Source organism: Papilio xuthus, unplaced genomic scaffold (assembly GCF_000836235.2).
Source record: "Papilio xuthus unplaced genomic scaffold, Pxut_1.1 DF825858.1, whole genome shotgun sequence".
NCBI classification, from domain to species: domain Eukaryota; kingdom Metazoa; phylum Arthropoda; class Insecta; order Lepidoptera; family Papilionidae; genus Papilio; species Papilio xuthus.
The window spans coordinates 157,555-229,643 of record NW_013532791.1 but is presented as its reverse complement, the minus strand read 5'-3'; the positions used below and the strand labels follow the sequence as shown (position 1 = coordinate 229,643).

At 32.7% G+C, this 72,089-nt stretch overlaps 7 protein-coding genes across 10 annotated transcripts; 4 read left to right on the top strand and 3 right to left on the bottom strand.

Annotated features, from left to right (window-relative positions):
• Positions 1–28,955: 28,955 nt before the first annotated feature.
• On the bottom strand, positions 28,956–39,020 carry LOC106125605 (uncharacterized). Of its 4 annotated transcripts, none has more exons than XM_013322878.1 (8): positions 38,798–39,020; positions 38,468–38,632; positions 37,949–38,182; positions 37,430–37,550; positions 36,886–36,999; positions 36,498–36,604; positions 36,063–36,161; positions 28,956–29,189 (listed from the first exon to the last, which is right to left on the bottom strand). In XM_013322878.1, exons 1-8 carry the CDS (start codon positions 38,926–38,928, stop codon positions 29,117–29,119), a joined length of 1,044 nt encoding a protein of 347 aa, XP_013178332.1. In that variant the 5' UTR covers positions 38,929–39,020; the 3' UTR covers positions 28,956–29,116. The 4 variants fall into 4 exon arrangements, with proteins under 4 accessions (XP_013178332.1, XP_013178330.1, XP_013178331.1 ...); XM_013322876.1 differs by having other exon boundaries at positions 36,498–36,607; positions 38,798–39,017; XM_013322877.1 differs by having other exon boundaries at positions 36,063–36,158; positions 36,498–36,607; positions 38,798–39,017.
• A 353-nt stretch (positions 39,021–39,373) lies between these two features.
• Positions 39,374–41,385, top strand: LOC106125621 (uncharacterized). The gene is made up of 4 exons (XM_013322902.1): positions 39,374–39,603; positions 39,770–40,399; positions 40,564–40,725; positions 40,944–41,385. Exons 1-4 carry the CDS (start codon positions 39,570–39,572, stop codon positions 41,102–41,104), a joined length of 987 nt encoding a protein of 328 aa, XP_013178356.1. The 5' UTR covers positions 39,374–39,569; the 3' UTR covers positions 41,105–41,385.
• A 139-nt stretch (positions 41,386–41,524) lies between these two features.
• LOC106125622 (nucleoside diphosphate kinase 6) lies at positions 41,525–42,917 on the bottom strand. The gene is made up of 3 exons (XM_013322903.1): positions 42,608–42,917; positions 42,303–42,463; positions 41,525–42,096 (listed from the first exon to the last, which is right to left on the bottom strand). Exons 1-3 carry the CDS (start codon positions 42,814–42,816, stop codon positions 41,951–41,953), a joined length of 516 nt encoding a protein of 171 aa, XP_013178357.1. The 5' UTR covers positions 42,817–42,917; the 3' UTR covers positions 41,525–41,950.
• Positions 42,918–43,042: 125 nt separating this feature from the next.
• LOC106125601 (U5 small nuclear ribonucleoprotein 40 kDa protein) lies at positions 43,043–45,546 on the top strand. Its single transcript, XM_013322871.1, has 6 exons — positions 43,043–43,233; positions 43,341–43,467; positions 43,697–43,900; positions 44,095–44,337; positions 44,671–44,849; positions 45,307–45,546. The coding sequence occupies exons 1-6, from the start codon at positions 43,117–43,119 to the stop codon at positions 45,484–45,486; spliced, it is 1,050 nt and encodes a 349-aa protein (XP_013178325.1). The 5' UTR covers positions 43,043–43,116; the 3' UTR covers positions 45,487–45,546.
• Positions 45,547–45,838: 292 nt separating this feature from the next.
• Positions 45,839–47,497, bottom strand: LOC106125598 (nucleoporin-like protein 2). The gene is made up of 3 exons (XM_013322869.1): positions 47,278–47,497; positions 46,936–47,174; positions 45,839–46,679 (listed from the first exon to the last, which is right to left on the bottom strand). The coding sequence occupies exons 1-3, from the start codon at positions 47,369–47,371 to the stop codon at positions 45,978–45,980; spliced, it is 1,035 nt and encodes a 344-aa protein (XP_013178323.1). The 5' UTR covers positions 47,372–47,497; the 3' UTR covers positions 45,839–45,977.
• A 465-nt stretch (positions 47,498–47,962) lies between these two features.
• LOC106125602 (stimulator of interferon genes protein) lies at positions 47,963–53,684 on the top strand. The gene is made up of 8 exons (XM_013322872.1): positions 47,963–47,998; positions 48,395–48,459; positions 49,844–49,894; positions 50,565–50,803; positions 51,703–51,966; positions 52,795–52,963; positions 53,213–53,326; positions 53,441–53,684. Exons 2-8 carry the CDS (start codon positions 48,396–48,398, stop codon positions 53,527–53,529), a joined length of 990 nt encoding a protein of 329 aa, XP_013178326.1. The 5' UTR covers positions 47,963–47,998; position 48,395; the 3' UTR covers positions 53,530–53,684.
• Positions 53,685–55,200: 1,516 nt separating this feature from the next.
• Positions 55,201–61,698, top strand: LOC106125615 (nucleolar pre-ribosomal-associated protein 1). Its single transcript, XM_013322892.1, has 3 exons — positions 55,201–55,481; positions 55,746–60,453; positions 60,677–61,698. Exons 1-3 carry the CDS (start codon positions 55,280–55,282, stop codon positions 61,686–61,688), a joined length of 5,922 nt encoding a protein of 1,973 aa, XP_013178346.1. The 5' UTR covers positions 55,201–55,279; the 3' UTR covers positions 61,689–61,698.
• The last annotated feature ends 10,391 nt before the right edge of the window (positions 61,699–72,089 follow it).

Sequence of the window (72,089 nt, the reverse complement as noted above, 5' to 3'; positions counted from 1 at the left end):
TGTCAGATTCAGCGCTAACTTCGTAAGAATGAATTAGGAAACAGAATATTTGATATTAAATTATTCAAACTTTCGTGAGACATTATACTAAACTGATATATAAACACGGCTAAACACTCACGTATATTCGTCAGGTGGCGGCACCGACTAGTTTCTAGCCCATCGGGGGCCCTTCATCAGGATGAGTGGTACTGGTATTATATCCGCGAAATAACCAGCACCACTAGTCGGTGCCGCCACCGGACGAATATACGTGAGTGTTTATCCGTGTTTATATATCAGTTTAGAATATTTGATAGTCAGATCATGTCATGAAATATCATGAAATTTGATATTATTTTACCAAAAAAATTACATTCAAAGTATTAAATATCCTTCCCATTTAAAAATCGGATAGTAAACTATCATCATCAGATATACAATTTAGCAAAAGCTTATGAAAAGTATCGCATTCTTACGTCCTCGCCTAGTTTTATTTGCCTAGTAACAGGATGGCGACGGAGACAGTCTTGCTCCGGGATCCGTTCCAAAATAGCCGGCGTTATATTTCTTAATGCTTTGTAGTGGACATTTCGTAGCTGTAAACTTTTATTAGTCATAAAAACGTTATCCGACAATCACCTACCCATAATTTAGGATGCGTGTGGCCCACGCCTGGGCGCATCGAATGGCACGACGCATAGATAAAGCGTTTCCGTCAACCATAAGAAGATGTGACTTAAAAATATACGTAATATAAACTGTCCGGAACTGTTCAATATTGACTATCGATTTATTTATAATTCAGGCCTCGATTTCAAAACTAAATAGAATGGAGTCTAAAGTTATGAAACTATTTAAATCAAACATTTTTATATCGCTAAATACATATTTTGACATAAATATGAGGAATTTAATGCATGTCTTCGTTCGATCACCCAAAAAATAATTTAAAAAACAATATAGAAAATGTTTCTAGATGAGTTAATATATAAATAAATAATCTATCAGTTAAGACATTCCTTTGATGTCGACTGAGCTATCTAAGCCGGTATTATAAAAGCGGTAACAAATTTTAATATTTCAGGAAGTAAAAGGCTTTCCCCGTAAACGTTCACAACTCTAAGCCAACAGTCGCGAGTTATGACTGCAGCCTGTAATGTCACTACCACACTAAATGCTAAGCTATTGTATAATATATTTTTCAAATAGCATTCATTTAGCGATTTATTTGATATTATTTTTATTAGAGTATAAATTCGAAAGTTTAGATGATTGTATGTTTGTTTAAAAATACCTCCGAAACGGGTCAACGAATCTCGCTGAAATTTGGTATAGATGTAGAACATAGTCTGGAAGAACAGTTAGGCTATTTATTCAGTTTTTTTTTATTTTTAATTCCGAATACAAGTAATACATATGAAGAAACATAAGAATAATTTTTAGTTCCTTATTATTATAATTAACATATTACTAACAAAAATTTATAAAATTTTTCCCTTTAAAATCTAAGCTAACATAACCTAAATTTAATTTTATCGCTTAGCTTTCATTGTAGCACATACCTGTTCAATATTAAGCGCTTGTCTACTCGCGCGCTTGTTTATTAAACTTGCCACTTTGCATAATTGCCTTTTGAATTAATTAATACAGAAATGTCGCCAGCAAAGTCGCTGGACTGTAACTTTGTGAATCGTCGTACTTACGAAAGTATAACTTGATTTAAAACTTGGATATTTTAATACATTACGAATAAAGTGATGAAACATCGCTTTCACGTCCTTTAATAGATTCCATTTGTTGATCTAGTGTTTTCATTGCCGATACAATGACGTAAAAACATCTTATCTTAGTTTACTCGGAGAGAATGTGAGGTATAGTAGTTTTCAAATATCTTTGTAGCTCTTAACTTCGTGTGAAGAGGAAGTGAAGTGGGGGAGGGCCCAGTGCAGTGCGCCGATGACCTTTGTCCGCCAAGATAATTGAAAAGGACTATAACAGTTATTCATCATCACCTCACTGTACGTCCCCACCGAGGGCTCGGAGCCTACCCTAAGTTAGGGATGACTAGGCCATAGTCAAACACGCTGGCTCAGTGCTGGTTGGTTGACTTCACACATATCTTTGAATTTCTTCTCAGATATGTGCAGAATGCATCACGATGTTTTCTTCCACCGGAAGAACGTCGAATAAATGTACATATGTAAATCAAAAATCGAAAACGCATTGGTATATGGCGGGATTCGAACTCAGGACCTGCAGATTAAAGTCAAGTGCTTAAACCCCTGAGCCATCGAAGCTCGATAACAGTATTAGGAATAATTAAGTTTGTGTTTTAATATTTTAAGTAGAAAATCTCGGTATCTAGAATTCTAGATATAGAAGAAAAATAATTATTAAATTGTTATACAACACAAACTCTATATATAACAAAACATTAGAGAACACCCAGACACTAAAAATCTACGTCAAAAGTTATTTGACCGTCAGTTTGATCGCTTTGAACCGGACGACTTCACACGGACGATTGTAAATCAGTCAATATGCGCGGCGCACAATACACAAACGCATCTCCCAACAACAAACTCGTTCTATCGTGTGTGAACGCCTTTATTTGCTTTTGTTTATACGTCCTCATTACATTGTATTCAAGACTGGTTATTTACCCGACTTCGGTCTCTTAGACTGCTGAATAAAAAAAATTATACTAACCAAAATCCGGAGCATAAAATGTGCAACAATCCATTTAAACGCGAAATGTTTTTGATTCAAAATTTAAAAAAAAATTGTTTATTTTTAAATCACAAATTGCCTTCTACAGTGTGCCAAGAAAGAATGCAAATTAAAAAAACAAATGAGCATTTAAACGGAATTATCTTTGCCTGAAAAACATAAGCGAGTCAATAAACAAAAAAAGAATAAATTAAACAAAACAAGAAAACATCTGTGTTCTATGTTCAATAATTAATTCTCACAAACAAGCGCATAAATCCATATCCTTTGTATTTAATTGGCCCGTTTAATGTAAATGGGGCAATTGCAATGCGCCCGGCATTCACAATGTGACGGACCGGTCCAGGAGATCAGCCTATGTTTAGATTATGCACTACCTTTATCATACAGTTTCACACGATTCGAGATTTAAAAATTACACAAGCTTCAAATTTTTTTTTATATCATAAGGTGGCAAACGAGCGAGCGGCCACCCGAAATCGCTGAAATAGCGAAGTGACCGTTGCCCATAGACATACGCAATTGCATAAGCGTTGCCTACCTTTAATCGACGGAGGAGAGGATGCACAGATAGAAAATATCTTCCCTTTCCTTGCATCCTCTCATCCGGAAAGTCCACTTCCACTTCCCATCCTTTTCTTATTAGAGAAAAAGGGTAGGAAAGGAAAGAGGACTAAATTAGGCCTCCGGGACGCACACTCATCAGACGAAACGCGGAATTGCTTCCACTTGACGCCTGTCTTCTGTGTGGTTGTGGTATTTCACCGGGCGAGCCGGGACAATTCGTGCGAAGATGTTAAAGCGGGCTCTACCACTGTCAATCTTTGAAATCCGAAATATATGTACTAATCAGATATTCTGTTCAGATCACTATTCTGATTCAGAATTGAATCAGATTCTCCGATCCAGATCTATTCCGATGTTATGTTCGGTTATAAATCATATTGATTTCCAAGACCAAAATTCAATGTTGCCTTGGCTCCTTAACTAGGAAGACCTGTACTTAAGGAGCAAAGGAGGATCTGTACGAAACATATCGTCGTCCTATAGAAATCAATCAATCGTCATCCCAACAAATATGGAAATGAAAAATGACACGGTTCGGAAAAAATATGTTTGAGATCGAGTATTGATTTCGACCGTTATTGAATAATAACATCAGAGTATCGCTAAAAGATTATACTTATAGAATTTCCTTTAGAAGTAGAACTGTAACCGTGGGTTTCTGAGACCAAAAGCTTTTAAAACAAATAGTTATCTCTGTTGTATCAAAGATATAACGATATGTTTTATACAGAAATGTTGGCATGAGAAACCCACGATAAATGTGTTTATATTTAGATTAAATAGAGATACGTTTTATGCATATAATTATAATTTAATATTCATCTCATACAATTTAAATAACGTTTTATAGAAAGTATAATTTCCCTTCGTGGTCAAACCAGTCGAGTTTTCCAAACGTCTCGTGTATCCTCTAAGAGACTCACAAATGATAAAACTGTTGTCCAGTTAACTCTGAGTAATAGTTACAGGCTTCTAGAAAATTGCGTATACTCTTGCCTTGAAGAATTGCATCTGCAGTTCCTCCAGTATGAGAGAGATAGAGAGAGTCACAATTTTCGTTCCCATACTCCTCCGAAACGGCTTGACCGATTCTCATAAAATTTTGTGAGCATATTGAGTAGGTCTGAGAATCGGCCAACGTCGATTTTTAATCCCGCGCGGACGGAGTCGCGGGCGACAGCTAGTAATATTATAAATGTAAATATTTGGATGGACGGATGTTTGTCTGAAGTTAAGGATGTAAGAACAGATATAATAGATGTAGAACATAGTCTTGAACACATAGGCTACTAAACTTATATAAAAACGGCTAAACACTCACGTATGTTCGTCCGGTGGCGGCACCGACTAGTTTCGAGACCATCGGGTTCCCTTCATCAGGTACGTAATCTACGTGAGTGTTTAGCCGTTTTTATATAAGTTTTTTATAATATCTCCCGAAAGTTTGAATAATTACATAGGCAACTAATTAAGTTTTATAATCACGCGTGTACGGAGTCACGGGCGACAGCTAGTATAATAACTAAAAAGTCCTTGAATTAAAGTATTACATGTACGTGTCTGGCGGGAATATGACTGTGGTTATATAACGCGGCATGCACACGTGTGGCCTTGACTGAGCAGCTCCATGTGTAACGTGTCTGTGTGTTCGTCTGTGTGAACTACATGTAAGTGTATATATCACCACGTGGATTTAAAGCCCACCTAACACAGAATACAGTCATATCTGCAAGATATGGACACTTCAAGGTCAAGCTCTACCGATAAAGAGTAAACTGATGATAAAAAAAGTTTGTAAAAATTTGAGATGAACTTATTCTAATGTGTGTTATGTCAGTAAAAATGATTTACTATGTTACTAATCTTACTCATATTATAAATGCGAATGTTTGGATGGAAAGATGGATGTTTGTTTTAAGGTAAATTTGCCATATTGATAGAACATAGTTTGAAAGAACACATAGGCTACTAATTAAGTTTGTTTATTTCGTGTTTAGCGTTAAATCCTATTTGTCTATGGTCATGCAAGATTTGAGTAGAATTTAATTATCGATATAATTCTATGTGTCCTTGTAAATCAAAGACGTAGTACACAATCAGATAGGTCAAGTTTAGTCTGGTGGTGTTATTGATAACAAACCACCTAACAGACGGCACGTGCGCGCGCGCAAGTCTCTGATAGTAACAATGTTGCATCTCTATTCTCTATTGAATCATTTTAAGTGATAGAAAGATTAGGGTTGCCCCATTATCTCCCTTTCATTCTCCTATCATTAATTTCACTTATTCTTAATCCTGCATAACACGCAATCATGGACATCTGCAACACCAGAGGAACTGTAGATGCGTTGCCGGCCTTTAAGGAAATGGTATGCTCGCTTCTTGAAGGTCCCTAAGTCGTATTGGTTTGGAAATACCGCCGAGGACAGACCGTTCCACAACGCGACTGTGCGAGGCAAAAGTATATATAATTAATTAAGTATATATAAAAGTACATATAATTGCAGCTGACTGTACGTAAAAGTACAGTCAGCTGCAATTATATGTATACATTTATAAAGCTTCAGAAACTAGTATACGACTTCGGTTTCAAAAATATGTATCCGTCCTTAAACTTCCAACTATGAGTACTTGCTATTAGTAAAATCTGTGATTGCATATTTGTAAAATCGAATGTGTATACAAGTTTCTAAAGTCCCACTTTTTATACTTTTTAAGCGCAGTATCAAAGAATATATTTGTGACAACCCTATTTGATATAGTGCGCAATATAACAATATCACTCCACGTGTAACTCCGGCGCAGATAGTATGAGTACATACATATATAATATCACTAAATACGACTGATACACGATATGGACAATATGCTAATTTCTATATATTATATTAACAATTCCTGCTTCATCACAATGTTATTGTTATTATGCCGTATCTTACGAAAATTATAAATGCGAATGTTTAGATGTATGTTTGAAGTTATCTACAGAACTGCTCAACGAATCTTGATAAAATATGGCATAGATGTAGAACATAGTCTGGAAAAACACATAGGCTACTTAATAAGTTTGTTTTTAACTCCGCGCAGACGGAGTTACGGGCGATAGTTAATATGTATATATTTATAGTACTTATTGTTATGATGAACGCATAGGTTATATAATAGTTTGCTTCAATACAATCTTGAATCATTAGGTAATAATTACCTGCAATGAATCATTTGCTGTTGGTAATGCCGACTTGTCCTTCTCAAGATGGTAATGGACGACCAAGTTCTTGCGTTTGTCCCAACGTCCACCGGCAACAAGCGAAAATGCCGACCCTAAAATAAGCAGGGCGTGCTCTTTCTCTCCAACTCCAAATGGGAGTTGATTGCATCCTACTGCCATGATGTATTTGGTGGGGGTAGACTCCGGCAAATACACTCATCAAACGAAACGCATAATGACTCTGAAACCTGTATCCTGTGTGGTCGTGGTTACCTGTCAAGTAAGTTTATTCGTGCTCCAGTATATGCCATTGTCTGCCTCTGTTGAACATGGAAAACGTTAATAATAATTTTTAGAAACACGTGTCTCAACGTGTACCACGGGGTGACGAATTTGGATCGCTATTATTACAACCATACGCTAACGTAATGTGCAGTACAAGTTAGTACACACGTCCTAAACGTGGGCGAATTGACCCACGTGTGATCTATAAATGTGTATATAAAAGTCACCAATCTGAAGTTTGGCACGAATCTACAAACATGATAGCATTCTAGTATACTCTTTTACTAAACATTACCGTTTTCACTGCCAATATTCTTTCATAAAAACTAGCTGACTCCCGCGACTCCGTGCACGGATATATTATCAATCTTACTATGTCTTTCTAATATTATAAATGCGAATGTTTGGATAGATGTTTGTTAGAAGGTATCTCCAGAACGGCTGCTTGGATCTCACTGAAATTTGTAATAGAAGTATAACATAGTCTGGAAGGCTACTTAAGTTTTTTTAAATCCGCGCGTAAGGAGTCGCGGGCGAAAGCAAGTAATATTATAAATGCGAATGTTTGGATAAATGGATGGATGTTTGTTAGAAAGTATCTCTAGAATGCCTTCATCACGCTGAAATTTTGAACAAATGTAGAACATAGTCTAGAAGAACACATAGGCTACTAATTCTGTTTTAATTCAGCGCGCACGGTGTCGCGAGCGACATCTAATAATATTATTAAAAACAAACAAGGTAAAGTAGCTCTTAAAGACATAATTGAAGTAGAAAATATAATATTTTATGCACAATACATCAACTGTCAGATCACTAATAAGATCAAACAGCGGCAGAGTATTTCCCAAAGGAACTAAATAAGCGGTACGAAAAAAACGCAAACTGAGAGATGGGGAAACTTTAAGGCATAATATATAAATAACTGAGAGAAAACTGGCCGCGTTTGTAAAAACTTTCAAGAACCTCCCTCAGTGAAGGGGCTTGATAATGACAAATGAAAAATCAGCTATTTTTTTTACTTTGATACACTTTTAAAGTTTTATCTTAATATTTACTTGTATTTGATACTAGCGGTCGCCTGCGACTGCGTTCGCGCGGTATTTAACATAATTAGTAGCCTATATGTACTTACAAGCAATGTTTTATATGTATACCAAATTTCATTGAGATCCGTTAAATCGTTCTAAAGACACCTTCAAACATCCATCCATCTAAACATTCGTATTTATAATATTAGTAAACTTATTTATTTATTAAACTTATTTTTACTATATTAAAAAATATACAAAATATAATATATTAAAAATAGAACACCACCGGCTGCGGAGTCCCATGACTCAAACAACCAGTGGTCAGGGCTGCAGAGACAGGAACCTTCTCACGATGAGCCCGGTTTCTAGGATAACTGCCTTTTGTATCAGGCCCTTAATCCAACTGTTTAGCGAGAGCTTCTTGAGATGTTTGTCGAAACTCTTCGCTATCAATCCATTCACCGGTACGATTATCGGAATAATGGTAGTATTTATAAGTATGATTTCTAAGTAACTCAAAGATTGTGAAAGTAAAGCGAACAAAGCTTATTAAAATATATTTAATGTAGAGTTTTTGTGTTTATAAATATTTCCTTAACAATCATACAGAAAGTTTTTAAACATATAGTATGTATATTTTCTAATCAACTTAAACTGCCATACAATGCATTTCTAATACTTCATATCCAACTCAATCAAATATTAAAATAATAGGCGAAAGAACTTAACAATACTGTTCATTAAATAGAAAATATAACAATAAGTTTGTCAGAACGTCAGTACATAACACATAAGCATATTAAAACGTCGGACGTCGAAAAATTAAGAATGCTTTGTTCAGTCGTCATGCGTCTATGCTTGACTGGTCATTAGTACGAAATAATATCGAACGTAAAGATGGAACTACGTTGTACTAGCTGTCGCTCGCGACTCCGCGCGCAATTAAACATTATTAGTAGCGTATGTGTTCTTCCATACTATGTTCTATTTGTATGCCCAAATTTTGTAAAGACCTTTCATTTATAATATTAATAAGAATTGAACTTGTTAAAAGGTAAAAAAGGCACTAAATTTCCACTTAATTATTTGTTTCTGACGAATTATAAACTAATGAGACATGATACTTCTGATTTTTGAGGTACTAGTTGTCGCCCACGTCTCCGTTCTCCCGGAATAAATACGAAACATAATTAGTAGCCTATCTGTTCTCCCAGTGTATGTTCTATTTGTATGCCAAATTTCATCGAGATCCATTCAGCTGTTCCGAAGATACCTTTCAAATAAACATCGATCCTTATAAACATTCGCATTTATAATATTAGTGGAACTGACGTTATCAATTGAACTTTTTTAAATTCATGAATTCTAGTTAAAAGCACTTGATTTGTCGATTTGTGACTTCAAAATAAATCCTTAAGGGTCGCTATAATATGATGCCTTTATTGGTCCGTGTATAACTTACCCTTATTTCAATCATTGAATTAAAACAATAACAATGATAAAGAAAATATTCAAAGTTCTTCAACAGATGAATAAAATAGGGGATGTAAGGTTGAAGGAAGGAGGTGGAATTCGTAATTTAATGGAGTGCCGCGGGCAGGGGTTGGAGGTTCAAGGGGAAGGGGTAGGGGGTGATGTGTGATCCGAGTGATGTGTACACAGAAGAAGCAATTTTTGTTATTTCATATTAATATTCTTTCGATTGAATACCGCATGTGATCATGTTGAACAAAGAATTGAAATGTGATCGATAAGTTATATTTTTATATGAGAGAGTCAAATAAAAATTCTATGCTTACCTAGAGGGAGTACGCAGTAAGCCTACGTAAGCAGAAATTATATCTTTAGAGGTTATGTTGTTTAGGAAATTAGTAGTTAATAAATATGTAAATAAATAGTAATAAAACGTCAACGAAATTTGACGTACATGTAGAACATAGTCTGATAGAAAACCTAGGCTACTAATTATCTTATATCTTTAAATGAGCAATTCTTGTATATATGTATATATATACATATATACAAGAATGAAAGAAAGTATATATATATAAATTGAATCTCGAAATCAGCTCCAACGATTTTCATAAAATTTAGTATATAGGGTGTTTCGGGGGCGATAAATCGATCTAGCTAGGAATCATTTTTAGAAAATGTCATTTTATTCGTGTTTTATCGATAATCAACTTAAACATAAACTTAACTTTTTCTATCGGTAAGATAGAAAAATATTATTCATATTTCATCATTTTATTAGTAATTCGTACTTAAATATTATATAATTTCCAAAAACACAATTAAAAAAAAGGACGGAATCGCAGGGGACTGCTAATATGGAGATAAAATTCCCATGATTAATTATAACAGTAACCTTTTAAAATCCGGTAAGATAACGCTTCATTTGAAAATGAAATTACAAACGGTGTAGACTTTGTCAGCTGGTTGGGGCACTTTCTTGGCGCCACTGAATCATTAGAAAGGCCTCCATAGCCACTGACTTACGCCAAGTCTTTATGCCTGTAACACATCCGCGAACCAAAAGCGAACAGCAAAGCGAATTGATACATAAGTAACATGAATTCGATAGAATCCATACATTGAAATTATGTAAACATAGGAACGTTAGACTATATACATAATACATATATATTCAGTTATTTGATAAAATTCTTTGATAATCTGGGATGGGATAAATGTGGGATGCATAGTAGCATGCATACTCTCTCTCTCTCTCGCTCTCTCTCTCACTCTCTCTCTCCCTCTCTCTCTCTCTCTCTCCCTCTCTCTCTTTGCCTACGCAGAGAGAGAGAGAGTATTGCAAAAAATGGTAGCGAACGTTGTATAACTAAGTAAGAATAGATAGGTTTTGAGACCAAAGTTTCCGTATAAATATCGTAATCCCTGTCATTGAAAAAACAGATATGATTATCAACGGTAATTTAAGACTCAGAAACCCATTGTAAGTGATGTGTTTTACTAGAAAAATTTTGTAATTTTAAAATTTTCTCTATGGTTATAATTGGCGTTTTGTTTGAACTAAGGATAGACAAAATGCGCGAATCTAATATGGCATTAGTTGGGTTTTCTCTTCGTTTGCATGTCGTGTGTTACATGCTTTATGTGGCTAGTGGAAGAGAAACTCTACTTGTGACAGATCACTGGGCGCGGTACGTCCATAGCAACGACAGTTAATTACAGATTTTAATATAATGATAACCCTTGATTTACTTATGCAATGTCTAATCTCTCTTAAAAATAATATCATTTTTGAGAACATTTTGTAATAAATTTTACTTCAAATATGGCTAAATAAATGGTTTTGTTTACAAATTATTACAAGGCTATAAAACATTATTTGTATAATAGGCTATTTTTTGATAAAAATTAAAAAATATACTAAATTAATACTAATTTAAATTTGGTCAAGGATTTTTATTGATTTACATACAGCTGTAAGTTGTTTATTAAAAGATATTTAAAAACAAAAAAAATAAAAACACAAAGAAATGTTAATTTAAATGAATTATTCATAAAAATTGTTGACCCTGATATAAGAAAAAAACTATTTATCATAAATTATACAGTTGCTATTATATAGTGACAGGCGCTAATTATTTATTCATAGGAAATCGATTTGACCAATTGTATGATTACGCGATAAAGAAGTTTTTCTATAAAAGGCAGGTGCTTAATAATTCTATACTCATCAAGGCCACATTTTATAAACGAAATATTTGATTAGATCGATATTATGACCTTCGAAATATAGTTAACAAGTCACCATCTGCAAGAAAAACAGATGTTTAGTTGAAATATTTATGAATACCTATTCTTTAGCAGAAAGTTAAGTCGACAATAGAATTCCCCTTTCCGTGAGCGAATACTAAATTATTCAAATTTAGGAAATTAATGGTAAACTAATTTGAAAGCAATTTAGAAGTTTTATTTGTTCTCCTTTCTTCTTTACTGTTACTCTTGAGGCCTTTGTCAATTACGATACGTAATAAATAAACCATAGATTTATTACCTAACCTAATAACTATTCCGGTGCGTTAAGTGAGGCTAAAAAAAGGACTTCGAACTCCTTATGTATGAATTAATTCCCTCAATGTGCTCTTTCTCAAAATTGACTCTCAATTTGAAATCAAACATGCAGACGGAATGTACATTTCAGTCTACATATAGATTAAAAATGTACAAAAAAAATAGAAACGTTTAATTTTTATTCGAATTATTTATTAATTGATTTATTTTACGAAAGTGTTCTATCTAAAACTATCCATGTTCTTTGTTTTAGTGAATAGAACATATTACATTGTACGTCTTGTAACGAGATTAAAATATACTGGAGTTTTAACATCTCACGCTCCGAAGGCTGAAGGCAAACATATCAGTTACAGGCACCGCTTTCAAGTTTACCCAGCCTTATTTAGTTAATACTTCGCCTTACACAGCCGTCTCTCACACCGTTAATAAAAATTAAAAAAAAAACTAAAATTAAAAAATTCAATTTTTTTTATAAGAAAAGGGGGCAAACGAGCAGCGGGAACACATAGGTGATCAATGACACCCATGGACATCTGCAACACTAGAGGAACTGCAGATGCGTTGCCGGCTTTTAAGGAAATCGTATGCTCGCCTCTTGACGGTCCCAACTATTGGAAACTTAACAGCAAATATCTTCAGTATTCATAATAATAATTATTAATGAATTATATTTCAAAACAATAAATTCGTCAGGTTATTTTACTAATATCATAAATGTTAAAATTTAAATGGATTGATGGTACAAGAGCTCCGTAACGTCTCAACGGATCTTTACGAAATTTGTCTCAGGTGTAGAACATAATCTAGTAGAATACATAGGCTACTTACTAAATTTTATTTTAATATCTGTGCGGACGGAGTCGCAGGCGACAGTTAGTAAGTATACGGTGTGATAGAGGGCTCACACGCAAAGTTTTGGAGTTGTTATATTATTCAAGAGTTTTCGTTAGCGCTCCCGGACGATCCCGGACGCTCCGGTCGCCTCTCGGATGCAAGTTAAGAGGTTTTTTATTTACCGTCTGAGATGATTTGAACAGCGTAATTTACGGGCCTGCCGTATTCGTTTACTTAACTTGAATGCTTATCAATAACTTAATATTACACGTAGAACTTAAACACATCTGAAAGATTATAGTACTGTAGACCGCAACTCCGTCTGCGCGGCTTAAAAAAAACTTATTGTAGCCTATGTATTCTTCCATACAATGTTCTATAAGTATGCCAAATTTCATCGAGATCTATTAAGCCGTTCTAGAGATATCTTATAACAAACGTCTATCCATACATACACACTTTTACATTTATATTATTAGTAAGAAGTAAGATATACACGACTTTGTAATAAAACTAATAAAATCCGATAGATGTCACTGTTATCTTTTAACTAACGTAATCACACTAATGAGTCACGTTTACTTTTAAAAAAAAAACAAAAACAATTGAAGCTTCACAAATATTCTTCCATACTAAAACTGGTTACATAAAAAGTAATAAAGAAGCAAACAATACGCGAACGTGGTAGATTAATAACATTCAATCTTCACATCGTTATAAAGCGTCGTATATGGTATTAAAAAAATCCTAAATACGAATATAAAAACGATCTCAGGGATCCAAAAAAAAATATTAAAAAAAAAAGCGCGAAGGCTTTATTACTTGTCGGCTCATTTGGGGAGCGGATACCAAGGAATAATATTAAAAACTCAAACAGAGAAAGTTTAGTCAACTTTATTCACTTTGCCGCGAGGACGTAAAATGTCCCTTACTTCAGCCCTTATTCTAAAGCACCCTACGGACCTTTAACTTTAAACAATGGATTTTATAAAAGGTTTTCTCAACTTGCAAGGCTTACTACTTACCGTCACTTAAACAATTTCTCACAATCTTATTTTCTGAATAAAATAACTAGTCAATCAAATAGATATATGCGTAAAACGAAACTTTATTTTCAAATCAATTTACGTAATAATATGATTACTACGTATAATATATTAATATATTTCGTATTATTTTTTATTTTATATATGAAATGTAATATATTAATACCATGTGGCGTATGAAATCGACTACCATTATTCCGTTAGTCGTATCGGTAAATGGACTGATAGCGAAAAGCTTCGACCAACATCTCAAGAAGCTCTCGCTAAACAGTTGGATTAAGAGCCCGATACAAAAGGCAGTTATCCTAGAAACCGCACGCATCGTGAGAAGGTTCCTGTCTGCAGCCCTGACCACTGGTTGTTTGAGTCATGGGATTCCGCTGCCGGTGGTGTTCTATGTTTAATATAATATGTTTTGTATATTTTTTTTTGGATATGAAATGTACTATATTAAAAAAATGATAAAGAAATATATAAGATAACTAGCAGACCCGATAGATGTTATCTGTTAATTTGACACTGCGATGGTAGCGCCGTCTGTCGGATCCAATGTAAAACATTCCAAAATCAACAACTACTAATAAAATAAAAATTAATTAAAAAAAACATTGTCCAGCGGACAAAATTGTGAATCTAAACCATTCCCAGATCCCCTTGAACACACACAAAAAAATTTCATCAAAATCGGTCCAGTCGTTTGAGAGAAGTTCAGTGACATACACATTCACAGAAGAATTATATATATAAAGATAAAAGGTTAATAAATGAATAAGAGTTGATTACTACAATGAGAATTAATTATTATAAGCAGTCACCTATTGGATTTTTCTGTTCCAAATACACTAAGGGGTACCCTCAGTCCTTCGTTAGTAATAAAATGATTCTATGAACAGTTAAAGTGAATCCTAACGTTCTTATATAAAATTTTTCCACTTAAAACTATACCCATTTTCTATATTTCTTAAGAAATATATAAAAAACTGGACAAGTGCGAGTCGGAGTCGCGCCACGAGGGTTCCGAACAAACTTGTAGGTATAAGTAAAGTAGTCTAGGTCGACTAGAAGTTTTGATTCCCCTGTGAGTAGTTGCGAGTTTAAAATGCGGCATAAATTGCTTTTTCTTTTCATTGCGTTGATATAGAATTTTGATTTTGTTATAGCTTAAATGTATAGACCTGAGTATTTGATATAAATTTTAATTATCTCTACGCGTTCATGAGGAAAGGGGGTACTAAGTTTCTTCTTCTTCTAGTGCCTCTTCAGTCTTGAAGGTTGGCCGGTACTAAGTTTAAAATTAGTAAAAATGTTTTCATGGTTTTATACGGAACCCTAAAAACGAAAGAAAGCTTTCCTTGAAAGCTTTCAAATAGACTTCATCGCTTTCAAATAAAACGAATTCCCATAATAATAACGTTGAGACATTGAAGAACGGAAAATGTCTTTTGTAAAAGTGTTGGCCAATAAAAACCCTCCCCTACCCTGCCTCGTGCCTTACGGAAGGGTAAATTGAAATCATTTCATAATACACACGTAACCGTAGAGACGTTTTTATGTTATTCGCATCAAGATTTTGTGGGATTTCTAATGTATTTTATGAAATGTATGAACGAATATTTCGAAGAATTTTTGCGGATTTATTTTTTTATTAATAGGAATTTTTGTTACTTTAGTACGTGTGTTTTATGAAAAAGAATATATGAAAATAGGTATATTGTGGAATGTTTAAAATGTGTCGTCTCCGTCTTTTTTAAGGATTATGATAAGGATGACAATCTGTTATATAAGTCCTTCTTTGAAAGCACTTAATCATAGAGTTAATTCCAAGCCATGAGTTAACATAGAATCGTGCAAGACAGTTCGCGCTCCGACCTAACGATTTATGTTTCAAGGCTCACCGCTCAAATGTTGCCGGAGAATTTCTAAACATGAATTATTAATGAAATTTTGTTTCGCCTCCTTTGAACCCATGAAATATTTATAGCCAAATAAATAATTATAAGATATTTTATGAACATTACTTTGTAGCATTTTAGATAAATTTAAACACTAAATTTAAACTCAAAGTACACAGAATTCAAGAATCTCATCTAACGTGTAAAATTATTCATTGATTCCTAAATCAACTGAATATAAATTCATCGTAAAGGAAAATTTAGTAAAACCAAACTAACACAAAGGTGTTTCTCCTTTGTTATTTCTTTGAGAAAGAAAATAGTTTAAAAACAAACTTCGGATACAAGTAACCAATTCTTTTGAACTATATATATTTTATTAAAATATAAGCAGATTTTTTTGTAAATTTACTAATATTTCTTTTACCATTCTAAGTAGGCTCTAGGCTTGTGCTAGGATATGGTTTACGACAATAGTCGAATGGCGGGATTCGCGGAACCCCCGACCTCGTGATCGGAAATCTGTACCCCTAATCATTAGGCTATTGACGCTTCAAATTCACTATAGCATCGATTGTTTCATGAAACAAGGCTAAATAAGATTTGTTTTAGTGGCCGTAATGTTACGTTATTTTTCATTCTATTTACAATTTTTTTGCATAGAAATGTAACACCCAAATTCAACTCTAGTACGCACAAAAAATGTTAAAATTGATAGACACAAGTACTAAATAAGATTAATACAGTTCAGACTTAGTTAATACCAGTAATATGATAAATAGAGCAATGGTTAGTTCAAAGAGTATATGCACCCCTTTTTACAATAAAAACTATCTCTCTTCTATTTTTCTTTTGCTATTTAATATCTTAGTTTGTATCGTAATTCTTGTATGTGAATCTTTTTATTTAAACCTTGTCTATTCACTAGATATACTGAAACACGTACATATCATCTGTATTTTCCTGTTTGTATTGTCTATGCCCGTGTTTGTTGAACATGCAATTGTTGTACCTTTTTAATAAATCTTATATATAAAATTCTCGTGTCACAATTTTCGTTCCCATACTCCTCCGATACGACTTGACCGATTCTCATGAAATTTTGTGAGCATATTGAGTAGGTCTGAGAATCGACCAACATATATTTTTAATCCCGCGCGGACGGAGACGCGGGCGACAGTTAGTAAATAAATAAAATCAATAAATAAGCCAAACAACATTTATTAAAAATATATTTAATTTCAAAGTTATATAATGTCAAACTTACCATAGCAAAATGTACCCATGGAAAAAAAATTAAGAAGACATTTTTAGGTTCAAAACAAACAGTTAACTGGATAACTGGCGTGCAAGGTAACTTACACAAAAGAATAATGTAATAAATTCTTACCACAAAAGCGGCGTAATTAATTAAATTGAAAGGGAACGGTTCAAGTTAAACCGAGCGTCGACTTTTCGTAATTTAAACTTGTACTGAACTTTACACCGCCCTTCCAACTTTAATAACTTACAATATAATCTGACTCTTTGATAACGACTCATCATTTGCTAACTTACAGGCTCATTTTCAGGATAAATTATCTCTGTAAACTTTAATAAAATTATTTAATTTTGTAGCAAAAAAAAACTCTAAAATATTATTGAAGAGTAAAGTAATTATAATTTGCACTTCGTATGGGATATCGTGGGGGGAGAAACTTTAAGATATCCTGTCTTATAGGGGAAAGAAAGGGTTGTGGCAGAATCCCTCGCTAAAATCACCTCGATGACCAAACACAGGTGCTGTGAGAGCCCTGGGATCTCGAAAAAAACATGCAAGGAAACTACGCGTGTGTTACAATGTTAGGGTCAGCTTTCATAACCTAACACTTGTACAGGAATGTGTAGTCATCAATGTTATCTTCTTTGAAGATTCTCTTTGTCATTCAGCAGTGGAATATCATGGTTTTGAAGAACCGATATGTTTATATTGTAGCTCTCCATTTTTAAGTTTCTAGCACAATTTAAGTAGGAATACTTTATAAGTTAAAAAAAACACTAATGTAATTTTAATATTAAATATATATCTAATGTTTATGAGATAAAAAACAAAGGTTCATTCGCAGAAACACTGTAACAATAATATAAAGAAATATTCAGAACAAATGTACTCGGGTGGACCCAAACTTTGACCCTTATTTGTTGCGTGTTAAAAGATAGTTTGGTTCCCTTTCTTTGTTTCACCACGCACACGCGGGTTGCTGTTATTGACAAACTTAAATTATATTTATAATTCTAACACAAAGGTTAGTCACCTTAGATTTACATTATTGCTACCGGTAAATTACGTTCTTAGACCTTTTGTAATTTGACATGATTAACAAAGACACGGCAAATTACAAATCAAAGGAATTAATTCATAAATTGACGTTTACATTTCGATATAATTTCGACACTTTGTTAAGAAGCTCTTTGTTTTATGTAACTTTCCGTGTAGACCATAAAGTAACGAATATGACGAGTACTCTTCACAGTGTAACTAACAATAAAATGCATCCTATACCGAAATATGATACGTCAGGTTGTGAATTAAAATACTTCATTAATATTTTACCAATTCTATGATTTCTAAAGGCAAACCACAAAACGACTGTATACATGATTTACCGGTGACATAGATAAGAGATAACATTTGACGTAAAGCGGTCATTTTGACATCTGTCTAAAACAGCACCCGACAAGGATCTTTACACCTGCAAAACCATGTTGTTATAGGTCGTTGACTTTCTTTAATTGTGATTTTTTAATTTATAGGTCTTTGTGTAAAAAACGAAATTATTTTTAATTACTATTATATCATCATTTAATAAAGTATATTGTGTTTGAACGTATTTTCTACTTTTATTATAAAGAGAACTATTTTTTTTATAAAAAGGGAAAAAAAGTACACCCCGTACGTCCAAATACTTTTCTACTAATAAAATGTTTGAATAGTCGGAGAAGTGATGTTTCTTTAAAAATGCAATAAGACTGGACATTATTCTGTAAATAAAATAAATTATTTTAGTTAGCAAACATCGTAAAAAAATATAAAGAGGCATCCCTTAAGCAAATGCGCATGTCCAGTTAACCCCACTGACCTCCACAATAAAGCTGGATATTAGAATATTTTATGTTCAGATGTAGGGCTGCCAAAACTACATCCTCGACTTATTTCATTCCCACTGTAATCGCTGCAAACTCTAAAATTTCTGGTCAAAGTCGAAATGACAACCCTATCTGGAACTATAAGTTGTTGAATCTGCATAACTATTTCGGCAAAACCGCAAAGCGTTGAGAAAATATGGTATTTTTGTGACCACTATGTTTTATTGTCACATACGTTTTGGTTAGGGTACGAGAGACAATACTAGACCCCTATAAAGTAAAAAGGGATAATATTTATTCAAAAAGAGATATCTAAGAGAACAATCAATTTTATAAAAGGTAACAAACATTGTCGGTTACAAATAAATCTAAAAATATTTCGCTAGTATTTTGCCTAACTGACAAAAAGGTAAAACTTTTTCAGTAAAAATGTTATGAATATCGATTTAGAAATTGGACGAACGTGTCATAGGATTTGTATTTTTTTCTAGTGCCATATTAATCATTGAAAATCGTCTAAGACCTAGCCAAATGTCAAATTAATAATTAACCGAGGTCGCTCTGAGATTCCTTACGTCAAAGAAAGCTTTGTTTAACAGTGGGTTTCTGACACTAAAATGTGTCCCTGTCATTATGTAATAATATGTTTAAAACGATTATTTTGTACTCAGAAACCTAAAGTGAATAAATTAAATTACCATTTATTAAAGTAGCAGTAAATAACATAAGAAAGTCTTAAAGTTGATGCGCAAATTCATAATATTTGCATTTCTTAAACCGCAGAACGAAGAGGGCGCCATAAAATATACTTTCAATTAACTGCGCTGAGGGCTCAAGGGCGAAAAACAAATTAATTCTCATAGTGTTGCCAGGTTTAAAGCACAATAACTTTGATAAAGTAATAAACAAAATTAATTTTAAGAAACAAATTACATTAACAACAATACAATAACATTGACTAGAGCTAAATAATGAAAAGAAAAATAGCTCCCAATTTCATTATCCTAAATTTAGTAATATTTAGTAATTTTTAAATGTTTATTAAAAACAAACAAATGATATGAAATAATATTTATTTGTATTAATAAACTCGAATTTAAGGTTAGTTTATAGTGGTTTTCTTTTTTTTAAATTATATTTCTGCAATGGCAACACTAGCCTGGCCTTGAACGTAGCGCCTGTTTCGTTCCCACTCGCCACGTAGCCGTGTATCCACCACAAAACAAATGGCGTGCGTCAACTCATTTAGTACAGTAATTATTTTTTATCAGATGTATAAACACGAGGAATACAAATGCTTTGTTTTGTTGGAAAACTGATATGATTAAAATGAAGTTATCTAATTAAAAACTTAGTTTTATAATTCAGTTTTATTTTCTTGAGATTTTTTGAAATTATAAGATTTATGTTTGTCGTCTTACCCATCCTAAATTATAGACCAACAAAACTGATTAATCCGACCACTTGGACATAAATCAAACTTAATATTGAACCCCGCGAGTATTGTAATTTTTCTGTAATTATTTTTCTTTTATACCTTAATAGAAATACCCATTAAAATTAAGTCGATATGATAAATACTTAGTTTCTTACTTCCAATTTAATCTCAACACTAATGAAAACCGAAATAGTCAATAAATCCGTTTAGGTTAGTTAAGTCGTATCTTAATTAACGCAGGCACCGAATTCAAGCACATTTAGTGCAAATTGAAATATCGCGGTCGAACGCGGGCCACATATTAAATTATGGAGTCCATTCATTGCCCGCCGCAACGCCGTAACCGAAATGCGAAGTAATCAACTTTAAGACAGTGTTTACATTGCATGAACTGAGCGGGAACGTAAGCCGTATGACTAAGCAAGTAATATAATATTTACGCTAGCAACCAAGCGTTAACAGACAGATATAAATCCTCTCTCGCTTCTTCTTAATTTCGAGCCTCCACTTGAGAAATGTCACAAGTCAAAAATGCCCTTAAAATTAAATTTACGCAATAGTCTCTTTTCGTACCATAATTAATACAAAAACGAATTTAGAACAAAACATCCTTTTGTGAGTTAAAATATTTTTTATGATCGTAAAGATGTTTAAATGAATACTAAATACAAAGTAATTACATTTTTTATTGAGTTGTGACTTGAAGTATGCATTCACAGTCAAATCAACTGTCTATTTTTAACTTTAAGACCCACAATACACAATAAAAGTTTAACAGTTTGTAAATAAAAGTAAAATGTATAAAAGTCATGATGACGGGAACTGATAGCTCCTTTTGAAGAAGTCTTGTTATAACAGACGTGGTCTTACCGTACATTTCTGACATCAAAACTTTTGTATAACTCCATCCGTAATATAACGTCATCCTTGTCTTTCATCTCTTTCCTCTTTGTTTGACCTTTGAAAAAACAAAGAAATCAACAGTTTTAAAGAGAGTTTCTGATCTCAGAAGACAACGGTTAAAAAGTTTAAATCAGGATATGTATTAATTTAAGATTTGATATAGAATATGCAACATTAATCATCTATTCAATAATTGTAAAATCCGCTTCTCCTGTCAATAAATGGCAGACCTTTAACAATTCCCTCACCATTAAATTAGTACGTAGCACCATTAATATAATTTTGTAATACATTACAAGTTTGCTTCGGGCGAATATTAAAGCGGAATAACAAAACATAAAATGGATTGAAAACAGAAAAAGTTAACGTGTATTGATTACATTTCTAATTACATTTATAGTGTTAATGTCTTAACTAGTTTTTATCGGAATATTTTATCATATTCATAATAATTAAATTAATACTTAAGTTTAACCCTTAACTTGGCAGAATTTTATTTTTTCGAATATAAAAATAATATTCATAGCACTTAACTTTAATGACCTAAGGGGTCTAGAAAAAAATGAAAAAAAAAATATTCAAACTACCCCTTTAAAAAAACCACCCGTATCTAGTGGGATACATTGCCAAGGGCATTGATAAATATATTACGCTATCAATGTATCTCTACAGATACATTGCCAAATTATCTATGACTTGATTATATAATAATTTATATGAAAATAAATAAAAAAAAACACGTTAATAATCAGTACTTTGTACTATTTATTTAATAACAAAAATGGAACTTCAATGAAAATATACAAAATCAGATTAATTTTAGAGATTCATATTATGGAAATTGAAAAAACAGTTCCTATCCGGTAAAAGACACAGCCTCATACCACATTTGATGCACATAACAGTAGTCTGACCTTTGATACATAGTTTGCATCGTCCTTTGGACCCAAAAGTAGGGAAATGATTGTATCCATCATATTTAACGTCCGCAGTTGGCCTTACGGTACAGGGTGTTTTTATAATCTTTTTTGGTGCTAGTGGTACAGAATCAGAGTTTTTGAATGGCTGCTGTCTCCCAGAATGTAAGAGCCCCTGTATAATATGATGTCGAAACTTCTTTAAACTCAGTCGTTTTATGTTATTCACGCCAATATGTCTGCGATACAAAATCCAGCTATTGTTCACGCACATATCTAACATTTGAGAAAATATCGGTAAGTACCATCGGTGGCTTTTCATCTCCGTTCTGTACAAAGCCACTAACATATCTGCAAGGTCGACTCCTCCCATATGTGCGTTGTAGTGCTTTATTATATTGGGACAGGGGACAGCAGCTCTCTGTTTTAAATCCTTATTGTAACGTTGTATAACTCCAACAGGAGTTTCAGAAACATAACTGCTTGCCACAGTAACCACTTTGTTGTCATGCCATTTGACAATACAGACTTTGTTTGTATTGCATACTACTCGTGAATAAGATCCGCGGCCTTTTTTTTTGAGGGCTTTATCAGGTATAAGCTTTTGTTCTGCGCCACGTAGTCTATTTGACCTTATGGTACCTAAGGAGAATATACCCATATTATATCGGAGCATATGTATTAGCTCTAGACTGGTGAAAAAATTGTCAAAGTACACAACTGAACATGCTGGATCAGGAATAGTTTTACATAGTGAGAAGACGACTTTTGCCCCAAAGCCCAAGCTCATTTCTTCTCGTGAAAATAGGTGGTATCTGAAAGTGTCTTCACCTCCATATACGAGAAAATCATAAATGAAGCCCGAAACACCAGCTCTAACAAATATTTTGTACCCCCATTTGCGAGGCTTGCTCTTTATGTATTGTTTTCGATTACCGGCTTTTTTGCCCTTATATGGCACCATCATTTCATCAATGCTGAACCTGGTTTCATGAGGAACTCTCAAAAAGTTGGCACGTACTTTTTCAATGAGTGGCCTCTAACTTTAAAATACCGATCACCGTCATCAAGCAGATTGTCGTTGAAGTGGATGTACCGTCGTATCTGTTGAAATTTTTTGAGTGTCATAACATCAGCTATTTGTGAAAATCTGAATTCCTGACACCAATAGTCAGTGTAGGCCGGCATATTCACGATTCCCATTATCAAATTTATTGCAATAAAATCTTTGATGTCTTGTGTTGAAAAATTAAGAGAACGACCAATTGTTTGAGTTGAGTATAAATTGCTTTGCTCTGTAATCATGTTAAGGATGCCATCATCAAAGAAGTATTGAAAATATTCTAGTGGTGTTTTTATGGTATCTGAAGGTAACTGTTTATCGTGTATTTCGGCGTTATGTTCAAATTTCTTGTTATTCCAATGGAATTTCAGTTGCTTTCTTTGTATAGGTGCAAGGCGCCTTACAGCTAGCCGTGGCTGTTTTGAGCGTGTATTTATATTTGAGGGCGATGGTGAGGCTGCTACTATTGCTGGCGATGACTCTGGTGTTTCAGGCACTATTCGGTTAAATCTAGGCTTTTTATTTCGAATAACATTTACAATGGCAGTTGGCGAAGGAGGTATGACCGAGTGAAGAGAATCTTGAGTTGAAGAATTCAAAGAAATACTTTCAGACGCTGGTTTCATTGATACTGTAGGGCAGGAAGTGAGGTTGTTTTCATCGTCAGAAAGTATGTGAAGATTTTCAAGAGAAGAAGGAAGCGACGGAGCAGATGAAGATTCAGTACTATCGCGTTCTTGAAGATTAAAATTCTCGACTTCACTACTAGAATCCGAACTTTCTTCATCATTTGATGACTGACTGTGTTTTGGCACCAATGTGAGTATTTTGCTAGCTCTTGAAAGCATATGGACCTACAATTAATATATAAAATAAGCCATGCATAGCCATATGAACAGTTATTCAGCTAGGCAGTGTGCACATACAGATACATGACGATTTTGTAAAAGTTGTTAGTAAAGCTAGCAGTGTGTACCATGAGATACATATCAAATATATATAGAATTGTTAGTTTCTTGGCAATGTGCACGAGGAGATACATTCATTAAAAAAGTCACATGAAGCATCAACCAGACAATTAAAGAATGTCCAAAGTAATTATTTTAGTGCTAAATATATCTATAATTAATAACTTAACACATCCACTCCTTCAATACATAATAACAAGAAAAAATCATAACTTTTCTTACCTTTTTGCGAGACAACATGTCGGAACTTGAACTAAAGTGAAGTTTGACAGCTCATCAGCCTGACCAACACAAAAAACTTAAGTTGCGTTCCGAAACTAAGAAATGGCCTAAATATTCTTAAAAAAATATCATGGTTTCGTTTAAAAATAATAACACTAGATTTTTTTTAATTCTGGTGTATCTGTACAGATACACTAACAAGAAAAGGGTTAATTAATATAAATATGGTAAATAATATTTAGAGCAGAACTTATATTGGTTAGAAGTATTTTTAGCTACATAAAAACATCCTGTATATAAGAACACATTTTATATAGACCTAAAAGGTATATTTTAAAAACACACTGTCGACATAACGCGTTAAGTAAGCATCGATTGGAATTCGACATACTTGTGACAATCGCATTTGTATGGTCATCGTTAATTAAGTAACAAAACTAATTGTCGATGGCGACTTCGTCTGCGCGTAATTAAATAAGAATGTGTTCTTCAAGACTATTACCTATATCTGGGACAAATTCCATTAAGATCCTTTAAGCTGTTCCGGAGACACTTTCAAACAAACATCCATACAGATTAATTCCTTAGTTTTAGTATGAGGTACCAACATATAAAATATACCAAATGAATTTCAGTACCAACAATATAAGAGCGATCGTAAAACGAATATCATGGAAAATGATTGATGCATACAACGGGAGACTAATGCTTTACATTACTATATCCCAAACGTTTGTGCTTCTATCCAACCCTTAGGACGTATACACACTGTTGTACAAATAGTGTGTGTACACACAACGGATCAACGGATCTCGCTGATATTTAACATAGTTGTAGAACATAGTCTGGAAGAACACATAGGCTATTCATAAAGTGTCTTTAATTCCACGCGTACAGAGTCGAGAGCGACAGCTAGTCGTTAATATATTATATGCAAAAATTTGACTTTGTTTTATTTTATTGTGCTTTTGCGTGTATCATGTTTAGGATAATAAAAATTTGTTTATTTTTACAATGTAACCATAAGCTCCTACTAAAACATTTAAACATGTGTTCTAGTAAGAACCTTTTTTAAACACAAAAAAGGGTCTTGACAGACAGACGTACGGACAACAAAGTGATCCTGAAAAATGACTAATACGTATGTAATTAATTAAAAATATATTTGCAACTCTTACTTCCGTGTGTAATAACGGTGACATTGACATGAAGTTTCGACTATGAATATAGATTGTGGGGCCAACAATGCCTCCCAGGGGACCACTTCCATTACACAGGGTCAATTCTCTTTGTACCTGAATACAAAATATTATGTTATACTGGCTGCCAACCGCGACTCCGACCGCGCAATTAAAAAGAAAATTAGTAGTCTATGTCTGCTTCCAGACTGTTCTACATCTATGCCGAATTTCATAGACTTCAGTTATTCCGGAGATATTTTCAAACAGACATCCATCCAAACATTCGCATTTAATATTAGTAAGAGTAAGCAATTAATATGCACCACAAGTGACTCATTTTAATATTACTTTGTTAAATTAGGCTAGATAATAAACTACCATGATAATATCCATCAAAGAACTTTGTAAAAAACATTTTCAAATTACGACAAAATTAATAAAAACTCTTTGTTTAATTATATAAAATGTTATATTTTCAATTTTTTTACTTTCAACAGCGGGTTAGTACCTAACAGATTTTCTTTTTAATTTTTTCGCTTTTACCTTTACAAAACTTTATTGATTATAAAATTGTTAATTCTATTAAATAAACATTTATATTATTTGTTCTAAATATTACAAGATAAAAACTAAAAGTTGATCATAAAAACTTTTCCTTTCATATCCCTGTAACGCTAAGGCGAAAAAAACCGTTTGAATAAAATAGATTCGCATCCCCAAGAGGTGCCGAGGCTCAGAGGGCATTTCCCAACACTGCCTTTATTTGGGACCTTTTTAAGGCTCTTTATCAAGCTTAAAACGTTTTTTCCTTTTCTCTTAACGAGAAACACTTGGCGAATTTTCCCTTCCTCAATACCTCGAATGAAATTGTCGACGAATATTTAATAATTTTCTATATAAAATAAACCGTAGGAGAAATCGAGGACAAAGATTTTACGTACGATGATTTTAAGTAATGGAAACCCACTTTCGTGAGTGCATTTCGTTTTACGTAGGTTTATGAGACCAAATTCTCTATATCTTTGCCAAATTAGATATTATTAGAAGGGGATATTAGTTTCAGAAACCCACGGTTATTCAAATAGGTTTCTGAACAAAAGTTAATGTAACTGTTAAACATAAAGCGTTAGATTTTTTTAGTATTTTTCCCCGTGCAGTTATCGAAATGGCTATAAACCATTACCGTTTTATCGTTGAATTTTTGGACACGCTGTATATGTAACATTAAAAATGATGTTTTTCTATTACACAGCTGTATTATAACATAGAATATATGTACTAAATACTAGCTGTCGCCCGCGACACTATCCGCCTGGATATATAAAAAAACTTAATAAATAGATAAGTTAAATAAAAAGCAGCTCTTCAAGGCATAAATTCGAAAAAATAAAAAATGAATAAATAGTATCCTATGACCGTCTTCTGGCTCTAAGTCACCTCACAAATTTTCAACCATATCGGTAAAGCCGTTCTTGAGTTATAAATAGTGTAACTAACACCACTTTCTTTTATATATATAGATTTCACAATTAATCCACTAAACAAATTAACAATATATTTTCAGTTCAGTATAAAAATATATTCAAGATCTATTTTTATTTCATCAGAGAAATGAATAAACACAAAATCCCCTGTAATTCCATTTACGATCAAAGAATCTCAAAGACGCTCGCTACTTTAGACATGAAAGGGAAAGAATCTGTTAAATAAGTTGCTTGTGAATTACATTAAGCTTTATACATTTTATACTCAATTTGTCTGATGTATTCTTACGTAAACTTACTGTGTTTCCATTACCAAACATGTATAGAAACATACTCTAAAACCCCTTGTAACAACAAAGAAAACAATTGTCTTTTCTTCCAATGTTTCGGCAGCTGCAAATTCACAATCCAACATAATTCTAACCGCTCATAAAATAAAAAGATGTTAGTCACGATTTCATTTGAACAACATTTATAATTGGATTTGGCATATTATAAACTGTCTGCAAATTGTGATTTAGTAATTTCTCTTTTCCTTGATCGGTGGCTCAGGGGTTAAGCACTTGACTTGAAATCTGCAGGTCCTGGGTTCGAATCGCGCCATATAACAATGTGTTTTTAGATTTCCGATTTACATATATACATTTATTCGACGTTCTTACAGTGAAGGAAAACATCGTGATGCAACCTAAACATATCTGAGAAGAAATTCAAAGATATGTGTGAAGTCAACCAACCCGCACTTGGCCAGCGTGGTTGACTATGGCCTAATCACCTCTAACTTAGGGTAGGCTCCGAGCCCCTCAGTGGGGACGTATAGTAAGCTGATGATGATAAATTTTTTCCTTTTCTTTTCAAATTAGATATAACTGTATTTAAGTTTGGTATATAAAGGATGAATTTTCTTTGTATATTACATAGGATTATTTTTGGTATATTTGTACAGGTGAGATAATATAGGCTTACAAAGAGCTTTTGCTGCACGCTGTCACGTGCGGGCTTGATAGGGGATGCGACGTGACGTCATAGTTAAGCATCAATCCGCTAGGGTGACCGCGCTTATATCCAACTAGATATTTCCTCAAATGACAAGATAAATTCACACAAATATTTCTAACTCTTAATTAAAATAAAATTTTTAATTTAAGAAATTAAACAAAAAAAAATTATTGGAAAAATATGTTGGTGTTAATTTTTTTAACGTATTTTTATATGTCTAAGTTTCATTCAATTCGTCTTATTAAATATCATCACAAAGGCCTAATTGTACTCTGTGAAATATCCATCTTGTTTTATTGTCAACCTACATAACATACCTAGGAAAAAAATGCAAAGTCGACATCATCCATCGCTACGCCCCCACGTAGCAACTAAACGAGCGGTGTCACTCCCTGACGACACATCTACTGGTTCTCCAATATGACACCTGTGCTGGTTCAGAAAAATACTACCGTAACTGTTAAGTCCCAAAAAACATACTAGTGGTCGCCCGCGATATCTGTTCCTTCAGATCATGTTCTAAATCTATGCCAAATTTTAACAAGTACCATGCAGCCGTTCTGAAGATAACTTCTAACAAACATCCATCTACACAAACATTCGCATTTATTATATTATAATATTAAGATCTATGGACAATACAAATCGCTACTCAAAATCTATGGTCAAACACCATAATTTCTAGTCTATGAAACCTATATTTTCATTCTTTAATTTCAACTAAAACTGTAGAACATAGTATTATGTTGATTTTAAGTACATTCTTGTAATTTTTATTCTGTCACATTACAGATCCAATATCGCGCTGTCACAACCGCCGACAATTTTATACGGCCGATATATTATAATCTGTTTTATTGACATTCAGTATGCGCATAATCATGTAAATGTCACTGACGATATTACCCAGGGATCTGCTGTCAAAATGGCCGCCAACATCGGCTTCAGGAGTACCAACATTACGGTGAGAAATATTAAAAAAAATGATGCAAACAAAATAAAAGGCTCAGAAACAAAAAATATAGTTACAAATACCATAATTATTAAATTCTTTACTGTTTATTAACAACATAAGATAATAAAAAGTTCCATAATGTCAAGAAATAAACCAAAAAGCATTAATTAAAACCCGACATATCGAATCGTAACTGAAAATGCATACTGAAAATAACTTTCAGGAAACTTCAGCTTGATTATTTCCGTTTAACATTTTCCACGGACGATAAATCCACTTTCTCAGAGCCAACCTCGAATTGCGTGTCCAATCTGTAAGATATAAAAACTTCATAAAACCAATTACCAAAAAAAAATGCCTCAAACGAAAAACTGCAGGAGAAAACCTCATGAGATTTCCTAGTGTTTAAATTCCATTTAATCTAGTTGTTCTCTTTCGATCATATAATGTGAAAGTTGGAAGAATCAAAGATCTGTTTATGATAGAAATATTTAATTCGCAACATTTTCAAAGCAATTTTCATTTTAAGTGCCGTATGATCGTTCGCTTAGTTGATGGAAAAGTTAGGGTGTTGGTACACTGCAGTGTAACACAACAAAGATATTTTAATTTAGTCAACTCAATTAATAGGAAAGCATCGGGGCAGACCTATCCATCAGTGGGCAGACAAAGGCTGATGATGATAATAATGAACGAGTGGGAAAACTCATCTTAGCCCATAAACTTCGCGTTTATTCTCAAAAGTTTATAGAAACAATATTTAAGGAAATTATTTTGTAAAATTTTTTGTTCGTTGTTTATTACATCTGCTTTATTTATTGTTAAAACATATTTTAATCACCACACAAACATATTACATATCTAAATGATAAAATAATTACACCCTAATATATCACCATCCTAATCGAACAACTAGTCGACGCAGTGACAAGGAAGTCCATTAAATTGTCCCTGAAGCTTCAATACATTGACCCCGTCCTAACATTCGGGTTCGTTAAACCTCAACCAAACGATCACCAAACGGGATAAAACCGGTAACCAGGAACCGCACAAAGAAATCCCCGAACCCTTGTATGATTATTTTATATATTACACATTATTATATTACTTGCAAAGTCATTTTTAATCATATTACTTTGTAATAAAGTTGGTAATTGTTAAACAGGAAATTTTTAGGTGGTTAACACGTGCAAAATAATAGTGTACTGAACAGATTTTGTGACATATCACACTAATCCTTTTAACACTGCGCTGCAACTTATAAATAAAAAAATACGGTTTTCGGATTATCTTACTTTTCGGTTATCTGTGCTTCACGATGTTGCTTTATGCCAAATTTCAAAATTCTAAGTTCACGGGAAGTACGCTGTAGGTTTTGATTCCCTTGCGAATATCGAAAATTTGCGACATAAACGGATGTAATACTTTTTACTCACATTATTTGAAATTTAATTATGATTGTCATTTCTTTCTTTTACTTATTAAAGAAAACATTTATGATTAACACAAGAAATTCTCTATCGTCCTAATATTTTCTACTGCAACACTCAAGAGTCAATTAATAGTTACTGAAATAAACCCTTAGTGATCCCACGATATGGAGTAAAGCCTAGTTACCCCAAACTTAGGGTAAGCTCCGAGGCCCTCAGTGAGGACGTATAGCCGATGATGATAATGATCCCACGATTTCGCTCCCTAAGTTTACCCTAACGGTCGCCCTAAAATAATTAAGAGTGTGGCAATTATTATCAAAAACCTTAAACATAAAAAAACACACTTAAATATGACGTAGAGCCTGTCACCTTGTACTTAATATAAAAGTGGTCCAACTTCTCTACATAACACGGATTTGAAGACGTGCGCTAACTTACAACTTTTTTACCATTTACTAAGTCAATTTGTCCTACCCAATGTTGAGTCTTTCGAAGTTTCCAGACCCTTCCGACTCAATGTCATTGACATCGGGTGATTGCCCGATATCCTCACGGTCGCAGGTTCGAATCCCCCTTTAACCTGTATAATATCACAGTGATTATGCGCTAGCGAGCATGCTGTATAAAATCACCCGCTTAAAGCCATTGTCCGAATTTCAATATATTTGATGGGGCGCGGCTCATGAATTTTGAACAAGCAGTTGATTCCAAAATATTCTAATCTCCAGTTGCCATGGAATTGAATCATAGAATCTAATATAAAGAAGGATACCACACCATGCAGTAATATATTTACCTTGTTATTGTACATTTATCCGATGGTTTTAGGTTGAAGAACAACATCTTAATGCAACCTGCACATATCTGAGAAGAGATTCAAAGGTACGTGTGAGGTCAACCCGCAATGGGCCAGCGTGGTGGACTATGGCCTAGTCAACTCAAACTTAGGGTAGTCTCCGAACCCCTCAGTGGGGACGTATCGTGAGCTGATAATGATAAATTGTTATTGATAGATTGATAAGAGTCGAGTAAAATAATTCTTTTATCAATTGCTTTTAGCTCTTTAATTTTCCAATTATGATAATATATTAAGTATTTGTTACTTTTACATCTTTTAAAAGGAATTAAAGCCTAACCAAAACTTTTGCCATCGGGGCGGTTCAATCGACTTTTTTTTAACATAACTTTCTAATGTTCGCAAAGTAATATAGTCCCGATATTTTTGACGGTGTGTTTGTTTATATTCCTGGCCAGGATATATAGATATATAAATATCGCTTTAATTGTAACATGGCTACGAATGAAACATATATATGTAAATATGCCTTGTAGTCAGAAGTATTCTTTTACACCAGAAGCACACAATATTAAATCATTTTGTTTTTCTAAAATTATACTGAAATACTAAACATATTGTAAACAGGCGACCGAGGGTTCTAGACATATTAGAATATTGTTTACTCCACGAAGGTTGGTTGTTGAAAAAATTGTTTGTCGCAATGGCGTGATCTTGTTCGCGCGTCATTGTGTACATATCAATACATCTTTAATTTATTTATACTGGAAAACCACTGACATAGACCACGTTCCATTTATTACATGCAGATCGCTTGCGGAGTTTTTAGTTCCCTAGATTTTTTTTTTTTAGCAGTTTCGTGAGACTATGTAATTTGCAGATTTTTTTTGTGACTGAATTGCCACTGTTTGCCTTGTGGAGGCATTAACAGCTTCACCGGGCTTGAGCTGACTGATCGCAGATGGCACTTAGCCTAAACCTCGTTTAAAAGTAACTAAGCTCGAGGGCTCCCTGAGGAAACTCGGCTCGGGCCGTTACTTATTATTACCGGATTGGGAGGTCGCCGAGTTCTTAGGTCGCTTCGGTGGACGCTCCATGGAGTGACAGGGCTCAAGGGCCCCCGAGAGGGGAACTCGGCTTGGGCTGTCACTCAATACGCGTCTAGCATTCCGACTCAAGGGTGCGCGAGAGGGCCGAACCTGGGCTTGATCGGTTGCTGTTGTCTGATATTGATACATCTAACATTACTACCAATTCGGAAGCGCACCATTAGCGCTGGGAGAAGAAGTGGCGGAAGAAACTCCAGCTACGCTTCTATCGTTGACAGAATGTAATTTGCAGACTGTAGTACCCTTTTTTATACAGCGCTCTGCGCGGTGCCCAATTGCGCTCTTAAAGCTGATATGGTCCACATGATTTAACTTCTTGATTTGTTAAGGTACAATATCTTTAAAGTTAACTTTATAAGGAAAGTAATAAGTTGCAGTCGCAATCCTGGGCCAATTGAATAGTCGATTAATTTCCCATACTAAACCAACAATTAGCAGCTCTCTGACCAGTAAACAACTCTGTGTGCGGTTGCTTGTTTAATGGAATCACATAAATAAATAATATATCTTAAAGAGATGTTAATTCATTGCAAATTATATATTATCCGGCTCGACACCCTTCAATAAAGAGACAATTTGTTTTTCAGTCGCTGTATATCAAGTGATAGGAATTATACATGTGGAGACTGATTAGGGTTGCCACTTCTTAACCGACTTCGAAAAGGAGAAGGTTCGCAAGGTCTGAATATTTTTTACGAAACTTATTCGAATCTGTATGGAGCTAAAATCAGTTTTGACGACGATATCTTCGTATCACACGTCGTCTCATTTTGTTTTCACATCTGTTAGGGATCAAAGACATCATATGTCTTACCAAGGAGACAAGTTACCCTGCTTCAAAGAACCAACAGCAAAATCCCTTAGGCCTTCAATCCAGGAACTCCAATGGAACGCTCCCGTTGAGTTTAAATAATCCTGCATGTGTTCGTTGCCAACCCTAATATTGATCCGATTCGTATTTGCAAGTCACCTTCAAATTTCCCGGTCAACCACTGGTGCAATGTGACACGTACATCGGATATTGATAATTCATAAATTATCATATTAAGCAACAATGTATCAATGTAATAAAGAAATATATTTCATGTTAAAGACATAAAGGTACAGACACACTACTGTTTTTTGTACCGTCATAAATATTTTTTTACGTTACACAAAGGAACGATTTACTGTAGGTTTCTAAGGAGTTTCTAATCTATGTATATGAAATATCAACATCCCTGTCATTATCTTTGACAAACAGCGATAATAATTTGTTTACATCTCGGTCTCAGAAACTCACTATATGACTACTACTATTTTATAAACGATTAATTATTTAATATTTGCAGTGCGAATAGATAGATATTTAGGTAGGTACTTAAGATACGTTCTAATTGATTAACGATAGAAAGGATAAAACGTTAAATGAAAAAGATTTTTATAAGAACTAAACAATTGATTTATGATTTGAAAAGCATGGATTGTTATTTACGTGATTGTTAGACAGGGCTGTATTTAAAATTATTATTACTATTGTCAAATAAATTATTCCTTATGGATTCAATATTCACGTTCCAGAACGATAAATTGAATCTATTCATTTTAAGGATTGTCATATAAGAATATTGTATAAATTGTAAAAATATATTTTGAAATTTGAAACGCTCAAGGCTCTGGAGTCAACGAACAGCTCTACACTAAATTGAATTTGAGAATAAACGGCCGTAGCGAGGTTACATTTCAAATGGAATTTTAAATCACCCGCCAAATACGTATTTCTCAATGATATTTGATACGATGAGCCGTCTTTCCATTACAAGGAACTCGTGGTATATAGGATTTGATCGAATTGTAAATTGAATTTTAGAATTAATTTGTATGAAATTACACTTACAAAGTTACATTTCGACGATGATCTCTTTAATTGTTATTTTACCTTCCTACTTAGCTATATTCACCCCGTATTTTGTAAGGCGCAACATATCTACGTTTAGGCTACGTAGTTGACACAACACTTTCACAAATAAGAGATGTGATGTTCTATAGTTTGTAAGAAGGTTTAATAAAAAGCTAATTAATATTGCTTACAATATTTTGCGCTTCACCTCTCTCATTGTACCATAGACAATCGAATAACTTTTACTGAACACGCAGACTGAAATATAAAATGGCGTGAACAAAAGTTGTGAACAATAAATATCAATCATAACGACGGAATCATTAGGTTTACGCTTCGAGAAACGGTCGTAAAACAAAAGAACTGTCATATAAACCAATGCACACACTCCGACAAATGAAAACAGTCGTTCGCGCCGTTCGCGACGTCATCCATCACAGATATTACAGACAAAGGCTTTTAGCGGGACAAAAGCGCGCCAACCCTTCCGGCGCCATTTTGTTTTTAACGCTGACGCCGCTCGGATTCGCTTTCTATTAATTAGAATTGCTCATTCCCTTAATAGTTTCGACCTTTACGACTCCGGTGACACATTTGACAGCAAAAGCGTGCTTTGTAAAAATACTGCAGCTTTTTAATACTTAAGACAACAGCACTTATTACTTTTTTTTAAACTGGCAAAGATCCAACTTTTTGTGCCTTTGAAAATCAAATAATAACAAAATGCAAAGTAAAATGAACACGTGCCTTGAGCCGTAATGCAGAAGAGGGCAATTTTAAAAAATTACGCTCCAGTTACATTGTAATATACGATATAATAAATTGAATAGAATTGCAGCTGTTACAAAAATATCGTTTGCTTTTGACTTTTCTTTGTTTCATGTCGACTTACACAGAGACTGTTTTTATATTATTATGCTCTCAACATTTTTTACACAATTTATTGCGGCGGAGTATATCTTATACTAGTTGTCGCCTGTGACTCCGTCCGCGCGGGATTAAAAAAAACATAATTAGTAGCCTATATGTTCTTCCAGACTATGTTCTACATGCGTTCTAAATTTCATTGAGATCCGTTCAACCGTTCCATCCATCCATCCATCGAAACATTCCTATTTATAATATTAGTAGTAGTAAGAAGTAAGATACTAAGATTATAATATTAGAAGGTTAATATTCTCGTGTCACAATGTTAGTAACCATATTCCTCCTATACATCTTGACTGATTTTTATGAAATTTTATACGCATATTTACTAGATCTGAGAATAGCCTACTATCTTTTTTTTTATACCACACGGACAAAGTTGCGGACGACTTGTTTTTAAATAAATATAAGACCAAACGACACTAAAGACTTTCATACAACTCTTAAAAAGTAAACACTTAACATACAATACATAAACAAATGCAAGAAGCATAATGCATTAATAAAAGTTTTTTCAACTTTTCCCAGTTTCTTCAACTCACTCCTCGCATCTCATTGATTTGATTTAAAGAGAAAAGAAGACAAAGACACGAACAGAGGTCAACGTACCTCATGTATAAAACACCTTTTTCCCTATATCAGGTCACCGTTTCCCTTGACAACTGCCCTATTGTTGATTTGCACGTGTTTATAATCTGTGCTTTGTGATTATTGTACTCTATGGTTCCCACTCGCCATAAATAGAGGTGTTTTGTCATAGATTAAAATGGGTAGAGGGTTTATTATTACGCTCGACTGAATATCAACTTGATTTTAAACAATGATTCTTTATTCGTAAATTGAAGTATTTATAATTCATATCGGACTGGACTATAAGCGGTTGATACCAGTTCGAAATATATAGGGTGTTACTAAAAGAAAAGAAACAAAAAGATTAATGTTTTTTTTTGTTTAAGCATTGTGTGAAACTATGTTAAGGGTGTACAAATATGTGTACATGTTTGTTTAAATTTTATGTAGAGAAACTGATTACACCATACCTCAAATTCCTGAGGCGACAGTCAGAGATAATGCTGAGCCGAGATTGAGAACTAGTGGATAGTGGCGGCAGCGTGGCCCGCGAGCGAGTTGACTGACTGCTAAACAACATTAAAATATTAAATAAAAAATTAGAAGTATAATGTAAAGAACAGCATGAAGACAGAAACATAAACGAAACAGTAAAGTGCCTGTTAAAAGATATCCTTCTATTAAATTTTTAAATCGTGTTTTTCAGACATGAAGATTGCATATTTATAAAAGAACGGGGCAAAAAAGCGACACGAACTGAGGTGATTCACAACGCCCATGGAAATCAGAAACACCAGAGAAACTGGCATCGCATAATATACGGATGGCGAAAAAAAAGTAGTACACCCAGTTTTTTTTTGGATATTACGGTGCGGATGCTTATTCTTATATAAAACAATGTGCACCTTGGTGCAAGCGGCTGTATGTAGGGCTGGCGACGGGAATGCGAAGACTTGACAGACGCCTCCGCGCTTCCCATCGTCACAGTCGACTGCGCCACGCGGGATAGTTTCTTCTGAACAATATGGTAGTATATCGTTATATAATTAATTAATAAACCAAATAATAAAGCTATAAGACTCTAAGGTTTGCTAAATAACTATTTCCAATGCTAAAAGATGGATGTCTTTTATCATTTTTATTTGCAAAGAAAATGAAAGGGATGACAAATTGTTTTAGTACAGGCGTTCCGACAGTGAATCTGAATGAGGTAAAATATCCAGTTATTGGTCACTTGCCGATACTTCATTGAATATTTATTTACTCGAGGATATTATGAGTACAACAAAATACCTTCGGTGAATCAGCCTTCAATGCTTTATCGCTGCTATAGTCTGTAACTTTTTGCAGCACTTCGCTCTCCGCCACTAAATTGTCTTCGGAAGTAAACACTGATGTAGTGCTACTCTATAAAGGAACCATAAATATTATGCTTCATAACATACTTAGGTTTCTATGATACAACTAAATTCATAATTCAGAGCCCTAACAAGACAAATTAGTAATGTTAGGAAGAAAATACGATACTGTGTCGGGTAATGGCGCAACACTAGCCTTATTAAAATGTCAACGTTTATGTCCCCTCACTATTCATTCTGGCATTAGACTTTGAAACGAAAGCGCGCCATTCGCGTCAAAGCATTCTAACTAATAATGTCTAAAAGTAATAAGTACAATCGTTTTAATCTTAAGTGTAAATGTTTTCTAATTTGACAAGTAATCATAACGCTTTAATAAATTCAGTGGCGTTTCTAAGGTCTTAAAAGAGCAAATAATAGCTTAAAGAATCCTAGAATTACGTAAGCTGGGATTAGGCTTTGATTTCTTTTGACAGTACCGCCACTGAATAATTGTATAGAGTTGGATAACTTTGAATGGATACTTCGTAGTCCTGCGATCCCCCTGCTTCACTACTTATGTCTTCTTCCTCTAACTCAATGTTCACTCTTCCAGGAAACCTTAATGTCAAACAGAAAATAAAATATCGTATATTATATTATCCAAACATACGTGAAACATTATCGTTAACTGATATAGGCTAAAACACTCACGTATGTTCGTCCGGTGTCGGCACCGACTAGACATCAGGGTGAGTGGGACTGGTATTATTTCGCTTAGTGAGGGAAGAGCCGCGCCCGCGAAACTAATCGGTGCCGACATGGGATGAACTTACATGAGTTTTAGCTGTTTATATATTAGTTTAAAATATAGAATATTTTAAACTACTCCGTGATGACTGTTTGCATTTCTAGGATACGTTAAATTAATTGTCAATTACGTCGAATCTATATAATAATTCATTTTGTTTCCTTTTATCTCAATATAACAATTATACTTAAATAAACATATATTGTACCAGCATTCTTCCGGTATTTCCTCTATGACCGGATAATCCAAAGAAGTAATACTAAAGCCTTCTTTAGGTATATCCTTAGTTTCATCTTCCAACACAACAAGCTTCTGTCGACAGAAAGGGTCACGCGGCGAAGGCTCTGGAGGCTCATCGGGCTGCCAGGAGGCTTCGCGCTTCGGTATGAAACAAGCAGGCGAAGCACTCACCTCTTCGCCTGGATCGTGACGATAAAAATACCTAGAAGGAATTTATTAATGCTAGCCTAACCTATATTTAAAGCAAACATCCTTTACAAGGTCGAAATTCCGTCTAGTTAATAAGATGATCAAAAACCACCAACAACACGTCAAAAGCATTAAATCAGGTATAATTTGCTCTTCAACAATTCATCAAAATCAGTGGCCATCATTTGATGATACGGAATAACAAGTTATGGTAAATCACCATTTGCAAGCAGTTCATCTCACCGCCAATTGTGACACTTAGTTTTTTTTAACGAAGAAATGATTCTGTGATTCATACCAATCGATGATTTTCAGCCATGCTTTGACAGCGCAATGTACGGTGAATGCGACATTTTGCTTTTTCATATAGTTCAGATAGCAGATATTCAAAGCCGTTTCGAATATTTCCTCTCGAATGTCGTATATCATCAGATCGTTTTCCTCCTTTTGAAAAATTTCTACCCTATTCATGTTATGTCATAAAAAAAGAATATATAAATACTTATGAAAAAATAAAATTACATATACTAGAACGTGATTTTCTGTCTTGAAAACGAAAATCATGTTCCGCATATTATAGCAAACAGAACACAATAAATTTCATAAACATGAACGAAAGTCAATTTACCAAGTCCTCTCCGGTATATCCTTTGGTAACGCTGTAATAATCTTAGAATCCTCGAAGAGAGATAATTTTTTACCCCTCCTTGTTATGTTGTACTTACTTTTATTAATAAAAGTCCTACTAATAGTGGACATAATTAATTTTATGTAATAAATTGAAAACAACCAAACAGTTTTTTCCGTGTCATAAAGTCATATGAAGGACAAAGACTATACACAGTATATTCAATAGCTGCCGTATTCTAAGCCGTTTTAAACCAAAAATTTACAAAAAAAATGTGAAACTTATTCAATTAATCCATTTTTTTACGTTTACCTACACTATTTAGTTCTGAAATATTAAAGATAATTTGACGCAACTACTACTATTAATTTATCTATAATCGGCTCAGATACCTAAATTAGATTCATGGTTATCTAAAATTGATAAGTTTATCAGTGTGTTTAATGTAATACTGAGCTTGAATAAACAAGAGCTTTGCATGATATTTTTATAATTTTGTACTCTATCTTTCCTTAACATTTCAGAGGAAGAAACCGTGGCCGGAAACATTAGCTATGGTTTTCTGATTTGACAAATATTTGAAAAAGAAACTTGACATTAAAACAGAACGCCAAATACAAAAGTGACAGTTTTTAATTGCAGAATATTTGATGTGCAAAAAATGTTAAATACTTTAGTTTATTAAACAGTTGATTATATTAAAATGACCGTTAAATAACGAGTGTAAATATACAGTAACTAGACTGTGGCTAGTTCCTATTGTTTACTCACAATGTATACTTTGAAAGGTATATTCCCAGAGCCCAGTAAGTGTCAAAAAAATCGTTTATTTGAATGTTTTAAATTGTATTCTCGTAATGCACGACCTCAATGATATTTGAAAAGCAGTATGAATAGTAATTAGAACTATAAGTAAATGTAGTTTTCTATCCTGTTCCAATATATTTTACGTCCATGAAATTTTTTTTTCAGAAAAGGAACAGAAAAAGAACTTTATCAAAGAAAATATGAAGCAGCTTAAATTTCTTCAGGGTAAATCGCCCCGTGAGCAGGAGTTGGCTGTAAAAAAAGTCCAGCAGCCGCGGAAAATGACCGCGTCTGCGGACAATAATTTAAACATTATTAAGCCAACATCATCAAGTAAAAGCAAACCGTCACTTGTTGTATCCAAAAATAATTCACCAACTTCTCGAAGAAGGCATCCCGATATTCGTATAAAGAAAGGCGACATGGCTGAGTTTCTGAAACGGAAAGAATTGAGAAACAAAACTAGAGTAAAAAATGATAGCCCTGATGAGATTGAAGACGATGATTCTATTTCATCTGGTCGTTTGAGGGACATTGGTTGTCAAACTATTGAGTCAAATCTTGCGCATAAATTGAATGAAAGTACAAAACTAACGGTGCTTTATCCGAAACAAGACTTTGATGACAATGACAACAAAGCCAATGCAAGTGGAGATTCAGCTAGGAACAGGAGATCATCCCCAAGTCCGAGGAATATATATCGATCTGGTGACGAAGGGTTGGACATGGATAAGACTCATAGTCGCTTAAATGCCATCCTTGAGAGAAAAGGAAAAGACCCATACTTACCAACGGGTATTTATAATATAAGTGCAATAATAACTAAATCACTTTCCAAACAAAGCATTTATCTGTTAGATTTTTTTACAGTTGCATTTTGTTTTATTCAATAATAAAAAAGAAAATTTTCTATTGAAACAATTGAAAAAAAGAATGATTTCTAATTTTTCACCTTTCAGGTTACCAGAAAGGTGTTTTGCCAAAGTACTTACGTGACCGCAAAGAGCAAGGACCTAAGGAGATAGAAGGTGCAAAAGCTGATGACTCCTCCACTTGCCCGCCTGGCCACGTTCCATTACCTGACACCGAGAGGAAGGAGACATTGAGGATGCTTAGAAATAGTATGTATTTTTTATATTTATTATGCTTATACTTTATTTAATATATTTATTGACATCTTAATTTGATAGATGACAATGTTACAGAATTAAAAATGCATTTTATTTGCTATTCAAATGTCTAAAAATAGAAAATGTTTGATTATAATATTCTGCAAAATGGATTGAATGAATTTATCTGGATTTCTCTCTGTATTTATCAATTAATGTATATTTTTCAGGCTTCGCAGAACTCGTAAGTGAACTAAACAAAATGCCGGTGAAGACGGACACTTTACGGATGCGAAACAGAAAAATGGAGTTGGAAAAGCAACTCGCAAAGCTCGAAGAGGGCATAAAGGTGTTCTCCAGACCAAAGGTCTATGTTAAAATTGGAGAGTAACCTTTTAATCAAAATATTTGCTTAGTTGACTGCAATCTTTCGAGAATTTTTTTTGTTTCAAAATCCAACTTATACAGTTCCTAATATGATGTGCTTGATGTTAGGTAGTTTACCAAATAGCACATGTTTTAAGATCTCAAATTCAATCCAGCCAGTATTATAGATTATATATTTAATTGTAAATTCTAGTGGAATGCGTAAGGTTATTTGTAATTTAGTATTAATGATTGTATCTTATATGATTCCTTGTAATTAATATAATGACATTTGTTTATATGGTGTACAGTGTTTTGGAATTTTAAATACATGTTTTATGCAGTTTACATTTTATAATGTTTGTATATAATTTTTGACATATTCTACTAAGCTGTGTTAAAGATTAGATAACACAGTATCAAAAGAGTTTATTAGTTAAATAATTATGAAATTAGATGGTTAGGAAAGTTTTAAAACATCGCATTTCTTGATAACACTCATAAATTTGTCTTCACTTTTTTACACCTTTATATTGTTAGGAAGAAAATCTGTAAACTGAGCAAGTGTATTGACTCAACACTAGCCTTACTAAAATGTCGACGTTTATGTCCCCTCACTATTCATTCTGACACTTGACGTTGTAACGAAAGCCATTCGCACCAAAAGATTAAAAATATTAAGTGAGTGTCCAATGTTAAATTGACAAGTGAGAAACAAAATTATTTCTCTAAATTTACAAAGACAGAACTCTGCTAATAATATCGAAAACAAAATTTTCAGTAGAAATTATATTTCTATAATATTTAAACAATGGTAAATTATCACATGACTGAAATAAAATAACTCTGTACTACTCAGTTATAAAATAAACTACAATTTTCTAACATGTTGGAAGAGGTATTTGTTAAATATAATTGGTCCCTTTCTGTATCGTAATTCGTCGTTGTTATGCCATTCGTAAAATGAAAAATCAGGAAAGAAGAATTTGATCTCCCGTTCTGCTGATACTGTTGAATCTGAAATGTAAAATATATCATTTAAATTTACATACTTTATAAATATTATTAAAAAATAAATTAAGCAACCTTAATGGGCTAGACAGACCAAACCATATTTTACCCAAATATAACCAAAGTATAAACAAAATTCGATGAAAATTTTGACATGTTCTTAGATTCATTACTATGTTGGATGAATTCTAATATATTTGGTTAAGTTTTACCTGATCCATGAGCTACATTTCTTGTGTCAGATATCCCAAACATTCCACGCAAGCTGTAGGGTTCTTGAAATTGTGCTTTATATACTTTGGTGGGTCCCAGCATTCTTCTCCATAAGTCTATGGCGTTTTTGTGAGCTATGACATGCAAATCTATACATCCACTAGAATAGAAAAAAATAAAAACACATGTAGGATAAATATAATAATAATAAGCAAAAATTGTACTACTAAAGATTGTGAAATATTTGTCATTGTTTCCTAGATAAACTAACTTAGATTTACATGGAAGTTATTGGAATTAATACCTAGCCATGAAAGTTACTAAACGATTAAAAAAGAATTTTCCTTCATGCTCCTGGTAAAAATCGCCCGCTTCATTTGCATCAAGAATAACCCTTCTCGTCCTCACCACCACAAATCTATTTTTTATAACATTTCTTATATATGAAACCGCGACTGGATTTTTCACGGCATGCGGCTTGATTATAGCTAGAGTCAGTTGTAATTTTTCCATGGTTTGTATTTAATTATCAACATCTTTATTTCTAAATTAATTAATTCTTTCAATTTTCGCAATTCTTAACATTTTGAAATTGTTCATAAACCTTGACACTGACGTTACATTTTGTCAACTAGTGTTCAGTGTTGTTAGCCTAATTTTTTTTTGTTTTAATGTTTAATCTGCCCAAAAGTTTTGTTCCGTTCTGGTAACATTAAAAAAGCTATTTGTCTATGTTCGTCTGTCAACCTGTCAAAACATTTAATTTGTTGATAAGTTTGTTTTCCCAGATTTTCAAAAAAATATCATTTAAAAATGCCTGAAATGGAGATAAAACGAAAAGCAGATGATCAATCAATAGTGCCGGCAAAAAAAATTCGCCATGAAATTTCAGTGGTGGGCACAAGAGAAAAAGCTGTTGTAACCTCTAATGTTCGTATTATTTAAAAAAACAACACTATTTACTATAATTTTTCAATTTAATCATAACAAAATAACTCACCTTATTTATCTTTTGATACATATTTAAATTTTTTAAGGTACCAAGAACTTCCAACCTATACGCGCCAATAATGTTATTAGAAGGGCATCAAGGAGAGATTTTCACGGCCAAGTTTCATCCTGAAGGCAAGCACTTGGCATCAGCAGGATTTGACAGACAAATATGTGAGTATATGTACTTTTTTACAGAAATCACAACAATGTTTGGAACCATAACATAAGACATTGCATTCATCATTCAGCATCATGTTCTTGTAATCGTTTGATTTACATTGTTTATTTTCAAAGAACTGTATATAAGAGATATTGTTGTTAATATTACTGTAAACTACATCATTATCTATCAATTGAATTGTAATTTTTAATTAATTAAATATATATTTACACATTTCAGTTTTATGGAATGTCTATGGTCAATGTGAGAATGTAATGGTCATGAAGGGTCACACGGGAGCGATAATGGAGCTCTGCTTCTCTCCCGATGGATCTCACCTGTACACATGTGCCACAGACAATACAGTGGCTGTCTGGGATGTGCCCACTGGGACTAGGATTAAGAAATTAAAAGGACATGCCAACTTTGTTAACAGTGTTTCAGGTGACCTATTTCTTTATGCAAATATTTAGTCAATAGCAATGATTTTTTTTATTAAACATAAAAAGCAATCAGTTTTACATGTTCAGTACCAACAACTAGCCCTCAGTTTATTATAGGTTTTGTACTAAAGATTTATGTGACACCCAAAAGATAAAAAATGCATTTTTTTAATATGTATGTTTAAAATTTTCAAGGAGCCAGAAGAGGTCCTGAATTGTTGGTTTCCGCATCTGACGATAATACAATAAAATTATGGGACGCAAGAAAAAGGAATCCTATCGCCTCATTTGATAATGGCTACCCGGTTACCTCAGTTCTGTTTAATGACACAGCTGAAAAGATTATATCAGGAGGCTTAGATAATGTAGTCAAAGTGTGGGACATCAGAAATAATCAGATATCTTATAAAATAAAGGGACACACGGATACTATAACAGGTATGTTTGTAAATATTTTGGCTTCTTAAATTATTTTACAGTGTTAGAATAATTTAGGATGTTAACATTTTAATGTAATTGATATGTCCTAAAAGTACACTTTAATATGTAAAAATACTAAAGGCACTGAATTAGTTATGTACGTCAAAAGCTGTAATTCTTTATCCAACAAAATTCACATTTTTTTGCATGTAATTGAAAAAATTATCATCAATAATTCTACAAAATTTATTATCATCTCTCTATAGAGATTCAGTGCATCATTTTTATTATAATTTTTTTAATAGCTCCAATGTTTCGTTCATTATAATAAACCTATCCTCATTTATTCAGGTTTATCACTATCTTATGATGGATCATATCTACTATCAAACTCAATGGATGGCACTATACGCATCTGGGATGTAAGACCGTTCGCACCCGCGGAGCGCTGCGTCAAACTCATGTCAGGTCATCAGCATAACTTTGAGAGGAATCTACTCAGATGTGCCTGGTCTGCTGATGGCTCTAAGGTATTTAATTAATGTATATTTATACTGGAAATTATAGTTACATGGGATAGAATATTAAAACATCCAAATACTTCCTACTGCAGTCAGATTTTTACTTAAGTATTTGCAATTTATTATATACCCCTCTATCTATGTTATTCTCTCCTGTCCCACTGGGTTGCCTGGAGAGATCGCTTGTAGCGATAAGGCCGCCCTTGCTTTGTAATTTAGTTAATTGTCTTTTTTTATGTACTATGTTAGCATTAAGAGTTAATAAATAAATATTTGCTTAGTGTAAATTTCTCGTACTGAAACTATACTAAGTTAAGGATAATTTAAATGGATGGTCGTAGCTTGGAATTAACTTAAAAAGTTCATAATTGCATAACTCTTTTGCTTGCAATCTTAAAATGAGCACAAATCTAAAATTGATACTCTTAGTGTAAAATGTAGCATTCAAAGGGTTACTTTTTTGTAGGTCGCAGCGGGTTCATCAGATCGTTTTCTATACATTTGGGACACGACATCGCGCCGCGTGTTGTACAAACTGCCAGGTCATAATGGCTCAGTTAATGCAGTCGACTTCCACCAGACTGAGCCCATTGTACTCTCAGCGTCAAGTGACAAGCAAATATACCTCGGAGAGATTGACCATTAATTAATGCATGTCTATGGTATTTGTAAGAATAATTTAAGGGAATAAAAGAGTTTTAAATTACATGATTTATTGTATTTTATGTAGCCAATAAATTTAAGAAAATATTACATAAAAAAAACTTTTGTATTCAGTATGGTTAACTATTGCAGTAAAAAAAATATCAGAGTTTATTAACTCATTACTCATTACTATGGGTTTCTGAGATCAAAATCCCCATTTAAAACTTATTGTCTGTATCTCAGTTTTATCAAAGATAATGGCATGATAAAGGCATAATGATATGTTTTAAACACAAATTTTGGTCTCGGAAATCAACTTTTAACATATAACATATAACTAATAACATTTTGCAAATTTTTACTTAATTAAATTGAATTTGCATTTAATTGTGACAAGTAGTAATTACATACAGTACAAAATTATGATTTCTATTGTAAACTTAAAAGGAGTATTTACACAATTTGTTGCTATTTACTTAATATAAAAAGTGTTCAAAAACATAATTCTCTAGGAGGTGGCAATTCTGGAATAAAGCCTAATTTAAATTCGCTACTCTTAAAAGCTTCTAACTCATCATTAGATAAATCTTCCAATTTGCTGTAAATATCATCATTTGCATCAGATTTCTGTTCAAATACGTTGCTAAAAACATTTTGTGAATTCTTTCTTTCAAAAACATCACTTGGTTGATCAGGTTTTTGAAAAACATTAACGGCTGGTTGACTTGGAAATACATTTTGTCCAACTGAATCCGTTGGAGCAAAAATGCTTTGTTTTGTTGTGACGAAAACATTAACAGGGTTATTTGTAGGTGTTGGTCCAAACATCTTTTGAGTTTCTTGCGCAAATAATGACTTAGGTGCTGTTTCATTCGTTGCAAAAATACTTGTGTTAGTTGGACCGAATGTTGCTTGGTTCGCTTCAGCGAAAATAGACTTAGCTGCAGTTTGTGTATTTGGACTGAATACACTTTGATTTGTGGTCTGATTGAAAACAGATGTGTTTGTATTACCCAAAGCACTTCTAAATAAAGATGATGCATTATTAGATGGAGTCAATGATGTTTGAGGAGTCGGTGTAACAGACTCTCCTTTGTAAAGGTTTCTTAATATTTTTATTGTATTTACTGTTGGTTGAAGTAATTGTTCATATTTATATCGTGATTCTCTGTACAGATTGTCAAAGTACGCCACCTAAACAAAAAAAAAGAGTTTAAGAAACACACCCATCCTTGTTTATGTTGTTGGCATTATTAAGGAACAGAGGTATAACTACATAGGATTCAGTAATCTTATTAATGTTTTAAATTCAAATGTTGCGATGAATTGAAGGTATCTCCAGTACGCTGAACGGATCCAGATGAAATTTGGCTTAGATGTAGCAATTAGTCAGGAAGAACACCTAGGGTACTACTTAAGGCGGCAGGCAGCTAGTCAATAATAAACTTACAGCTTGATCTACATTATTATTTGCTTTAGCTTCATACATAAATAACCTTGCTTCTTCAGGTGACAAATCTGACAGGCCTGGATATCCTGGCTTTTCTTTGAAGGGTGCGTAACTGGATATGATCCATTGCCCGCCCTTTAGCGCTGACTGAATATCAGACTTCACTTGGTTGACTAATTGTTCATCTGTCACAATATTTGTCTGTGCTGGTACTGGTGCAGTTTGGGCGGGAGGATTCGCTGAAAGCAATAATAAGTGATACGACAAATGTTACCAAGAAAGAACAAGAATATACATGATTACTTCATACATAACTGAAAACTAAATTATAAAAGTACAAACCATGATATGAATATTTGGAGCCATAAATATGTTCAAATCTGCAGTTTTGCCCGTAACGGCAATAGCCTTGTTGGAAAAACTTACAAACTACCATTATTAGGTCACTTTATACTATCACTACGGTCATATGTCATTAAATTGGATACGAGACAATAATTTACAGCACTTTAAAAACATTAAAACTTAAATAAAAACACAAACTTTGCGAAATTCGTTGTCAAGTTTAGACAGGTCAAATGTTTTTTGTTGTCAGTTGACATTGTCAAGATGTCAAGATATTAGTATTTTTCACCTTGTTAAACAAAGACGATGAGAACATTCAGTTGCTTATTTTTTTTTGTAAAAATTAATGTATACTCTTGAAAAAATATAATGTTTATTTGACGTACTTTCTTCGCAACCTTTTAGATAATAAAGTAAAAACAATTTAACGAAAAACTCAAGAAAGTATAAAATAACATTATGATATCCTAATGTAATTGATATGATAATTGTTATAATATTTTACATGTCTTTTTAAACTATTTGGATTATAAATCATCATCGCTCATGATATGACACAGTAAGAATTATCATAAAAAATAAAAATGTCAAACTCTTAGTTTCATAGGTTATATTATTTTATATTTTCTTTATTTGCGTTAAAATATGTTATTTCGTAAACGTATTTAATATTTACTGAATGTCCAATAAATGTAGAAAAGTTAATTTATGAAAGGAGGTAAATATGGTCGTTATATAGATATCTTCTAAATCTTTGAACCTTTATTCAAGTTCCAATATTCTTGTAATTTATTGATGTTCAAAATATTGGCCATTGCATTAAAATGATTTTATTCCATATTGTAGTCAAAATGAAACATTTAATTTGATAAATATGCCTCCCTTCTTTGTGCGCTGTTGATGTCAACTTACAACTGTTAATGTAAACAAACAAAGGAATAATTTTCAAGCCTTTTTTGGATTAACCTAAGAAGAAAGCATTTCCGAAAATTAATGAACGATAATTAGAATTGTCCATTACTTTCGTTAAGTACTTTAATTCCTGTTATCAACTTCAAAATTAAAATTTGGTTTAACTTAATTAAATAGTAATTTCATTATCATTTCTTTTCAGAATGACGGACAAAACTGTGTACATTTATGCCTCACAATGTATATTCGTTTGTGCTATTATATATGGTATGTAACATTAGTAAAAAATAAGAAATGACATTTATTTTGGTGACATTTGAAGCTCATATGCGATTAGGATGAAAACTTTTCATAGCATCGTATATGAAGAATTACAGCCCTTATTGAACAATTGAAACATATTTGAATATCTTGTATGTAATGATAGGATGTTGTATAACAATGTTTTCCTTCATAAGAATTTCAGGAAATGTACAACTTGAAAATCAAATAAAAAATTGTTACATAGTATGGATTGTACTTGGATTCATAGGCTAGGAGTTACTATTAGGTGTCTAATTTCATGAAGTTTTATTAGCAACTGTTGACCTTACATTCTCTCTGGTCAGAAACCTCACTCATCTTATATATAAAATTCTCATGTCCCAATTTTCGTTCTGAGTAGGTCTGAGAATCGGCCAACATCTATTTTTCATCCCCCTAAATGTTAGTCGGGTAACTAAGGGTAGTCGACCGCTAAATTTATTTTTTATTTTTTAGACAAACACGTGGACGGAGTCGCGGACGACAACTAGTAATGAATAAATGTGATATCTCTTGATAGCCCCCTTCCATCCTCGTGATATTTCGTGATTTTTTTAGGATACATTTCCCCCCTTTCGTGGCCCACGTAACTATTGGACGACCCATTACTGTAAACATTTCATGTCTCAAATTTCAATGACCTTAGTGGTCTTATTGTTTACATTTAATACTATACACACTGTTCCTTTTGTAACTTCTAACTAAAAGTGATAAGCTAAAGTAAGCTTTCAGTGCAAGTCATAAGAAATAGCGTATGCGAAAATTATTTAAAATAAAATCAACATTAAAAAACATATCAAATGAGAATGTAACTTATAGATATATCTGTAAATGTATTAATGACTATTGTCAGCACAGAAATAAATATATAGCCTGAGTTACTCTCGTATATATCAGCTATCTCACAGTCCAAGTCCTATTAAAATTGGTCCACTCGTTTCGGAGATTCTGGAACAAACGCGAATTTACTTACAGAAGACCAAAAAAAAAATATTTTTCGTTACAAGTACGTTTACGAAATGTGATCTTATTTCGTTATTACACAGACAGATTCTATCAGCGAGAAATGTATGCTTAATTTTATCCATATTTTTAGATTTATAAATATAAATGACCGTATTTTCTGCAACATTTTACTTCTTTTAATACAAGGTTGCCTTAATCTTGTACCCGCTATCGAATCCGCTTCCGCTTGTACAATAAACCAACATTTAACGGTCAAATTCCTTTGGGAAGATATAAACGAAAAGGCAGTGTTTTAAAATCAGTCTTAGTAGCAACTTGTTATAGTTTTATAACGAAATGATTTCGAAAAAAATATTAATAATTTTGTTTATCATTATTTTAGGTTACCAAGGGATACATTTAGAGAATGCGCATAAATGGATAAACATTGTCGGTAAGTAAATATTGAATATATAATTTTATTATACTAATTTATTTAGATTTTATTAATCCTACAAATATTATTAATGCGATTGTTTTAATGGATGTTTGTTAGAAGATATCTCCAGAACGTCTGCATGTATGTTCTGGAATAGGCTAATTATTAAGTTTTTTCTGAATTCCGAATGGATAGAGTCGCGGGACAGCCTGTAATTATCAATTGCCAAAACTGTAAAAAGTGTAGCTGGATGACCGGAGCTTTGCTCGGTATTTTTTTTTAAATTGTGTTTTTGGAAATTATATTTAAGTACGAATTACTAATAAAATGATGAAATATGAATAATATTTTTCAGTTGTGACTACTCAAACGCCTCCTTTTTGTTATTTTTCTTCCAAGTTTATGTTTAAGTTGATTATCGATAAAACACGTATAAAATGACATTTTCTAAAAATGATTCCTAGCTAGATCGATTTATCGCCCCCGAAACCCCCTATATACTAAATTTTATGAAAATCGTTGGAGCCGATTCCTATATTCCAATTATATTATATATTTATATATATACAAGAATTGCTCATTTAAAGATATAAGATAAGATAAATTAAATAAAAAAAACTCATTGTTTCACTGTCATGTTTGTGACAAATATTTTGTGTATTAACTCTGCTTATTCTCTTTTCAGCGCGCTATGTCGTCTATATGTTGATAATAAAAGGTTCCCGAGAGGCGTGTGCCTTAGGCTATTCTATTTTACAGGCACAAGAAAAATTTAATATTGAAGAAATAATAAAACACAGCAAGAAATATGCTTTTATATTTATAACATCGATAGCTATATTAATGTATAATAAACAAAGGATTCTTGATGAGGACTTCCTGCTTTGGTTTATAGCGTATTTGGTGACGAAATATCCGGAAGTGGTATGTAATTATTATTAATTTTAATTCTATGAAAACATAACAATATGTTTTTTAAATGTTTTTTTAGTGAAAATTGAGAAATAGATTATTTGTAACTTATTGAGATGGGTAATGATTTTCTAGGTTATGTGTTTTTGTGTGTGTGTTTGTGTGTATTTCAATTTAATTGAATCTATCCAAAATACTGAATCGAATTTGACATGTGAGGTGTCGTTCGATTATTGTTAAAAATACAGACGAATTAATAACCTTCTTTTTGAAGTCGGCCAAATAATAAATAAAAAAAAATTGTTTATAGATTTAATAAAGCTTAACATTATAAAATATGACATGATTAATTTGGAGTACTGTCATTTTTTTGCTTTCTAACCGTGGGTTTCTGAGAGATCCCCGTTTAAAACATATTGTTATCTCTGTTTTGTACATAATGACAGTGTCGCAGAAACCTATGGTAACTTACAAAAATAGTGTTTTTTTATATCGTAAGGTGGCAAACGAGCGTGCGGCCACCTGAAATCGCTGAAGTAGTAAAGCGACCGCTGCCCATAGACATACACAATTGCATATGCGTTGCCTACCTTTAATCGCAGGAGTAGAGGATGCACAGGAAGAAAATATTTTCCCTTCCTATGCATCCTCTCATCCGGAAAGTCCACTTCCACTTCCCATCCTTTCCTTATAAGAAAAAGGGTGGGAGGGGAAAGAGGACAAAATGAGGCCTCCGGGACGCACACTCATCAGATGAAACGCGGAATAGCTTCCACTTCACGCCTGTCTTCTGTGTGGTCGTGGTATTTCACCGGGCGAACCGGGACAATTCATGCGAAGATGTTAAAGCGGGCTCTACCACTGTTACCACTATACAGGAGACATAAGGTGATCTTAAGTCGTAATTTCAGGAATCAAATTTGGTTACCATAAACTACGGCGTGGGTATGGCGTGTAGTTACTTTGAAGGTTATTTAGTACATGTGATACCGAGCGATGGCGCGAAATTTGTCGGCTTTGAAGAAAACATGGATAAATACGCAGCTAAACAAGGCATCGTCTTCCCTGTGAAGAGATTATTTATCATTATATCTAAGTCCATGTACTGTCCACCTGATTTGAAGCATTTTAATAAAGCCAACAGAGAAGATTTGCCGTATCTAGAAGCTTGTCAGGTTAGTGATAAGGTTAGTGGGGGTTGTTTCGTTTGCTTTTGTTTTGTTTTTCGCAAACGCATTAACTCATCATATATTAGGTGCGCAACTAAGTTCTCCTGTTTGTCAGTAGATGGCTCTAGCAGTAAGAGCTGGTCGATTTTGACATATCCAAAACGTCATGAACCAAGCTTAGACATATGGTAAACAAACCGTTGCGACACATGAGTGATTTTGTTTTCGCATTATATATTATATGTTTCCTTTTTATTTTCATACTTTTTACATTTTTTTTGTACTAACTGTCGCTTACGACTTCGTTAGCGCGAAATTTAAAAAAAAAATCTTAATAAGTAACCTATGTGTTTTTCCCGACTACGTTCTACATTTATGCCAAATTTCACCGAGATCCATACAGCCGTTCTGAAGATACCATTTAAACATCCATCCATCTAAACATTCACATTTTACTATAATAATATTATAAATGCGAAAGTTTAAATGGATGGATGAAACGGATTTTAAAATTTTGCACGCATATAGAACGTAGTCTGGAAGAAGACATAGGTTACTTATTAAGTTTTTTTAAAGCTGTACGGACGGAGTTGCGGGCGATAGCTAGTTTATAATATTAATAAGATTTTGATCTCTCTTCTTTTATCGACTAGCCTCGCTAGACATGCTACTCATACAAATTCCTCTAATTCTATTTCTTTGGAAAAATGTATTTAGAAAAACTGACAGTCTTTTCACTGTTCGCTAACATTTATACATACACAAGTAATTGCTTGGGAATCATAGTTTTTGCTTTAGACTATTTGACTTTACTTCTAGTAATCGGTATTTCAGTCTTTAGAAGAGATAGAAAAGGACGTGGCGGGGGTGAAAAACCGCACGTACCGTAACTCCGCGTACAAAATATATCGGCCGGGCAAACCCCCTGTATACCTGTCCGCGGAATGCGCAACGCCGCTACACACGCTACACAGGGTGTTGCAGAAGACAGCGCTCTACGAAGGTTTTACGCAAATTATTATTATAAACCAGCCAGCAACTTGAGAATCACAGCTTATATTTCATGCCAACTTAAATAAGCCAGTTGAAGTTACTGTCAGTTAATTCTCTATTCCGTCAGCGCTAAAATGGCAGAATTCAAATAGGCACAAAGTACAACGGTTCATAACCTGTCCAGTATAAAGAGTCAATTTGAACACCACACAGGCTAAGCTAAAGTTACAAATTTTTGATTATAATATTGTTATTCCAGATTTAGCGAAGGTAAACGTACCCGAAGTGGTATCAGACTTCTGTCGCACGCTCGCCTCCGTCATAGCCAAGAGTCCCGAGTGCAGGGACAAGTGCGAACTCGTGTACTACGATGGTAAGTAGCCTCCGGAACACTCATCAGACTGTACACGGAATCCACCTTACGTCTTATGTCTCAACCACCTTAAAATGCTTGATGGTCGAGTAAAATTATTTTCTTTACCTTTAGATACGGACCCCAAAGCAAACTTAGCCAGCATATTGTTAAACAAGATTCGAGACTTGGAGCCAAACTTCGAGAATTTAAAGAACGAATAACATTTTGACTATGCGGGAGTTGGCACTGACGAAACATGTTTCAATGATTAATCAGTGCAAACTCATTTAAAGCAAATGACTATACTATGATAAACATAGATATGGTGATGCTTTTAATTTTTTTCCATAAATATAAGTAAAATTAAAAAAAATATGATTTTTATAATTATTCTTTGCATTTTATCATTCTTAAGTAATTTACCAAATTTATGTTAAGGCATTTTTTATATGTTTTTTAACTTAAGGTTTTTCAAACGCTTGACTTTTAGTAATAAGTATCGTTTTCACGTTTTGAAAAAACAGTAATAGGTAATAATAAGTATTTTATTATAAAGAAATTAGTGACCAAATTATCTGAAAGCTATTACACATTATTCCAAATTATAATACTGTGATTTTAATTATTATTTTCATAACTTTGATGTTCAAAAGCTTTTTTTTTATAGTTTAAGTTCAAGTGATTTAAAATAATAACGTATTATTACAATATCTTAACTAGTCTTATATTAAATTATTCAAACTTTCGTGAGACATTATACTAAACTGACTCATCCTGATGAAGGGCCCCCGATGTGCTCGAAACTAGTCGGTGCCGCCACCGGACGAATTTACGTGAGTGTTCAGCCGTGTTTATATATCAGTTTAGTCTTATATTATAAACTAAGTACAAAACATTACTTGTTATTTTTTTGTTAAGTTTCGAAGTGTACTGAAAACTAGCCGTCTTAAATAATTAGGCTTTAAAGTGCAAGAAATATAAGAGAAATTTCATTACTATTTTCTGAGTTTAGCGCGAACAAATATGCCAACATGTTCAAAAAGCGTGATACTCTTTGGCTCTTTGCTTTTTGTCTATGATATGATGTATCATAGATAAAATAATTAAAATTTAATTTTTTTACTTGGTGCTATGATTCTAATGCCTAGTAAATTAATTAATATTCTATCCTTGTAGTACAAAGTAAATTATATATGATAGATTGCATTTTAAAGGCTGAAATTATAGGATTTTTAAGGTTTGTACAATTTTAAGAGTATATAAAGAACAGTAAACACAAATTACGGTAACAATTGAATTAAATAAATAAGCAATGTTATGTAAATTGATGTAACGAAAAAAAAATTAATAATCTGTAATGTAAAATGTAATTTGATATATCATTGTATCCATGACAATTATATTTCGTTATGTTTTTGAATTTTCCAAACGTAGTACTTACAAAGTACATTTTATATAATTATTATCTTGTTAACTTTTTTGTTTTTTGACTTAAAATTGGTAATATTTTTTTTAATAAATGACAATTTTGTGATTATCAAGTTATTAAATATAAGAAGTACAATACTTTTATCGATTTGTCTTGTTTTATTTATCAATTTTTAAATTGTGTGATTTTTTTTCTGTTATTTTATTAATCTCGAACGCACCACAACTTAGGAGACTTACGGACTGCTCCTTGTGCTATTATGGATTTGTAGCCATGCCCTTCCACTCGATCTGTAGTAATATGTGATATGATTATAATTATTTTAAGCTTTTAATTAATTACATACGTTGAAATTAAAATCTTCATTTTTAATTACTCTGTGGAAATGTTGGCTGAAAACCTGTTACTTTTTACCTTCTGAAACATGACAGTTGTCTTTGATTTAAAACCTTAAAACGTCAAAACAAACTCACGTGTGTTTTGCAAGGTTTGTAGTTGAAGTTTAGAGATATTTTTAATAATTTAATGATAGTATTACAAAAATGGGAAAACGAAAATATGATAACACGGAAACAGATCCTGCGAAAAAGATTAAACCCGATGATATAGAAAATAATGATGAAATCGAATCAAAGCAACCTCAAAGTGATGAAACCTCTCAAATTAAAAAGTCTTTGCAAAAGCACAGTTTTGATATGAAACACTTCAGAAAAGAATTAGCTTCGAAACAGGGACAAACGATGGGTAAGCGTGTATTCTTTTGTTACATTATTTTGTGAAACAACAAAATAAGTGTGACGGTTCTTAACCTTGTTTTTCTATGTCTATTATTCAAATGAATTGACTTACTTTTTTAAAACGCATAAAACATACTGAAACTTTAAATTCTGCCTTTATCTTGAGTAAAGCAATAGTGAACTACAGATAAAATTTATCGTTTTAAATTCTTATTTTTTAAAGCTGATTTGTATCATAATTGCCAGTAATAGTTATATATTCCCTTTTCAGTTTTAACACAGTTCCTCAATGTATGCTTAAATCCTGATAACGAAGTTGACTATATACTTGAATATTTGAAGATTGGTGGAAATTCACATGAAATACTTCGGCAAATAACACAAGACAACAAGAAAAATCTAACATTAGCAACACCAGCTTTCCATCTATTTCATCTTATCATTGTTAAAGTACAATCTTCTTTACCACATATGATTACAATCACAGAAGAAGCTTGTCGGTACTTCCTCAACACATTTATCCCGACAGTTGAAATTATGATTAGTGAAAACTCCGGTCCAAGGCATAGGAAAATAATTCTGAATCTATTAACATCCATGGTAACATTAAATTCAGATTTAGGTGTGGAAATACTCAACCAATTACCATTGACTCCAAAACATTTACAATATATTCTAGAGAAACCTAATTATAAAGAGAAAGACAATGTTAGAACAGCATTTGTGCATTTCATGACTTCATTTTTAATTGAAGGTCATTTACCACTTATAAAAGCGTTGCTAGAAAAGCAAGGTCTTCTCGGTCTAGTCATACCAGGGTTGGTACACGATGAGGCTGAAGCTGTATTAATATTTTTAAACATCCTCAAAAAGAATATAATTGACAATACATATATATCAAAAACATTAAAACTAAAAACTTTTAATCAGCAAGTCTTGTATAATATGTTCAAAGTATTTTCATGGAAGGGTCCTCCGGAAATGAATAGTGAACTGAGAAATAAATTACGGCCGGAAATAACAAATCTTTTATCTGAAATTATGGTAACATTGTTTACTTCTCATAGACTAGGACTATATTTTATTGATAACTCATTAGGAACAACAGATGTTAATAAAAATCCAAACTTGTATAAAGCGTTGCTCAGTTTGAAACGACCTTGGGAGAATGAAAATGAATGTGATGTGATATTACAAATCATTCATAAATGCCCAGATTTGCACCGAGCTATTATAAGCGTTGTTGAACAAAGTTTTCAACCGCAACATTCACCGATTTGGGAAAGAACAATTGAGTTCACCATAAAACTAATTGAGAAGTTAAAACCAGAGGATGTTGTACATAAAATGAAAAATTTAACACCCCTACAAACTGCTAATTTTATAAGATTTGTAACACTTCCTGTGCCACTATTGAAACATATTCAACCGAATATCGGACAAGATCGAACCATATCTTTATACTGTGCTAAAGTATTAGTGAAAATGTTACAAATGTTGAAGCGTTATATTCAAATTTTAGAATCTGTTGATAATCAATCACTTATAATAGAACTTAAAAATAAATTGGAATATTTTTTCCCTAAACATTTACCTCCACCGTCAACTATAGTGTTATTAATTCAAAATGTTATGAATGTGTCAAATAATTCCGTAGAATCAAGTCAAGATTACAGCATACCTAAACCTGATGATGCAGATTCTTTGTTGGTTCTCGTAGAGTTATTACTTCTATACAATTTTATCCATCCAGCGTTCTTTGAATCACTTGAAGGCAACATAGATATCAGAAGCATACTTGATTATTCAATGAATATTTCTAGTAACACATCTTTATTGAAATTTAAAATAGTATCATTATGGCTTATGTTAGACAGTTCTGCGGTGTCAACAAAAAATCCAATGTTCAAAGATCTGTTCCGTATAATGCTTGATGTTTACACAAATGATACAGATGACACTTGGCTCCAAACAAAAGATACTTTGCATATATTTTTTAAGAATACAAACATTTTTGAAGATGACGAAGACGAAATTCATATTGTTTTATACGCATTACGTAAAGTCAAAGTCAATCCTATTTCTCTAATTGGTGATATTGTTGAATACGCTATAAAAAATAAAAAAGAATTAACAACATTAGTAAGGAACCAAATTAACTCATTAGAAATATCAGATGCAAATAAAGATGAAAATTTAGATGCACTATTTAATGGATTAATGAAAAATAAATGCAATGATGATAATATTTTTATGGACAACAAAACTCCATCGCCATTTGTAATAGCTTGTATACAATATACAATGCCAAATAAAGACGCAAAGAAGAGTTTAAAACAATTTCTATCTCTTTATATCGCAAATTTACTTCATTCCAATTATTCTCCGGAATTAACTGAGATTTTAATGGGTGACTCGAAGGTAGATGTTAGGAATTACGTTGCAAGTTGGATGGGAGAACCGATTACCTTAACAGATGTCGTTGTTGGAAAAGACAATGTGTTGTGTAATTTATCTAAATCTATAATTGCCAATGAAGATTTAACAATTGAACAAATATTTACATTCCTAGAAAAATCTTCGGATGAGGAAAAAGATATAGAAATTGCAGGTTGTTTAAAAATAGTAAAAGCAGTTAATAATTCTGAATTATTAATATGGTCGAGATATCTTATATTTTGTTTTGTTAAATTGACACAAATTAATAGATTCACAGAAGTGGAAGAAGATAAAATAAAACGTTATATTGATTGTTTAATTGAAATTTGTAAAAAACAACACACGGGACAAGTTTGTCGAGATATAATTCTGAATATGTTTAAGAATACACACGTACTGAAAATTTATACACCAATAGAACAGAAGAGAAACGAAAGCGATGTTATCGCAACAAAACTTCTACTTCACGTGTTGACTAAACATTCAGAAATCGTTAATTATTTGAATAAAAAGAAAAATATATTACTACCTTATCAAATGAAGAATTTTAAAGAAGTTATGAACATTTTAAAAAAGATAAAAAAGAAAAAATATATTAAATCACAACATACCGTTAAGATACTTGAAGAAGTTGGATTACGTAAAAAAGATGATATGTTAATTATGAATTATATATTTAACGCTGATTTAAATACTTGTGTTAGTGATGAGAAAGAGCCAAGTTTATCATTAGAAATACTATGTGTTATAATAACGAAGTATTCAAAGACAATCAAATTAGATTTACCGCAAGACGTGTTGTTGAAATCATTAAAAATGTACTGTCAGTTATTGAAGAGTTTAGAAATAAATATAAATTTAACAAGCATGGAAGAAGCATTGATATGTTATTTTGAAAACAAACCACAATACGTTAGTTGCGTATCGGAAGATATATTTCGATCTTTCTTCCAATCGAATACGGTACGAAAATCCACTTCCCAATTGGCTTATACTCTACTTAAATTCGATGAAAAACTCTGTAAAATTTTCAAAGAAGAAATCGATAGACCGCAAATATTAAGTCAAAGAGAATTAACTCTACCATTAGGTAATGCTGTTTTAAATCATAAAATATTTTTGTCAAACAACAAAGAGTTTTTATCTAAAATCTACGAGGAATACAAATCTAATATAAATAAATATTTAGAAAAACCTCACAAAGCAGGTCAAATATATTTAACCAATTGGAACTTTATTAAGAAATTAATTATCGAATGTATGGACATTCAGGATTGCAAGAAAATCCTAACAAAAACCTATAAATTCGAAGTAATAGATATCGGTCATATAAATTTATATCAATCTGTATTTTTAAAGATTTGCTTACAAAATGAAGACACGAAAAAAGATTACTTAATTAATTATTATTTATCTTTGCTACATCTTCTAACAACTGCTATCAAAGAAAACATAGAAGTACGCATCGTACATACAATAGTACATAATATATTGCAAGTAACTCAAATATCAGGATTTGATATTGAACAAAAACAGGATTTTGCTAAAATAACGGATAATTCAATATGGCAAAACTTTTGCAAAGCTGTATTAAAGGCATCTTTAAGAATTAAAACCGCAAACGAATCTATGGAATCTGGATCAAAACTTTTGTGTCTACTGACAAAACTTATAAAGTTATTTTATTCGAAGGACCATGAGGATATAATAACACTATTTGACATGGTAACATCCCACTCAGAGTTCTTAAATGTAATGCTAAGTCATCATAGTCTTGAAATTAAATCAAGATTAGTTGAGAATCTTTTCGCTTTGATATCTATAAATAAATCTGTTATGAAACCGCAACAAATACCGGTTTACTTGAGCGCGTACGGCGCAACTACAGGCTCATGTGACAAGATTATTTTATCTATTTTACATTACTACGAAAGCAATGGACTACCTGTGAATGAATATAAACCATACGTGTGGGGTGATTCTGCGGCTAATTACTACGCTGTCCGTAAAAGTAGAACCTCTTCATTATGGGGACATCCGACTCCAAATCAAGTATTGAATTTATTCGATAAAGATATAATTCAAAAGACTGTACGTAATTTTCCAGTCAATCAAAAATTAGACTACAATTATGAATTACCTGAATACAATGAAATAGGAGTTTTAAATAAAAAAGAATCTTTTAAAACAGTTTCAAATGAAGTATTCAATGAATATAATATTAAACAAAATGATAATGAATCGGCAATTAAATGTTTGCTGGAAAAATCTCGATTTGAAACAATAATGTTGAAATTCAAAGAGAATGATATCACAGATTTTTCTCATATAGACGCTGATGAAGAAATATATGATCCAGTGTTCGTATTTTCTTTATTAAGTCATCTCTTGGCACCTGGTTCTGTAGCTTCGTGTTTCAAGCTACTGCGCACTGGTCTACTGTCAGTTCCTGTGATGGCTTTAAGTTCTCACTGCCCAATGATGAGATCTGCAGCTTATCACGTTCTACATAGATTCTGTATGTTGCTTGAAACTGAAACGTAAGTATTCTTGATCCTATTTGTTAATTTAAATGTGGGTATCCATTGCTGAAAGACCTGTGCAAAAATGTATTCATCCCTTTCATTTCATTTGCCAGAACAGAGACAATTATATTTTTGTACATGACTTTTAACATTGAAAACCTATAGTTTATACTTTTAGGAAACTGTTCCTTGTAATTATGTGAAATAATTCTGTATGTAATAAATATTTTCTTTCTAGAAAACACAAGAACGACAAACTTTTCCTCGGCGATTTCATCACGACTTTACGTATGAGTTTATCAACTGCTATCACTGATTCAGCAAATGAGATAGATGGTCAGAATCCTCGACTACCCGCAGTCGGTGCGTTATACTTAGCTAAAGCACTAATGGTGTCTACAGCTCCCTTTGATCCACTTTATAAGCCAGTGAACAACTTCTTTATAGCTAAACAAATTGTTGACCTTACCAATGTCCCAGATTTCCTAAGTCTATTTCACGATAGTGACGTAGAATCAGTCGATAGAAGACAATGGATTCTTGATGTAATTAAAGATGGAACGAAAACTATGACAGATGTAAATGTTGTTTTCAAAAGTATGTGTTTAAAAATGATAATGGACTTTTATTCAACTGAATTATGTGATCGTAAGACAAAAGAAAAGATTGTAAGTGCACTTAATTCTATAATAACAGTTCCAAAAGCTTTTGATATTTTAATTAAAGGGTACGGATTTTTATCGTGGTTACATTACGCGGTGAGACAGATTAGGAAAGATGAGAAATGTGTTGTTATACAGATGTTTGATTTAATTAAAAATATGTTCTATAGTTTGCGGATAGATTCTCTATTAAAATTTTCTTTAACAAATAATGTTAACGGTAAAATTGATGCAATGAGTAATTTGAAGGTAGACAAAGAAATTGAATTTAAAATCTTATTAATTCTTATTGATTTATCTAATTATTTAGAAGGATTGGAACTTACTGAGTTATACGAATATGTGGGTACATACAAATTTGTTTCAAAGAAGACAATAAAGTTGTTGACTAAGAAACAAATTTTAAATGTAATTAATAAATGTATTCCTTTATTAAACGTTGACGAAAGTGTTGATTTGTTGTCTAAAGCTGTTGTCAATGGAGCCAGGATTTTAAAAAGTAATAAAATCATTAATTTGGAAGATATTTCTATGGATAATTGTATTATTAAAGAATTGACAATTCTGGTGCAAACTTATCTAACTTAAGAATTTTATAAGCATGTTTCATTTGTAAATATAATTTGAAATAAATTAATTTTTAATATAATTGTTTTTCTCTTCGGCAAGTAATTCCGTGAACTGTATTTTCTATAGACATAAAGATAATTTATTTTCTATTACTTTTCTTAATCCTAAGTTTATTAAGTTCAATTTTTATCACTAGTGTCACCCGTGACTGTCCGCGCGGAAATAAAAAAAATAATAGCTTATGTGTTCTTACAGACTATGTTCTACATCTGTGCCAAATTTCTTCAATATCCCTTTAGTCGTTCCGGAGATACCTTGTAACAAACATCCATCCATCTATTCATCTAAACTTTAACATGTATATTAGTAAGATTGTGCACTTGAATATAAATTTTACTTCAAATCCAATGTACCTTAAAGGTTATGGTTACACGATCCTATTTCCATGGCAACCGTGTTTAAACTATCCAAATTCTCATATAATTTACCTCAGTTGTTAACCAAAAAAGTTCAGTGATGTATTCTTTATTTAAGTATTTATTTGAACTCAAAGTGTAAATCGTCAATACATGTTTTAATCTTTAAATTAAGAAACAGTTAACTAGTTTAAGTCAGTGTAATAAAGTGCTTGAGGGTTCAGAAATGAAGGAAACACATAAAAAATATCTTAGGCTGAAGTATTATGTGGTAAGTCATTTAATTGATTTTGTCAACATTTACAGTTAAGCAAGGAATAAATGACGTCATAAATATTTGCTCAGTATAGTTGTCTACTTCTTCATTTCAATCTTACTTATATTATAAACGCGAATGTTTAGATGGATGGATAGCTGGAAGGATGGATGTTTGTTTGAAGGTATCTCCAAAACGGGTCAACGGATTTTGATGACATTTGGTACAGATATAAAATACAGTCTTGAAGAACACATAAGCAACTTAAGTTTTCTTTTAATTTCACGCGGAGTCGTGGGCGACAGCTAGTTAAATTACATCAAACTATATTTAGCTATAAAAAATCAATATACATTCAATGCCTTAATATCATTTCTCGATTCCCTAACTTTAAAGACTTCAATTTACTTGACAACCTTTGAAAGATGTTTAAAGTAACATCGTACATCTTTTCGCACCGAGATGCATGTGTTCCGAGAACAGATATTGACAGCGGGTGTTATGGACTAACACCATATGCAGTTGTACAAGTCCGGTCGGCATCATCGATAAAGCATTCCTACACGAGAACTCGTTTGTTACGTTGACTTTAGGGTTCCCTATTCCCAGGTTACACATAAAGAATTCGTTATCTGCTGTATTGAATCAGTTTATGTCACTAAAGTCCCTTTAATTATATTTAGTTTGAGATATAAACACTATGGGACTGTTTAATTAAGTATATAATAGAGGACGGTTTTAATTTTTTTTTATTTAACGTCTTGGGAGGAGCGTGATTTTTAATACTGGTTTCTTTTAATGTTACGTTATGACATATTATGTTCCTTATGAATGATTCCGGAAATATAATTTAACGCGTGGAAGGTGGAAAAAGCTTTTAAAAAATAATAAAGAAAATGTAATACAGAAGTGTCGGTGGCTCAGTGGTCAAGCACTTGACTTGCAATCTGCAGGTCCTGGGTTCGAATCCCGCCATGTGCCAATGTGTTTTTAGATCTCCGATTTACATATGTACATTTATCCGACGTTCTTACGGTGAAGGAAAACATCGTGATGCAACCTGCACATATCTGAGAAATAATTCAAAGATATGTGTGAAGTCAACCAACCCGCACTTGGCCAGCGTGGCTGACTATGGCCTAATCACCCTTAACTTAGAGTAGGCTCCGAGCCCCTCGGTGGGGACGTATAGTGAGCTGATGATGATGAATACAGAAGTACAATATTCAATCGCGCCAAAGGATTGTAATTAATACATGTCTAAAAGTATATCGTTAGTGTGGTTAATTTAAAATAACGGAATGAAAATTGCGTCTTTTGTATTTTATATATACGGAACTGTGAAAGAGCGTTGCGACTCTCGCTTGCTAACTTTTTAAATTGTAACAGTTCAAGACGTCGCACTATTTTTAATGTACGAGAAAAAAGTACATGTGATATATTGAAGTGTTGTACAATATATCAATATTTCTTTATTTGTTCGTATCTCAATTGTTCTAGATCTGTAATAAACTAGTCTAGGTTCACGTACGTTTGATTGCGACAGACGGAGACATAGGTCACGCTCTGTGTATTTGGTATGAGAAATCTACACTTAAGAACAGTTTGACTGTAATTAAATGACTCTGAGAGGCAGTGAGTGTATTTAAATGTAAAGTTCATTTTACAAAATACACGATATATTTTAATTATGAACATAACTTGTTCAATTTGATTCAAGGTGATTTTTTTTAAACATCTGATGTAATGAAGGAGCATAAAACATTGGGAGTGCAGAGTCTGAAGTCGGTTGACCATAAATGTCGCGACATCGTCTGACCGGCGCTCTGTGACGTCTTATTAATATATCAACGGGTTATAAAAACATTCACAAGATTTGATGCTCATAAATGATTCGCGGTAAACTACGCATTAAGAAAGTCGGAGCGAAGTGTACCGCGAACCAGCAGAACAGATGCTGCTGAAAATTGCCATAGATGTGGAACATGGCCTGGAAGAACACATAAGGTACTAATTAAGTTTTTTTTTAAGTCCGTGCGGGCGACGCAGCTAGTGTTATTATATAATATGGGTGCTTGTAAACGTTAAATGCATTTAATAAATAATAAATAAATAAATGTCTCTTGTAATTTTAATCTTGATATTTCTTTCCTGAGTGCGGCTCTGGCGATGTCAGATGTTATCGATATCGCATGTCGTTAGCGGCACAACACTAACAAGCCGAACCCCTAGTAATGAATAGTGCATACATTGCAATGTCTCTTACAGTATCGACAAATGTCAATGTATTTTGTTGATGGTTTTATTTCTATGAAAATTGTAGAACAGTTGCTTAAGGTTTTTTTTATATTATAAGGTGGCAAAGAAGTAGGCGGCCAACTGAATTCGTGGAAATGCGACCGCTGCCCATAGACATCCCTAATTGCAGATGCGTTGCCTTTAAACGACAGAGGAGGACACTAGAAATTTAGTGACGTACATTAACAATAAAATGCTGTTCTAACCACTATAGGATTAAGTATAATTATGTAGGAAATTCAGATTTATGGTTACATTAATTTGAAACGACGAACTCGTTTATCAAATAGACAACTGGTATAGACCACGCCTACGTAAATACGTTTACTTAAGTCTCCATAAATAAAGCTTAACGAAGTGTTACGTATATTTTATTACACGTTATTTATGTGATAAAGCAAATTAAAATTGCATATTTTTATGAAACGACAAAATCCGATTTGCGCAAGAAAACTTAATAATATTAGAAATGCGATTAGAAATAGATTGATGGATGTTTGTTTGAAGGAGTCTCAAGAACGGATATAAGGATCTTGGTGAAATTTGGCATATATATAGAACATAGATTGAAAAAACACATAGGCTACTAATTGAGATTTTTTATTAACGCGCGGATGTAGTTGCGAGACTAAACTAAAAGACATTTTTTAATAACTTTTTATTCGCTAAACCAATCAAATCTTTTCTCTTTATTAGTATAGAAAATGCAAACATTTTTTTGTTAAGATATAAAATAAACTTTATATATTGTTGCCGACAGATACGGAACATCTTTAATATGTTTCATAATTTTTATATTTTTGTATTTGGAACTTTATATATATTTTCCTTCCTTTTTGTCTCTGTATTTTATAGCAGTTGTAAATATATCATCTAACAGTGCGTGCTTTTCTCTTTTTTTTCATAATTCTATTTTATCTTTTTATTATCTTTATATATATAATTCTTCTGTGAGTGTGTATGTCACTGAACTTCTCTCAAACGACTGGACCGATTTTGATGAAATTTTTTGTCTGTGTTCAAGGGGATCTGGGAATGGTTTAGATTTACAATTTTGTCCGCTGGACAATATTTTTTTAATTAATTTTTAATTTATTAGTAGTTGATGATTTTGGAATGTTTTACATTGGATCCGACAGACGGCGCTGCCATCGCAGTGTCAAATTTTAAATAATATTCGAATGTTAATTTTAGCTTATTAAAAAAAGTTTGAAATTTTCAAATTAAAGACGTGTAGACAGGACAACGTCTGTCGGGTCCGCTAGTACAATATAATATTCCAAAATTCATTCTAATCCAACCGCTCTTTCCATCCATCATATTTTCCGTCGTCTTTATATATCTGATATAAAACTATCATATTATAAATTTCTATTTAATTTACAAACTCATATGAGTAATGATTTCAATTTACTCGCGAACATACACGCGTGTAAAATTATCATTACTAGTAATATAATTTAATCAATTTGTCAGTACGCCAATGCGTTATCGTACCGCTATTAATTAGACTGGACAGCTGCTCGCAGGGCTACTAGTATTTCGCACCTTGTGTACACCGGCTCTTGTTATTATTTTATTTATAACAAATGGTATGATACGGTTTTATTAAACTCAACATAATTTAACAATAGCTTTCAAAGACGTTATCCAAAGACTTAATTAGTTAATTAGGAGCTCACGTGTTCTTCCAGACTATGCTCTACATCTAAGTCAGTTTGGCAATTTGCATTCGCTTCGAAGCGATTCCATAACTAACTTTAAAAAATGTATGGAACTGATACACGACAATCACGTGACTTATCGAAAGTTGTTGTCAATTATACATTTTTGAAGTTTGTTATGGAATCGCTTCGGTCCTAATGCAGGTATCCTAGCCCCCAGGGATACCTAAACAATTCGTAACCTTCTCCGGAAAGTCATGGGATGTCAAATTTTGCAATCCACAAATAAAATGTTTTATTTACCTTTTTAAAATACGTTTATGTCATAATAATTCAAGTAATAACCATAAAAAATTAAAAAGTATTTGTGGCTTTCTGCAGTAAAACTATAATAATAATTTATCTTGTACTCTCATACAACGTACAAAGGCAGTTTAATTCTGCTCTCTGGTCATTACACACGGCTGCTGCGTTCTCGTGTTTTTTTAAATGGTGTTTTACTTAAATCGATGTGTTTGTTTAAATCTTATTTGTGAATATTGAAACTTGGAATTTTATATAAATTTGAATTGACTTTTAATTTTGTGTTGTAATGCATCTCTATCTGTGTGAAAATTATTTAAGAAGTAAGTTTTTTTTTTCATTAAAATAATAATGGGACTTAAGATCATCAGCATACTAGCTGTCGCCCATGACTCCGTCTAGGCGGAATGAAAAATAAAAATTAAGTAGCCTATGTGTTTTTCCAGGCTATGTTCTACATATATTCCAAATTCCAGAGACATCCATTATGCGTTATGGACATACCTATAAACATCCATCTAAAAATTCAAACATTCGCGTTTATAATATTAGTAGGATCGTTATTCTAGTTTTTTTTTCAAAGAGAATGACACTGACTATATATTACTTAACGGTTCTAGCAAAATAAACTTTTAGTTAATCATACTAACTTGTATATCTTGGTTGTATAAACTAAATAAGAATCAATCCTTACTTAACCAGATCTTAAAAACTTAGCTTAACTTTACTATAAACGTTTGCCTTGTTATAGTATAATCTGTGAGTATTTGTTTTTGTAATATCGTAGTGAGCTTTCACTGTGGAGTGCGTTTGTTTGTGGAGGCTGTTAGCGCTTTGGCTCCGGTATGGACCATGTACAAATTGTGAACGCCTATTAGACCGTTGTAAAGCTTGATATACACAGCGAGCGATATTAATTTACGTTATTTTATAATTGACTTTTGATAATGAAATGAAAATAATTATAATACATATGTAAATGTCTAAATATGTATTAGTAAATAGCTCTTTGATAATTTTTGAATAGCCTGAGTACAAGGTGAATACCAATATTAGGTATAGTTATTTTTAACAATATAATCTTTGAATGTACATATGTTAGTAAGCTAAATCATAAATGTTTTTTAATAATTGATTAGGTGTTAAATTTGATTTTAATTACATTATTTAAAATGTTTATTTTTAATTAGCTGTCGCTCGTGACTCTGTACACTCGGAATTAAAAAAACTTAAAAGTTAGCGTATATGTTCTAAATCTATGCAAAATTTAAGCGAGATCCGTTCAGACGGTTCGGAGATATCTTCAAAAAAACATCAATCAATCCATCTAAATATTCGCATTCATAAGTAAAGCGCGTCTGAGTTCTTTGTTTGCTTTCATATTTTAATAGTTTGCTATATTTATAGCATGTTATAGCTTGTTGTGTAACATCAGTATTATATACCTGAATCAAACGTTGCTTTTAATATTCCTTTAATGATTTGACCTAAGAGGCGTTAAATTGCTTTTACAAATACTCCCGACTATTGTTCATTGTTACTTCTAATCTACGCAGAAACCTTTCAAATGTACAAAACCACGCACTCATCCAACCAAACATTTCACGTGTAAGTTACTAAAAAGCCTGCCCTTTTTAAATCACTACGTAATTTTTGACAGAGGTTAGTATTTATAAGAAGCAATTGTATCAAATATCACGTGAATCTACTCGATTTAATTTAAAAGAGGTTCACATAGTACCTGGATGACCGAGCTTTGCTCTTATTATTTTTTCTAAATTGTGTTTTTTGGAAATTATATTATACTTAAGTACGAATTACTAATAAAATGATGAAATATGAATAATATTTTCGATCATACCGATAGAAAAAGTAAAGTTTATGTTTAATTTGATTATCGATAAAACACGAATAAAAACCCCCTATATACTAAATTTTATGAAAATCGTTGTAGCCGATTCCGAGATCCCAATTGGAACATAGTCTGGAAGATTACTTAAGGTACTAATTAACTTTTTTAATTCTGCGTGGACAGAGCCTAGAGCGACAGATAAACATAAGTAGAGTAACTAAAATTTACGGGGTGTTTCGTATGCAGTCTTTTAAGTCGCCGCGATGGGTCGCTTATAATAATATATTATCCAAATGATTATAATACATCCCTTTTAAATAATACTATAATTATCTTTGGTGTCAAAATGTACAGGTATCGATAGCTGATGCTGACTCAACACATTTACTCATCATATTAAATTGCATGTTATTAACCCCCAATGCCGACGTTATTATACTTGTAGAATTAAATATGAAAGCATATGTTTAAAATTAAAAAAAAAGACTAAGATCTTTTTTTTTATAATATATTATCGTACTTTGAATAAGAGGAATCAAGTTTGACTTTATTATTGATAAATTTCATGGAATTAACATCATGTGTTCATCCCAATCTATGCGTGGTTGGTACACTAAATTGCCGTATTCCAAATTAATATATGTATCCTTATTCTGTGTCATATACACTAAATTTGTCGACTGAATAGTCTATTTCAAAACAGTATTAGATGTTATACTTCTATTGCTACTAATATTATAAATAGGAAAGTTAGAATGTATATTTATTAAAAGGTATTTGTGAAGTCAACCAACCCGCACTTGGCCAGCGTGGTTGACTATGGCCTAATCATCCTTAACTTAGGGTAGGCTCCGAGCCCCTCGGTGGGGACGTAGCTGATGATGACGATGATGATTTAAGAAGTGCCTCAACGTATCCTCATGAAATTTGGCACAGTAGAACATAGTCTGAAAGAACACATACACTACTTGTTAATTTTTAATACCATAGACATTGAGTCGCGCGCTATGTTCATATTACTTAAAGTTGCACTCTCGATACGGTAAAAGTAAACAAGATCACAATTTGATCGAAGTAAAATGTAAATAACAAAGAAAGATGTCGTGAAGACATTTGCAAGTTTAATATAAAACTAACGATGTAAGAATATAGAAAACATACCAATCTGTGTAAAATTTATTCCGTTATGTCTTCGTTTGCTTTTCCTATTTTGATATCGATCTTTATTATCTTTAGTACGTGTGTGTTATGTTTTAGGTACGTTTTTCTTTTAAAACTAATTAAAAATCAAGGCTTAACTCACGTTTACTTCGGTTTATATTCAACGGAATACTCTAAAGCAGTCTTTCCCAAAGTGGGCGATAACGCCCCCTTGTGGGCGCTGCAGGTCTCAAGTTGCGGGTTATAGTAAAAGTTTCGTTTGGAATTCTTCGTTTAATATACATATATAGGTCACAATAATTAAATAATTTAATTTGAAGTTATAGTGGTTTTTAAATATGTGAAAATATGGGGGCTCTAAAAAATATTTATTTTCGAATTGGGCAGTAGACAAAATAAGTTTGGGAACCACTGGCTTAGAGTTAATCTGTGATTTCTAAGTGTAGTATAATATCTCACAGAAGTTTTAGTAAATAATTACTTTTATCAATAAATTGTTTCACTTCACAATAACACTTACCGTGGGCTTCTGACGCTAAAATCCGTGTAAAATAATTTCATCTAAATCCTTTAAACCATTCTGGAGCTACCTTCAAACAAACATCCATCCAAACATTTGCCTTTATAATATTAGTAAGATAGTAAGATTAATATGACATCTTGTTAATTAAAACACATGTAGTTCTCTACTATTGTAATGAAGATCTTGCTAGATAAGATCGGTCGTAGTAGATTTTATCTTTTCAAACACATCAACACACACTTGATAACTATTTTTCTGCATAAAGCAGAACGAGTTAGTAATGGAAATGAGTATTAAAACTTGTATTCTACAAATGTATGTTAAACTAGTGGTCGCCAGCAACCTATGTGTTCTTCCAGACTATGTTCTATATGTATGCCAAATTTCGTTGAGATCCGTTCAGCCATTCTGGAGGTACCTTCAAACAAACATCCATCCATCCGTACATCTAAACATTCGCGTTTATAATATTAGTAAAAGTAAGATATAATATATGTGTGAAGTCAACCAACCCGCACTTGACCAGCGTGGTTGACTATGGCCTAATCACCCTTAACTTAGGATAGGCTCCGTGCTCCTCGGTGGTGACGCATAGTCAGCTGATGATGATGAAGATACAATATTAGTAATATTAAACATTCTTGTTTAATTGTATGTAATATTTATGGAATAGCGTGAGTTTATATTTAAATAGCGATTCACAGCACTGTCCGCGACTAACTAAAAAAAACTTAATCAGTACCCTATTTCTTTTTCTATTCTTCTATTCTGTTCTAGATCTATTCCAACGAAACTATGCAGCCGTTCTAGTGATATCTTCACCAAACATCCATCTATACATTAGCATTTATGATATTAGTATTAAATAAGATTTAGTAATAATAGAACACATTTTAGTATAACTAAATAAAATAATCTTGTATGGAAATTGTGAAACACTAATTTGTTATACTTTTTAATATAAATGCCTAAGCATATCCGTCATTGTTTTTTTACGGTCCGACGTTTTGTTTTGAAACAAATTCTAATTACGTCATTAATGTAAAACGGGTGTGGCGAAGGTTTTGATGGATGTTGATTCCAGTATAATTTCACGCTCGTCAACCAACTCGTTACCATTCTGACATTAGTCGTAACTTAAATATAACACACTCGTATTTTAAACTGTTTGAAATATTATTAACCCAAAATTTATTCCAACATTATTCGATTCGCACAATAATAATTTAATTCATCGAGTTTGACACTCAAAGGAATTAAAATAAACGATTTTTAAATTCGTGGAAACACAATAAAAAGAAAAATTTCGTATAAAATTGAAAATGAAATATAATTTTAGTGAATAATCTTACCAATATTATAAATGCCAATGTTTACATGGATGGATGTTTGTTATAAGGTATTTCCAGAATGGCTGTATGGATCTCGCTGAAATTTGGCTTCGATGTAGAGCATAACCTGGAAGAAAATAGTCTATTAAGTTTTGTTTTAAATGCGCGGACGGAGTCACGGGCGATTACTATTTGTAAATAAAACAAATAATGTTTGCTTTAATCTTAATATTCTTTATTTGTGTGTAAACTATATTTTATTGCTAATTTTGCTTATAAAAAACTTATTTTTCTACGGATATATCTTAAAATCGTATAATTTTTAGGCGATATCATTCATTGTGACATTTACAACACATTTGGAGCACGCAATATATTAAGTTAGAGATTTACGATCGAACAAAGTTAAGTTATAAATATAAATGTACAGGTAAGAGTAGGCGTTTATCTGAGTCCGGCCCAAACAAGTCACGCCGTGGCAATATAGTTGTTTTATACTAACGCCCTCTACGAACCGATAAGGTAATCTTTTTTATTGTTTATTGAATAGTTAAAAGATTTAAATGTGATATCGCTAGTATATTAAAGTGTTGAAATTCTCTCTTGAACCATCAG

Bases quoted from the DNA above. Each gene is read 5' to 3' on its own strand.
- LOC106125615 (XM_013322892.1), top strand. From the start codon at position 55,280: ATGGGAAAACGAAAATATGATAACACGGAAACAGATCCTGCGAAAAAG. The intron at 55,482-55,745 runs GTAAGCGTGTAT...TTCCCTTTTCAG, and splicing joins GAAACAGGGACAAACGATGG to TTTTAACACAGTTCCTCAAT. The intron at 60,454-60,676 runs GTAAGTATTCTT...TTTTCTTTCTAG, and splicing joins ATGTTGCTTGAAACTGAAAC to AAAACACAAGAACGACAAAC.
- LOC106125605 (XM_013322876.1), bottom strand. From the start codon at position 38,928: ATGTCCACTATTAGTAGGACTTTTATTAATAAAAGTAAGTACAACATA. The intron at 38,183-38,467 runs GTATGAATCACA...AATTCCTTCTAG, and splicing joins TGGCTGAAAATCATCGATTG to GTATTTTTATCGTCACGATC. The intron at 37,000-37,429 runs GTACTGTCAAAA...GTTCCTTTATAG, and splicing joins TATACAATTATTCAGTGGCG to AGTAGCACTACATCAGTGTT.
- LOC106125601 (XM_013322871.1), top strand. From the start codon at position 43,117: ATGCCTGAAATGGAGATAAAACGAAAAGCAGATGATCAATCAATAGTG. The intron at 43,901-44,094 runs GTGACCTATTTC...AAAATTTTCAAG, and splicing joins CTTTGTTAACAGTGTTTCAG to GAGCCAGAAGAGGTCCTGAA. The intron at 44,850-45,306 runs GTATTTAATTAA...ACTTTTTTGTAG, and splicing joins GGTCTGCTGATGGCTCTAAG to GTCGCAGCGGGTTCATCAGA.
- LOC106125598 (XM_013322869.1), bottom strand. From the start codon at position 47,371: ATGGTAGTTTGTAAGTTTTTCCAACAAGGCTATTGCCGTTACGGGCAA. The intron at 47,175-47,277 runs GTTTGTACTTTT...TATTGCTTTCAG, and splicing joins CTCCAAATATTCATATCATG to CGAATCCTCCCGCCCAAACT. The intron at 46,680-46,935 runs GTAAGTTTATTA...TTTTTTGTTTAG, and splicing joins ATAATAATGTAGATCAAGCT to GTGGCGTACTTTGACAATCT.
- LOC106125622 (XM_013322903.1), bottom strand. From the start codon at position 42,816: ATGGAAAAATTACAACTGACTCTAGCTATAATCAAGCCGCATGCCGTG. The intron at 42,464-42,607 runs GTATTAATTCCA...TTTCTATTCTAG, and splicing joins TTAGTAACTTTCATGGCTAG to TGGATGTATAGATTTGCATG. The intron at 42,097-42,302 runs GTAAAACTTAAC...TTTACATTTCAG, and splicing joins AAATGTAGCTCATGGATCAG to ATTCAACAGTATCAGCAGAA.
- LOC106125621 (XM_013322902.1), top strand. From the start codon at position 39,570: ATGTATACTTTGAAAGGTATATTCCCAGAGCCCA. The intron at 40,400-40,563 runs GTATTTATAATA...TTCACCTTTCAG, and splicing joins AGACCCATACTTACCAACGG to GTTACCAGAAAGGTGTTTTG. The intron at 40,726-40,943 runs GTATGTATTTTT...TATATTTTTCAG, and splicing joins ATTGAGGATGCTTAGAAATA to GCTTCGCAGAACTCGTAAGT.
- LOC106125602 (XM_013322872.1), top strand. From the start codon at position 48,396: ATGACGGACAAAACTGTGTACATTTATGCCTCACAATGTATATTCGTT. The intron at 48,460-49,843 runs GTATGTAACATT...TCATTATTTTAG, and splicing joins CGTTTGTGCTATTATATATG to GTTACCAAGGGATACATTTA. The intron at 49,895-50,564 runs GTAAGTAAATAT...TTCTCTTTTCAG, and splicing joins TAAATGGATAAACATTGTCG to CGCGCTATGTCGTCTATATG.